Source organism: Triturus cristatus, chromosome 6, assembly GCF_964204655.1.
Source record: "Triturus cristatus chromosome 6, aTriCri1.1, whole genome shotgun sequence".
NCBI lineage: Eukaryota > Metazoa > Chordata > Amphibia > Caudata > Salamandridae > Triturus > Triturus cristatus.
In genome coordinates, this window is record NC_140589.1 from 797,458,693 (window position 1) to 797,530,781 (window position 72,089).

Here is a 72,089-nt window from a genome sequence, read left to right on the forward strand (position 1 = left end):
CTAAGTTTCGCTTCATTTATTTCTCATATATACATCCCTTGGACCTGGCCGGATTTGGCAACGCGACCTTTCTACAAAATATGTAATTATATCGCTTCGCTTTCATTTGTATCCCTGTCCTACACACTCGGTTCTAAAACAAATGTTCCGTTAGCCCCTCTTAAAATTATGCCTCTCAATCCTTTGCTTTCAAATTTCTCTTTCATGGATCTAAAAATCACCTAAAACGATGAATGTCACGTTATTGCTAACTATACTTTACATCTGTTTTCTGTTCTACATACTCGGTTTTACACACGTTTCTTTCGCTCTCCTGTAATTATGCCTTTTAATCCATCGCTTTAAAATATTTCTCTCTCATGCATTCGTAAATCACTTGAAATGATAAATGTCACATTATTGCAATTCGTATCTAAATTTGTTTAGTTTAATTTTTTTTATATATTTTGATCGCGGGATTCTGACACATCAATAACTGCTACTTTTGCCTATAATGTATAACTTACGCCTCGGTCATCTACTAACTTAATCATTGTGCAACCGGGATGCCATTCATGTTTGTCCACATGATAACCCCATAATTCTTAAACATTGTTGCTCCGCCTACCAACCTAAAGTACAATGTATCGATTCATGTTCATGCACTTTATCTCATTATTGTCAAAAATCACTCCCTTTGATGCTATTGCACAATGATATATATTGTCCCACAACCCGCGAATGATATTTGAACCGCTTTGTTTTGTGAAATAATTCGAAATAATTATTTGCCATAATACCCCATATGCTTCTTGCCTCCCATGTGCCTCTTGTCCTCGTCTGTGTCTTCTTTTTCTTTTTTCTTTTTCTTACTCTCCCTTCTCTCTCTCGCTTTGGTCGTCTCATTTAAACTATTGTGTTCCAATGTTTCACACTAATGTTAAAATGACTGCATGATGTCTGTTGTGTTCCCGTCCTTTTTCTCTACAAACTCACCTCCCCATTCCTCTCCCTCTAATGCCCTATCTTTCTTTTTTTCCTCTCCCTTACTTAATATCTCTTTTTCCTCTTTCATTTTTTGTCACAGGGATACACACCACCGCTTTTTGCTAACCATGAATGTATGCACCGCCCTGAGGAAGCCCCAGGCCGGATGGCCATGTAAAGTTTAACACGTGTTTGTTTGTTTCTTACTCTCAAATAAACTTTTGTCTGACTGGAATTTTTTCCTGAAGGAGTACGAAATCAGTCTTGCCCTTACAACCACTTTGAACCATGTAAGCCAAGAGTGCCTTTTATTGGGTGGGGGAAAGGTTCTATAGATTTATCCAGTTTTACTCAGATTCCCCTTTGAGATGATAACCCAGCGGAAGTTTTTAATACTAGCAATTAACCTTACTCTATATTACCAAAAAATTGTACCAAAGTGTTTCAGGATTTTCGCCCTTTGTCAATTCAATGATCTAATTCAAATACTGCAAAGCTGTTGTTCAGAATGATTAAAAAATAACTTTAATGCTGCAAAGGAATAGCTGAAAACTAACAAATTGTGTAACTTCTCCTGGTGGTAGTGATACAACAGTAGAGACGGCAATAAAGTTTTCTGGGATGTCAGCCTATATGGGAGATTCACACACGTGCATTTGATCATATGAATGTCATGGCTTCTATCTAAAAAATACCCTATTTGACACATGTAGCATGTGTACAGTGTTTCTTAGGGACGACTTGAATGGGAGAGTGTAAACATTTTAATTCATGACCCTTTGCTGCTATTTGTCCACCATGTAGACAGCTTTTGATCCCGGAGATTTAGCAAACTTGACTAGTGATTGTTGAAAAGAAAATGTGCCTTTAGCTTTATTTAATTGTAGTAACTGATCATTTGGGTGTGTTAGACATCATACTTTGTTAACATGAAGCATGAGTGAATTTTCAATAATGTAAGTTTATAAATAAGTAAAATTACATTTATACAATTAGCCACCATATGTATCCCAGTGAATAACACACCAAGTTGTAGTCAGGTGTGCAGCATCTAAACTGTTTTGCAACAGTTCTTTAAAGATGGATACCCCTATCAAAGGTCTGTAAGGAAAGTCCAGAGGACTCCATTAGGCACCCAAGGGTGAAGATAAAGAAATGTGGTTCTGATGTGGCATAGGGAAGCCAAATGAGAGACAGGTGTGTTGTTGGGAATTTATGGAGGGGTCATGGGGATACTTTGTGTGCTGTTGGGGAAAATATAGGCGACTGGGGAGACATGCAGACATGGTGGAGACTTGGAAGGCTTATGTACATATATGGGGGCTAATGGGAAAAGATGGTGGCAAAGAGGAAACCTAGAATCCAATGGGGCAACACGAGGGATGATGTTGGGGCTAAATGTGCTTCTTATCAGAGATATAATAGGAGATGAAGAGACATAGACGACAAATGGTGACATAGTTGGCCAAGAGGGTCAAATAAGGAGCAAGTGTGGAGTCATGAGAGTGCACAAGAGTATACATGAGTGGCTAGCGGACACATGATGATGCAAGAGATGAATAGTAAAGAGTGACAGAGGCAAGTTGGCTGATGGGGAAACTTCAAGGATTAAGCTCAAATTGTTGAGGCTGAGAAGAAGGACTTGGGGTATAATCTGGAAACAAACATAACTGATAGAGACACATATGTCAAGTAGGGCACTTGAGAGACTGAGGACAAGACAAGGGATTCTTGAAATAGAAATAGGCACATTGTGAGGTATAATAAAATAAAGAACAATTAAGGGGGAACTGATGGGAAACTTGACAATCATGAGGGAAATAGAGTCTTACTGTGACATCAGCTGTAACAGAGAGCAACGGTGCTTATGGGTAGGTGTATAATGGCATGTGTGAAAATAAATATGTAAATTTGTTTAGCACCATTTGCTAGTGTAAATGACCATAAAAGTCTCTTATGAGGCTGCAGATTAGACATATTGAAAACAATCAGGATCTGTGGTGTTTTCTAGCTGCACATTTTACTCACTACTATGTGTGAAATCTTCCAGTTGGGTGCATTTTCCAGTTTGGCAATGAGAAAATAGCAATGGCTCAGGAGTTAGCAAACTCACTATATGGTAAGTACAGACAAAGACACATATATTTGCCAAGCCTTTTCCTCATATCATTACATTTTGAAGCCACTGATTTTTTAAGTAGACATGAATTCTGGCCGATGGAAACATATTTTCCAAGAGAAGCACAGAAATAAAATGTGCAATTGTACAGTGACTCTAAGGCGATCCTACATCTGCAACTTGCCTGCTTTTTGAGCAGGCCTAAGTCACTCTTCCAAGAAGAAACCCTCTCCAACTGAAATGGGGAGCTATTGTTTGCACAATGCCTTCTCGGGATCTGTAGTTTGTTTTACCATGCTCTTTTCTGAGAAAGCAAATGATGAATTCCAGCATTCGCTGTCAGGTGTTTGCTTCCCCACGTAGTGGTCCAGATATTATAAAGATACAATGCTTATTTACCCTTGCACTATACAACCATGAGTCACTGCATGTGAAGGACACATTTGTTGAGAACTGTTTCGTTTCTCAGCATAGGAAATATTTCCCTTCTAATTTTGACATTCGGGATTTAAAGTGTCAGTCATTTTGGCAGTATGCCACATAATTCTAATGATAGTCTCATGTACTGTTGACTTTCGAGGCCATAGTGTTGATGATTATGCCAAATAGGAGTCACACTGCATCCTTCATTATAACTACAAGGATTTTGATGGACACTTTAGCAATGACCAATTGGCGGTTTCACTGACTGATGCCACTTATAAATCTATGAACTTTGAATATAATAATTGCATGGCAAACCTCAGTCAGTTCAATTGTTCTTAACCTGTATACACATACACCACCAATGTTTCCAATGTAGTATGTACAGAGTATACCTATCTACATTTAAATTTATGTTGCCCTATTTGTGTTAAAAGTTTCTGGGAAAGTAAGCACCCAACAGCAAACATGTGTAAAATGAATGCAAAACTGGTTTGCTCTTATTATTCCCCATTTTGTTGTACTAATAATGACTAAATAGGGTGAAAAACCTCAGAAGATATTAGGCCTAAATGTAACTTGGAACAAGGAGCTTTTGCATCTGATTTTAACAGTGTCCCAAATGAGAATCAGAGAGGCTGATTCTGCTCCCCATCAAAGAAACATTACCCAGTAGAACCTTATCTGCATGAACCAAATCCCATATTTTTAGCATAGATTTGAAAACTCTAGTTATTCAATTTACTCTTTCTGTGGTCTGGCTTTATACAGAAGCTGTCGCCAGCCCATTCAGTGAGAACACCAGGAGAGGGGCTTTGGCTCTGCCCACATGTTGGGAGCCCGTAAGACATGATTTGATTGGGCAGTTCAGTGCTTACACAACAAAAGTGCTTGCTCTCAACACAGCTATGATAATTTTGTTTATTTATCTAGCTGCCTGAGGTTGAACTTTCAAGGAAGAGGCTAGTCATAAACCTACATGGATTTTTAGGTCTGGCTTGACAGTGTAACTGTCACCAGTGTAACATACACCAATATAATTCTACAGTTCTTTGCTTCAACAAAAATATGTATTCATTCCAATGCTATCTACTTGTAATGCTTCAAATTGCCATAAAATATTCTTTTATAGACCGATATATTGGCATTGCCAATGTTTGTTTAACTTCTAAACCTGTCACTTGCACCAGCACAGGTGCAGACGTCTCTCCTGTCTTGTGAGCCAGCATGAAAGGCACCTGTCCAGAACTTCTAATCATTAATGGAAACTATAAATCTTCCTCTCATCTCTCAAAACATCCTATTTACTAGAAGTATTGCATTCTAAATGTTTCTCTTTGTATGAATACACAGTTACGTTGAAAAGGTGTTTAGGAATAGTTTATACTGTTTACCTTTTATTTAAAATTGTCAATGAACTAATGCAACTCCAGATATCAGAATCTGCAATAAATACACCTTGAATGCATGAGACTGCTAGCTCATTGAGAGACATTTTTAATGATATCAATTAATTACTTCTGAATTTAAATTTGTTATGCATTAGTTTCTCCATAACAAAGGCAGGCATCAGTGACCGGCTATAATTAAGTACACTGAAATAATGTCATAGTTTGCATAATTTAGATGTTAAAATGTTCTGTATTTAATATGCACCTATTATCTTAGTTCTTTTAATTATTTAAAAATGTCAATATTTGGAACAAATTAGCAAACATCATTAAATAACCACGTGCATAGCTTCCTGAGAAATTGATGAAGACTTCTGTGGTGTGCTGTTAATTTGCTAATAAGCTTTAACCATTTCCATCCTTATGCTTGTTTTACCTTCTGCAATGTAAACTCTTTATGTTACAGTTTAATGAGCGTCAGGGCTTGATTCATAAAGGTAAACTTACACTTTTGTGTAAACTTACAATTGCTTGCTATTCACAAAGGCATTTTACTAGCAGTATTTTGCGGATTTTCCGCACATACAAAGATGGCACTGTCCACCCACAGTGGTTAGAAACCTGGGAAGCCCTTATTTTCGGTGGTATAGTTATGTACTTTGCCCAAGAATTATGTTGATATCAGGAACTTTGAGTGTGGTGAGAAGGACTACATATCCCTACATCATCAAACTTTACAGCACAAAGTTTAATAGACCTGGCATATCAGCAGTGACCATTTCTTGCTGCACTATCTGTTAGGGTTGGGACACCTCGCATCATGGGACTATAGCTGAGCTGGCAAACCTAATCATGATCACAAATTAAAAAAGATTATGAGACAGAGGCAGAGGCTACCCTTAGAGGGGGGGGGGGGTTGTGCTTTGCTCTGGCTCCATGAAGGACATTGTGCATGGGATGGAGCAGTGCTTTGCAAAGAAAGTTTATTGTTGTGTGCATGGTGACGTCCTTGAAATTTGAACTTTGCACAAATGGAGGTGGGTGCCAACTTTCCTGGGGCTTTTGAAGGTGAGTCTGGTAAAAGGGCAGTGCACATGAGACATCTGTCAAGTACCACAAATTCACATGCTGCACTGAATGGCCCCAAGTGATTTTTTTCTTTCTGGCACACTGCTTACCTGTTCTAGCAAAGCTTGAGAGGGGGGAACAATCTGGATTGTGAGTTCTGCTGTTCAAAATGGAAGTTCATACAATATTAATACATTAGCTGTGTAATAGTAAGCAACACTGCACACAAGAAATACCTCACTGAGAGTTATTATTTACCGGGTACCGTCTTACCTCCCTAGGTATCAGCAACTTGGATTGATGACGAGTAGATCGCTTTTATTAGAGTAGCCAAAAGAATTAAGTAATGCATATCCAATGTGTTGAAAGACTGAAAAAACTTAATTCAGTGTACACAAACTCTGCTGTGAAAGGGGCATCACCCTCCTTTTTTTAATTCTGAAAGGCATATATCAAAGGTTTGTGACCACAATTGTAGTTGCCAATTAATGACTAGTTAGCAACACCAAACTTGGGGTGGTAACTGATTCGCAAAGGGGTAGGACTCCTTGAGGGACGTCTTCCCCTTTGGAATCTTATCAGAGGCTTCAGGGGAGGACCAAAAGTGTGGTCCAAAAGACCACACTGGCTAGTCCTCCTCAATGTCTTCTCAAATGATACGGTTTTCTTTTAAAAGAAGAAGCACCCATGCCTATAATGGGCATAGCTGTTTTTTTAAAAGAATATTTGCAATTTGGAAAACAAAGGTAGGAACGAAGGTCTGAAGTGACTTATAGACCTATGTCTTTGCATTCACCTCCAATCACGGGATCACAAATTGCGACCTGCTTAATTATTATTCATTAGGCAGGATGCTTTGTCACAACCTGCAAGTGTACAATTTGAGACCTAACTTTTAGTGCATATGTCGCATCGCAAATTGCTTTCCATTGCAAATCAGTCGGTGTGATTATTGCTGGTTTGTATCTGAGAATACTTAATCAGTGCAATTCTGTGCAATAGAGAGTAGTTTCTGAGGGAAACAGAATAGTGTTGCCGTCAGCCATATTGGACTAGTTACATACCAGGATCCAAAACTTGTAAAAATGATTGGAAATGCTGAGCAGCTTTTATTTGGAAGTATTATTAATCCTGAGTCATTGGTGATATTGAACCACAAATAAAACTGAGATAGTGACAACATTGAGCAGCTGATAATACTGTGCTTTCCATTGTACTGAGTGACTTATCTGCATTATTATGAAACCTGATAATCAATAAACTGTGTCAATTTAGGGATTTGTTTGTGGTACTAGTAAAAATATTTTCTGCCACAATGTTAAAGTCATTCTCAGAATTTCCTAATTACTGAGGACATTCTGTGCTGACTGCTGAAACAAAGGTTATTGACTGTTTCTGTGAATGCACATGTACTGAGTGTGTGTGTTTACCACTATACTTACCATACAATTCGATCTTAGGATCGAAGCTTAGTAGGACTTCTTTCTTCCTTCAGAGCTAGATACTGTCAGTGCTATGGGGTTGGGCAATTAAAACACATAATAAATAAAAGCAGAATGTGTTTTTAGGAGCACTACATAAATGGATATATTTGGTTGGATTCACTGCACTTTTTAGGTACCCAAGTTGCACTTCTATGTGTGAAATATGCCATCTGGAAGAACAAATGAAAGTTTGCGATTCTGAGAATCAGGATCTGCAGACAATTACATTTACAGATGGAACATACAACTGCTAAAAATCTTCAATTGTGCAATCATGAATCTTGGATTGTTGGTAGGAATGTGCATGTTCCTATGGAAGAATGCCCATTGGAAATGGCACGACAAAGTTGCCTCCATTGCATTTTTTGTATACTTTAGTGTGTCTCCCTATGTAGCATGGGTATGCCCCGACGTGGGTACTGTATTCACTTTATCTCTGGAACCAAGCGGTACCTGGCTGATAAGCTCATAGCTAGAGGGAAATTGGTCAAGGGTGGTTTGTGTTCCAGCTTAGGTAGGACCTGGCTTGGCAGTTCGGGCTGGAGTACTCTGAATGGAGCAGGGTCATGGCTGACGTGACATGGTGTGCACAATAATGATGCAGTGGAATGCGGCCCGAGTAATTACCAGAGATGAATTCAAACAGTCTTCCAAACATCACTTTGCGGTAGACTTTAGTTTTTTTTTGTTTTTCCTTGATTGCAACTTCCATTTTGAGCCTCGGCTTACCCCCATCAACCCACTCAAGGCACCCACCAACAAAATGTATGTCGATTCGCTCATCATCTTGTCATTTTCTCTAAATCTAAATAGCCATCAAATGATAAGTGCAGCATAACACAAGACATATTGTTGCATCTCTATGAGAATCACAAAGAATCTAAAAAAAAAGGCCAGTTTACCCTACTTATTATAGTACCGCCATTGACCCTAAAGATCTAAATAACTTCTACCCCCTCACAGGCCTCTTGCTTATGGCCATGGCAGTCAAAACCTGAGTCTCTGCACAACTACTGAGTATATTACAAAAAGGGCTCCCGGTTTTATGGTATATATTTTTTGGAGATTTCCATCTGTATTTATTTTTTGCTAATTTTATCTGTATTTATCCATATTTATTTTGAGTTTTGTGAAAAAAATTAAGCTTAAACTGGTATATTTCCACATTTATTTAACCGTTAAATAAGCACTCATGCTCGAATGCCTGCCGGGTTTCAGTGATATGAAGACCAGAAGAACATCAATCAATGCCCTTATATGAGACTATGCAAATGTAATTATCAACCACGTGCATATCTCCTGCTGTTTAAGCCTCTTTACTAAACTTCATTTCCTTTTTTAACCCCATTTCCTATGAATACACACAGCAATTGTCCTGGCAGTCATAGTAGAGAGTATTTAGAATCACTCAAAAAGCAACCCAATTTCCATTTTTATCCACATTTAAAAATAAATAGAGACAAGGAAATAAATGGTTTTCTGTCTGTATTTATCTGTAAAAATCAGTAGAAACGGAAAACAGGGAGCCTTAATTACAAACAAAAACCTAATGAGAACCTCTCACTTAGGTTCCAGTAGTGGTTGCACCTCTAAATGCCAGCTCACTATTCTGTTGATAATATCTTACCCATACTGGCTATGTGCAAGATTGGTCTTCTCATCATATGTGAATTTTCCTCCAAGGTGGTTAACAAGATTCTTATCCTAGACAGCCACTAAACCGTATATACATTAATTGGACAGTTCTACAGTCGTTCACCTCCCTGCTTCATAACCAAGCTCAATTTATGAAAATCAAATACTGCGGGTCCCTGCACATGCTTATGCCATATGAAGCACACTAAACCTAATATTGAGACCTGGTTAGATCTAAACAAACATCTGGGTGTCCTAGCTCTTCAGTACATAGGTATCAACCGCTTGTTCCTCATAACACCTGATTATCATGTCATGTGATTCTCTGAGGGCCTGGCCACTGTTCACAAGTTGGTTTCAAATCAATATCAAATCCTAACTCACTAACCCAATGTAATTTTACTAACACCCTCACATGGAAGCCTCCCTAACAACAATTCTATCTAAAGCCTTGTTTCAGAAAGAATGTCCTGCACAACAGGGCTGTGTTCAGAATAGCACTCAGTAGTCATACTGTTGATGAGTGAGTCTGTCTGGAACAGCTCATAAAGGTTATATTAAAGGAGCCCTCTACCAGCTCTGCAAAGACTAGATTCCAGAACACAGCTTGTGCACAGCATGGCAGGTATTGGTGAAGTTGGGTTTTGAAAATGCACTCCATGTCAGAGTTTTCAAATACCTACTAATATCCCTGAAAGCCTTGGAGGACATGATGACCAAACTGATATTGTGAACTTACAGACATAAATACATCACACCTGTCTTAGCCTCATTAAACTGGTTAAGCCCCATGATTCTTTAAAACCAACGGTATAAGATATATAACTCCCCAACTAAGCACTCGGAAGTAACTGGCAGACAAGCTCACCCTCTCGCACGCTATGCAGTACAAAAGATCTACGTCTGGGAATCTCATTCATCAAAAGATGGTAAATGATTATGCGATATTTCCTGAGATATGCCCTGTGTAATCTTCAACATGCTGCTAGCTGAGGAAGGCATGTTTTTGTTACTCATCATCTTCCCCAAAAATATTTCCTTAACAGAGTTGCTGTCCAACAATCCATAAGCAACCAACAGCGTTATTTCATCTGTATTGCCATCTTTTTATTTATCCTTCAGCACCTCCCAGTTTCACCCTATACCTCCTCAGGGCAGCGTACGTACTGATCGTTTTAGCAAAGGAAGAATTTCCCAATGTAGGTACACTCCATGGGGTTCATGGATACCTTGGTGTCTGAAGTTTTTCTGCCAACCCCAAATGAGTCAAAGCTGAGAAAGGTCTAGTTCCACTCAACAGCACCCACTTCCAAGATCAAGTCCTCTTTGATTAAAAAAAAGCAGAGTCACCACAGTACAGATTCTCACTTACCACACCCATATTTTTAATTCCCGTTCATATTTTTTCTAAAGTTCAACATGCAGACAGGCTTTTTTGCCTACTTGCAATCTTGCTCTTGGTGCCTGTTTCCTCAGCAATCAAAAGGTCCCTGTAGAGAATCAAACTCTCATTAGAGTAATGTCATTCAATTTGTTTTCTGAACCCGATGTTTAGAAAACTACGAAATTTCAAATAATATAGTCCCAATTTTTCCTTACTGTCAATTTGCTATTCTGGCGCCGAAATAAAAAAATTTACCCAATTATTCTTCACAGGATTTGGCCCACTGTGGTCACCTTTGCTTCACTCAACCCACTATCATATCAGTTTTTCTTTTGCTGTTCTTAGTTTTAGTTTCTTTGGTCTAGAAAAAGACACATTTGATTCTCTTCCACTTGACTTTAGCCTGGTGCAATCAACAATTGTAAGTTTACACCTACCAGGGCAAATTCTTCCATTCGACTTGTACAGGCATTCTGAGTATATGTTTTGTGAATGGTTTGCGCCGTGCCTACCGTAAAATTTGCAGAAGAACTCACAAAGTCACACATATGCCCTTTACTGAAGAAAACAAACTTGGATCGCCGAACCCTGACAACTACAGACCCATTACAAATGGACCTTTCCTGGGCAAACTGATAGAAAGAGCAGCGTTCGCCCAGATGTCACAATTCACTGAAGAAAATGACATACTTTCAGACTTCCAAACAGGATTCCGTCTGGGAAGAGGCACTGAATCTGCTCTCCTTGCCATTTGGGATGACCTGAAAAATACAGTAGACCACAACGGGGTTGCAGCTCTACTCCTCTTGGACGTCTTGGCTGCCTTTGACACGGTTGACCATGACACCCTGAAACAAAGACTCTATGAAGCAGGCATAGAGGTTACTGCTCTAGACTGGATTGCATCCTACCTTTGAAACAGAACAAATGTCATCCATACCCCACCTTTCTCGTCCAAACCATACTCCACAAAAGCAGGGGTCCCTCAAGGCTCTATCATCTCGCCCATGCTTTTCAACATCTACATGAAGTCATTACCGGAACTGATCAATCAATTTCACCTCATGTGCTGTAACTATGCAGATGACACGCAAATACTCCTTCGCCTGGAATGCCCCAAAGACATTGGAAAATCCTCAATTTTCAGTTGTCTCAGAGCCGTGGATCAGTGGATGACTTGGAGCCATCTCAAATTGAATGCTTCCAAAACGGAAATACTCATGTGTGGTGATTAGAAACATTATGACTCGCTTGCCGCCTGGCCTGATGAACTGGGATCACCGCCTAAAGTATTGAAGGAAGTAAGAAACCTCGGAATGACCATGGACGCCAAGCTGTCGATGAATGCCCAAGTGGACAAACTAGCAAGATCAAGCTTTGTCACTATAGCAACGCTGTGACAAATTTTCCCTCATTCTGGATTTACACACAAAGTCCAAGCTACCATCTCCCTTGGTCTGTCCAAACTCGATTACATCAATAGCCTCTACCACGGATCACCTTTAATGACCATGAAAAGACTTCAACGGATTCAGAACTCAGCTGCCAGACTACTCTTGCATATCACACTACGAGACCACATCTCACTTGCCTTGAAAGCCCTGAATTGGTTACCGGTTGCCAGAAGACCCACGTTCAAGCTACTTTGTATAACCCACAAACCAATACATGGAATGGTACCGTTCTTCATCAGGAATAAAATCACCAAACACATTCAACAAAGGAACCTCAGCTCTAAAGAGGCATCTCACCTCAAAATCCCAAGATACAAGAAAAAAAACATGGGTGGCACATTCTTCTCTGTTCAAGCAGCCAAACTATGGTACTCTTTACCCCCAACATAAGATCAACCGACAACCACCTTATCTTCAGAAAACTACTCAAGTATTGGCTTTTCCGCACATAAGCACCATATGCAAACAGAAATTTAGAGCATATCCCTCTGTATATAAGCATTTATTTTCAATATAGATATGTACCTATCTTTGAGTATTGCTTTGTATAAACATGTAGAATAATTATGTTGTTAATAAAAAATCATCTTTGGTCTACATGTACTTGCTTCCATTGTGCATCTATGTACCTCCATGTACTTGGAACTGTCTGTCTGTCTGTTACTTTTCTCCCTCCTGAAAAAGCATATCCAATGCACTACCCTATTTCTCATCCTGTAACTCTATCAATATCTTTAATCTACATATACTTACCTCCGTTATGCATCTATATACTTTCAATGTACTTAAGGATCTCTATATTTATCACTTTCTTCTAATTTGGCATGTCCAATGCACTACCCTATTTCTCAGCCTATACTTCTCTCAATATATCTTCAAGCCCAAGTTTCTGACTCATCCCCAACTACATTCTACTACTCTTTCCAATGCACTACCCTATATCTCAACCTATACCTCTATCAATATATCCTTTACATCCACTCTCTCATTTATCCCAAACCCCATACCACTATTATGATCCCCAAAATAACCCTTTCTAGACTCTCTCCTACTCTGCCCCTCCTTGCAACACCTGACACTTCTTTTACTATACCAATCCCCCAAAACAAACCTCTCTAAACTCTTCCCTCTGACTCTTTCCCTCCCAAAAAACATTTTTACTCATCCAAAAGCCTCCCCCTACTGCTATGACCTAAAAAAAGAAATTAAAACTTTTCTAAAAAAAACCTTCACTCTTCTATCCCTCCACTATCCTTTTCAATCAAAATAACAGACTAACATGTTCACTTCTCAAATTCCATATTCCACTATACTAACTCGCCACCAATCCTTTATGGGTTCCGGAGTTACGTGCTACTCGCCAATAAAGTGTTTCAACATCCCATCAGGGTTACAAGCGCTATATAAATGCAAACCTTTTTTTCCCATTTCTACCCCTCCCCAACCCTTCTCAATCCAAATAACTGACTAACATATCCATCACTCAAATTAATTTCATGTTTCACCATTCTAATTCAACACTAATCCTTATGGGTTCCAGAGTAGCGCGATACTCGCCAAAAAAGCGCTTCAAAACCCCATCAGGGGTAGCAAGTGCTATATAAATACAAACCTCTTTCACTCTTCTATACCGCAACTACCCTTCTCTATCCAAATAACTGAATAGCATATCCAGCACTCAAATTACTTCATATTTCACTATACCAATTTTCAACACTAATCCTTTATGGGTTCCGGAGTAGCATGCTACTCGCCAGAAAAGCGCTTCAACACCCATCAGGGGTAACAGGTGCTAAATGAATGCAAACCTTTCTTCCCCTTCTACCCCTCTGCTATCCTTCTCACTCCAAATAACTGACTAATATCCACCACTCAAATTATTTTCATATTTCACCAGACTAATTCACCACTAATCCTTTATGGGTTTCCGGGGTAGCGTGCTTCAACACCCCATCAGGGGTAAGAAGCGCTACATAAATACAAAACATTTTTCCTCTTCTATCCTTCTGCTATCCTTTCGAATCCAAATAACTGACTAATCGATCCACCACTTAAAATGTACTTGCATGTTTCACTATACTAATTCAACACTAATCCTCTATGGGTCCCAGAGTAGCGTGCTACTTACCAAAAAAAGCGTTTCGACACCTCGTCAGGGGTAGTAAGTGCTATACAAATGCAATTACAATACAATACAATGTGAAGACTGGAATACAATTAATGTTCAAATATGTAATATAGACCGTACCTGCTGTTTATAAAGATTATGACATAGTATCAGCTCTTTGGGAACCAGTAAAGCAAACATTGTGAGTGGTCGCTCTTCTGTGGCTATATTGTTGCCTAGAAGCTAAAGTAGATTTAGTGCTACATAATAAGAAGTCTTTCTTTTTGATGTAGTATGAATTGCACCGCCCTTGAGGCAAGTATTTCTAAATTATTGTGCTTGGAATGTGCAATTTCATGCACTGACATGTTATTATTACGTTGAAGTGTATGAGGGGAAAATCTGTTCAATGAGAGGGAAGAATGGATATTAAATCTACTCTTGAGAATATCTGTTTCCTTTCAGGATTGCCAACAGATTAATTGCAGTTGAGGGATCAGGCAGGCACAGAGCCATGCATCACAATACCAAAATATTGATATCGGTCTATCAAAATAATGTGACTAAATTATCGATTGCCACAATATTGTGAAAGTAAGTATATGTAAGCAAATATAGATTCAGGGGCAGATTTTCAATTTTTTCATGCAACACAGCAGGGCAATGTGCTGGACTGCACTGCCTGAAAGGAAAAGCACAGAAATGTGCCATATTTACAAAGATATGGAGCGTTTCTCTCCTCTCCTTCTGCTGGCACACTGTTACGGACAGGATTGTTTTTGTGCAGGAAGGGACACCTTCCTGCACAAAAACAATCCTTAGAGGCATATTCCTCTTGCTATGTGCTGCAGAATGCAGCACACGTGGGAAGATGAATTAATGAGGAAAAAGTAAGATATTTCTCCTTGTTACACCTTTGTCGTGTAGGCGCATCATTGTGGTGCAAACCCAGGTTTACAAGACTTTGTAAATCTTGGTTTGCGTCAAACTACATGGATGGATGCATGGGACACACGCTACCCTTGTAATGCGTACTCAACACAAAGTAACGCAAGACAGCACTATGTGCGGCATTACCTTGTATTTACTAAACCGCACACAGCCACAGAAACTGGCCTTGCGTGGCTTAGTAAATCACAGTTAACAACTTGCATTGACTTGTGATGACTTTCATCATGCAAGGACAATGCATGTCCTTAGTAAATCTGCCCCCCTTTGTCCTCAACTCCACAGAAATGTACCTTGACAATAACTAAATATAAGGCACAGAAATCTAGAAATGCTAAATTAGAACATCAATGGCAGTGAAAATTTGCAGTCTAACAGAACATGGACCTTTCACCCCAAATGACCCCTCTATGCATTGATGTATCTTCACCATATGTCTAGGCATTGCAAACGGCTTCTGAATCACTAGATGAAGACAGTAAGAAAGCAAACCCTTCCTAAGGCATTTTGTGGACAACCGCTGTAAAATGGTGCATACTAGAACATGATTTACCAAATTACTAGGTTACAGTTTCAACATTGTCAGAAATAACCCAATCATTCAGTATTTGTCAGACTATCAACTAGCCTTATTGCTATTTGGTCGAAGCCTGTGTGCCATCTCTTTCTCTGGTGATACTCAAAATGTATTACACCGTTTAGCAGAAAGCCATCTTCCTGAATGCCTAACCCTGCCTCAGGATCCAGCAGACCCAGGGAACTTTCACTCTGTTGCTGATACCCCAATTCTTGCAAAAATAGAGGAGTTGTTACTATCCAGCACAGCCAGCATATTCAAGGACATGATAAATAGACTATATGTTTTCATTCCTATAGAATTTATTGTACCTGCATTTCTTAATGATGCTTTGGCAGGTGGGTAGAAGGTATCAGGGCTATTGGTGGCACTCAACTTGTCTGCAGAGTTTGTAAATCATAGTCTTGAAATTCATCTGGATCATAAAGTAATGAAAGCTATGTGTGATACAGTTTTGGACTCTGTTCTCTGAAGACCTGTTCTGGAACGATGACTCCTATCCTAAATTTTGTTTAACATTTGTGCACTGCAATGGCATGACCAACTGGCAGAGTGGGTTTCTGTATTAATAGAGTTAAAACACAGCTTTTCCTCACTATCAATAATGCCTGGGTGAAGCCAACTGATTTTCTATGTATACCACAAAAAATCACACGTTATGTCGCTGGGTTTGTTTAATGCCATGAATAATTTCAGACCAGCCCATATCTATCTAGCCAGTGTGGACATGCTTCTGGTAGTAAAGGTAAAACTAATTGGCCTGTTGTTGCAGAACAAGCTCACCAGTAAATAAAAGAGGATACATTGATTATAGTAGAGCATGTTTAGTGGGGTGGTTTTAGAAAATTGGTGAGCCAGCTGCATTAGATTCAAAATTAGCTGGTTAGAGAAATGATTGTTTTTGCAGAATGTGAACACATTTTGCATGCTTCACAATCTCGTCACTAGCTTACTACTAGATCTAGGGTCATGTTCAAAGTAGTGGTGCAAATACATAACGCTCTTTATTAGGAGAACTTCAACACTGATATAATTACATTTCTTTGTATGTTCCCAACTAGGCGATGAGACCTGCTTATGATAGTTTAGCATGTGCTTTGCCCTATAAAATGTCCTTTTGGTGTGGGGCAAACATTTTTAGGGGAGGAATAATTTCCCCCCTCTGTTAAGGATAACACAGATCTAAAGTGGATGGAAGAGCATGAACATCAATTTGTTTGAAATAATTTCCTTCAAGGTGAATACTTACTCTAATCATTTTAGAAGTAGGTATAAGGTTGGAAAAATAATTGGAATATTTTTCTCTGGGTTTCTGGTTTCAACAGATGCAGGTCCAGTCCTTCTTGCTCTGACAAGAGGGCAGCAAGTCAGCATAGCAAGGCAGTAGTCCAGAAAGGCAGTAGTCCAGCAGGGTAGCAGGGCAGCAGTCCAGCAGAGTGACAGTTCTTTAAGCAGCACAGTGGTCCTCCTTCCTGGCAGAGTATTCACAGATACAGAAGCATATTGAGTTGGTGTATGGGGTTCAATATCTATACCTGGACCTTCCTTTAAAGTGGGAGAAGCTTGTTGACGTTTCCCTTGAAAGTCCACAGGCTTCCTCCCTTCCCTGGCTTCAGACTAACTACAGGGGCTATGCAGCCCTTTGTGTAAAGGCAGGACACAACCTATTGAAGTGTAAGTAAGGCTGTGCCTTGCGCCGCCCTCCCACCCTGCCAGTGATGGCCCGTCCAAGCACAACTAAGCTCTCTATAGTGTGTGGCTGTCTAGGAGGAATACACAAAGCCCAACTGTCAGCTACACCCAGACATGTGACCCAGAGACAGGCTACAGGGACTAATGGCCAAGGAAATAAAATGCCAAATTTCAAAATGAGACACTTTCAAAATTGTAATGTAAAATATGACTGCACCATAAAAGAGGATTTTTAATTACAATTCCAAAGACACCAAACATGAACTGTTTATCTGTTCCCACAATTTTATCCTATGAGAGAGGCAGGCCTTCCAAAACTGGAGAAAAATTAAAGTATTTTTCACTATCAGGACATGTAAAACTTAAAAGTACATGCCTAACCTTTTAAATGCAATGCATTCTGCCCTCTAGGCTGCTCAGGGCCTACCGTAGGGGCGACTTAGAGGTATTAAAAAGGCATCTTTGGGCCAGGCAAACATTTATTAAAAGCTTAAAATGGTGCACACTGGGTGCAGTGGTAGGCCTGAGACATGTTTGAAAGAACTATGTAAGTGGGTGGCACAATACATGCTGCAGGCCAGCTAGTAGCATTTAATTTATAGGCCCTGGGTACATGGAGTGCCACTTTACTAGGGACTATTAAGTAAATTAAATATGCCAATGGGGGATAAGCCAAGATTACCATGTTTTAAAGTGAGAATACATGCACTTTAACATTGGTGAACAATGGTAAAGTGCAGAGAGTCCTAAGGCCAGCAACGTTGAGATCAGAAATAAGAGGAGGAGTGAAGGCAAAAGGTTTGGGGGAAGACCCCCTCAGGCTGGCAGGTCTAACACATTCTGATGACATAACTCGAAAAGTAATTCCACATTAACTTTTTAACCTAGCTTTGTTACTTTACCTGAGTTAGCTGTTTGTGTCAATTTTGAAATTAATCGATTTTTTTTTTGGTTTACACAAGTTTCGGAGAGAGTGAAGCAACTGTACATACAGTAGAAAATCCATCTACTGTCTTGAAGACTCCTTCTTGTGCTTTCTATAAGCCTTGGTCATTTTGGATTTGAATTTTGGAGGGAAAGCCTCACTCTTCCTTCGACTGTAATTTCTGCTGCATCTTCCACCCTTGGAAGTTGGAATCTGCACATTTTGGGGAAAATCAAGCTAATTGAGTGCATTTCTTTGCAAAGGTTTTGTGTTAGCTGGAACCATGTGTTTTTTTTTTACTTGTTTTCCTTTTTGTGTGTTTTTTATTGACGGCCTGGAGTTTAAATTAGGGAGGCTGCAGGCAGGTCCAGGTGAGATTGAGAGATAATGGACATTTTGAGTGGTGGAGGTTTGGGGTTAATAAAAAGACTTCATTTTTCTTGTGTCTTAGTAAATTTTGTCCAGATTTGTCTTCATACTGCGGTGTGTTTTACTTTTTAGCCTCAAATTAATTTGATAATGCATTTTTCACATTTCCACTGCTTGGATGCTAGAGATTTTTAAAAGTTATTTCTGGGGCTTGGCGATGGTCTTGTATTCATATCTAATGTAGTTTTTTTTTGTGTGAATGTACCTGTTGGTAGCTAGGGTCAGGGTGGCTCCAGGCATCCAGGCCCATATAGGGATACATTTTCCTTTGTTTTCCCAATGTCCTATAACACCTTTTTTGCTTGTAGGTATTTGTGTGAGATGGTTGATTAATTGTTTTTCTTTTACTTTTAAAGGCATGTTGCAAGGGTAGTTGATGTCTTCTTCTGTTTGGGGCATCTTCAAAGTTTATTTGAATCATTTCTCACTGTTTCCTTTTGCTGTGCAGTTGAAAGTATTGTTGCCCTATCAGTGGGGGTATATTAGGCCCACAAATAGGCACTGTCAAATTTTGAGAGTACATTTGTACAATCTTTTTTCTGCCAAATTTTGCCGGAGGAAGGGGGAGAGTCTCCAGCTCAGGGCAGGACAGACATATGTGTGTGTGTGCGTGTGTGTGTGTGTGTGTTAGGCAACATATTGTTTTTGTTCTTCAGCGCTTCTTCCTTAGCAGCCATGTGGTTTCTGCAATCTTGTGGACCTAGTGCGGATATATGTGTCATAGACGGCTATTTGTCTTTGTTCTTCATGCCATCTTCCTTGATGGCCAACACCATGTGGTGAGTGGCCATCATTTTGTGGAACCGGTTGATGTTTCTGATAATTAATCTTTTTATTCCACTTTTGAAAGCCATTTTCTAGGACCATTTTTGTTCATTATTTGAGTTTTCCTAATATGTTTCCTGATATATGTATATGTGCTTGTGGCCAATTGTAGCAGTTCTTAGGACACAGTTGTTGTTTGTAATTAATATATAAAATGTTTGCCTACCTCCCCCTGCCTCATATAGGTGCCCAATGGGCCCTAGAGGGACACCAGATATTTTTATATTAATGTAATCAATGTTATAATATTGCTATGATGATGTTGGTAATTACATGAATTGCATTGACAAGACTCAGTCTTCCCTTCCTTTATTATCTGCAGGTGCACAAGAGGATATTGCTGACTAAGTCGAGACTGATACAGAAGAAGTGCAGGTCAACACTATTTACCCTGCTCATGCAGTCATGCAGTACCACCTGATCATCTGCTTTCATCTATTCAAAAAGCCATAAACCACCACCACTCCTACAGTAGTCACAGCCCATCCTAGAAAAAGGCAAAAAGAACTGCCTAGCTCCACTGCAGCAAGTTCTTTAGACATCAGGTGCATAAGAAAGCTCTCCTCCACAGGTTGGGAATTCTTTACACTTGAGGAGCAAATATCAGAATGTTCACTTTGCTACAAACCAGTGCTTTGTGGTAAGCCATCGGAACATTATGGTACTAGGGGCAAGAAAGTGGCCAGTGAGGAGAAGAGAGAAGAGGACTGTTGCCAGTGCCACCACTATTATCAAGCCCTCATAGGTTGTCAGGCAATGTGGGGTATCCGCTACAACCTCCAAAGGCAGGAAGAAACTAGGAGAAGATTCAGATCAACAAAGGCACCACCACCCAAACAATTGAAGCACATGTCTCTTGGTGCTATAATGACTGCAACCATGGTTGAGAACAGGGAATTGGAAATCAAATTGATCCAGCATCACACTGAATCTTCACAGGCAACTCAAAAGCAACCAGTCTACTACACATGGTCTTCCAGAGAAAGGAACAAAGAAGGAAGTTGTGCTTGCTGCTGAGTAAGATTTTGTAACTGCTTTCCATTGGACACATCAGCTTCACAATCTCCTGCATGGAAAAAAGAAATACCACTCCCTCATCTTCTTTAAGCTACCGATCTGATCAACTCTATTCGACCTGCTCATGCAGTACAACCAGCACCACCTGCTTTCAAGAAGCCAACAACCTGCCACAATAACCACCTCTCCTACAGCAGTCACAACCCAACCTAGAAAAAGGCAAACATAACTGCATAGCTCCAACACAGCTAGTTCTTCAGACATTGGCTGAATAAGAACGTTCTCCTCCCCAGTTTGGGACTTCTCTACACTTAAGCTGCATAAGGAGCTAATTTCAAAATGTTCACTTTGCCACAAACCAGTGCTTTGTGGTAAGCTGGTGCCACATTACAGCACCGGGAGGCCAAATGACCCATCTGAAAATTAGACACACAACTGTGTGGTAAGAGCACCTCAATAAGATAGCTGCTGGTGAGAGAGGAGAAGAGGCTGAACTGATAGTGGTAAAGAGGAAAATGTCATGCGAAAATTATAACTTACCATCATCACTCGCAACAACCTCAGTATGGCACAAGGAAAAGAGGGATACAGTCACCCAAAGTGTCCAAGAAGCTTCACTGCTCCATTTATGGCACTTGTAGTGGTATCCCCACTAAGAAACTGCTTCAACAATCCATTATAAAGTTTATGTTCCACTCACCTAATGAATGTGTCCATTTATAAAATAGGACGATGGCCAACATTTTAGAAATTGACTTCCTGGCTTTTTTTCTAGAGGAAGGAGGGGGGTTTGTGGAGTTGGTGGAGACTCTCTGTCCACAATGGAAGGTTTTAATTTAGATATTCTTCCACTATTGCTGTGCCAGTGCTGCATTATCACGTGCTGCTATTGGTTGGTAGAGCAATGAAGGAAACCATGTTGAGAACATCCATCTCACAACAGACATGTGGAATAGATCGCAAGTAAAACCTTGCAGTTAGGAACAGTAAAAACATTGTAATGCTCCCCTTGACATGGAAGAAAACTCACATGGTGATGGCATTATTACTTTTTTCTTCATATAAAATGAAATCCAATTTCAAGATTGTTTTTTAAAGAAACTGTTTGTTAGAGGGCTGCATCCTTCTAACGCAGCCCTCTAACAAACAGTAAACTGCATTGACAGGAACTGCTGAGAAAGCAGGTCGTATTTGACTGGCAGAGTAGTCTCGGCCTGGCAGATGTGAAGTCCTCCGTCAGGCCAATGATGGCCACTCAGTCCACCATAAATTGGGCCCCAAGTTTTTCTCGTAGTAGGACCATCACTATAACAAGGTAATGTACATAGGGCTTTTATTTGCTTCTTTGGTCATTGATTTGTAAAGTACTGTTATTGTTTTGTTAAGTACACCTTGCATGCAACAGATGCAGAACATACAAAACATTATTGGCAATGTGCTTCTGTTATCTTTCTCCTGCAACAGAAGATCATTTACTCAGACTTATGTGCATGGGTGCTATTGTAAAACAGAGAGTAGGCCTACTCTATGCCTATCAACCTGGCATGCAATCTCATCAATAAAGCACAGAAGCTAAATTTAATTTTGTGTATTTTATCTTCATATGGGCTTGGCTGTTTAGGACGTTTTTTTATTTTGCTAAATGTAGATACTTTACTAATGATTATTTTTAAAGTGACGTGAGCACAGTCAATGCGCTCTTAACATTTCTGACACAAATTTTAACTTGTGACATTGATCGTTCTCTCATTGTGCTCTGACTATTTCCTTCTCAAACTTACTGTGGGCACTGTGCTTCCATTGAGAAAACCCAATTGCAAGAAATGTAGAGTTGCTGGGAGCTACTGAGAACTACTTTTATTCACAGGGGCTCAGTCTAATGCACCCTGCTGGTGTATAACTGCTATCCTGCACGGGTGCACATTTCTGTTTTTTAATATGTCTTTAGACAACATATTTGTAGAGCTGTGTTTAGTGGAACACCATCTGTTTGGCAGTCAGGGAAAAGGCAGATATTAGTCCAGGTTTTTTTTTCAGCTGAATTCGGTTGAAACTGAAAACTGGAGAGCTTAACCATAGTAGGAAAAAATAAAATATTTATTTTAACAAATGATACACGCATATTCAACTTCTATGCCAGACCTATCCCCTCTCTAAACCCTCAAAAAACTATCCTACCAAAACTAACTACCCCTTCCCCAAATGTTACACTCTCACAGTCAACAACATGCACCCTGAATTTTCTTCCATTGAGGATCCAAGGTCTTATCTTGAGAGGACTTCAGGGCTTGGCCTCCGGCTGGGGAAGCTGGATAGTCTGAGGAAGAAAGAGAAGAACATGAATTTTAGTACCCACTGTAAGCATATGTTTGTATAGTCATCAGCCACATGGTGCTAGTGCTTCTCTAGGGCCACTGGAATATTTTATATGATTCTATGTCCCTGTTTTCTTTTTTTTAACATAATTTGCATGCTACTATTGCCTGTTCTCTAGGGCCACTGCATATTTTGCATGTGATTCTGTGTCCCTATTTTTTTTACATAATTCACACACTACTATGTGGATTACATTACATTAATTCATCCACATGCATAATTTAAAAAATGTTTTTGTTTTTACTAAAATCAGACTCGTAACATGTTTAAAAAGAATAACAAAAATGCAATTATATTGCCATTGAAAAACTGGTAAATTGCATTTTTTTCTGCACAATATGTTTGACTCCATATATGATGCAACTTTAACTGAGCTAACCTGGTGAGACAGCATGACGTGTCTTTCCCCGAGTCGTACCCCAAAACCAAAGCACACCCTCCTCCAGTCTAAATTATCACAGTACAACAAACATATTATTCCTAGGTTAGCAAGCGAGTGTTAGGTAAGGTAAAACAAGTCATGCCATGGACTATGTTTAAGTTTGCTATGGACAGGTTAGGTCACGTGACTCACACATCATGTGGTTAATGAAAGGTATAAGATGGACCAGTAAAGCAGATCGCATAAGAGAAAAAGAATCTTAGGAAAAAGCTTTGGGAGAAATGTGGCACGTGCAGGATGGAAATGGAATGGGACCCAATGGGAGATGGTATTAGTTATAGCTGGACAGTGGGCACTGACTACACGCTTTTTTTCTTCTACCCAGTAATTTCAGTGGCAGAGAGTCAGTGACAGATGTATAGGAAGCAAGGTGGACAATTTAAAATGGATTGGGGTCTGGGCTCAGAAGCAAGGAAGGAAGGATTACCTTAACAAAACTGCAGAAGCTATATTGTCTACAATGCTGAGCTTTAAATATAGGTATATGAGTTTGTATATATATCTTGTCATGTGATCATGGTCCTCCGGGGCTGAAACGCGTTATGGCTGTTATGGCTGTTACATGTTGAAGGAATAAAGAAAATTTACCTACACCTATTCTGTGGTCCGTGCTCCATCATGTTTGAAGAGGTCGCAGAGTGGCGGATGAAGTGTTCCTAATATATATATGGGCGTGATTGGGGGACCCGTCTCACTTTGTGGACTGAGCTCAAGGGTATCTGCTCTGCAGTTTCTGTTGTGTCCAAGGTATTGGAATCAGCTCAGACCCCTGCAACCAAAGAACAATGAAGGCTACTGCGAATGCAGTCCGTGACTGCACGGAGGGACAAGCGTCACTGTAGCTGAGTCTCCGACTTCTATGGACTTTGAATCTTGCGGTGAGACGTCAAGGGGGCCAGGGGAAGACTTTGGTGCAGCAAGGACACTGTGTTATTAAGTCACTGCACCTATGCAAGCTTAGTCACGATCGCCAGCACTCTATTACGAGTTTTTTAAGAGCCGTTAATGAAACGCTTACCTGGTAGCAAAGATGATGCATGCTGGGAAACGAAGTCTCTGATGAGGCAGCGTGTAGGCATTCAGTCAACTAAACGACTCAGCTGGGCTTCCACCAATGGCAGCGAGATGGATCACTGATAAGCTACAGGTGGCAAGAGTTGGTGTTTGGCATTTGATAAAGGGACTCAACCCGAAACGCGTCATGCCTCCTACGCTGCAATAAAGGTTTTCCTCTTGGCTCCCCGTCTGTGTCCCTCCGGTTCTTTCCCTGGTGGAGTGAATCTTCTCTGGATATTTTTCGCGCCATACCCTGGGCGTGATTGGGGGACCCGTCTCACTTTGTGGACTGAGCTCAAGGGTATCTGCTCTGCAGTTTCTGTTGTGTCCAAGGTATTGGAATCAGCTCAGACCCCTGCAACCAAAGAACAATGAAGGCTACTGCGAATGCAGTCCGTGACTGCACGGAGGGACAAGCGTCACTGTAGCTGAGTCTCCGACTTCTATGGACTTTGAATCTTGCGGTGAGATGTCAAGGGGGCCAGGGGAAGACTTTGGTGCAGCAAGGACACTGTGTTATTAAGTCACTGCACCTATGCAAGCTTAGTCACGATCGCCAGCACTCTATTACGAGTTTTTTAAGAGCCGTTAATGAAACGCTTACCTGGTAGCAAAGATGATGCATGCTGGGAAACGAAGTCTCTGATGAGGCAGCGTGTAGGCATTCAGTCAACTAAACGACTCAGCTGGGCTTCCACCAATGGCAGCGAGATGGATCACTGATAAGCTACAGGTGGCAAGAGTTGGTGTTTGGCATTTGATAAAGGGACTCAACCCGAAACGCGTCATGCCTCCTACGCTGCAATAAAGGTTTTCCTCTTGGCTCCCCGTCTGTGTCCCTCCGGTTCTTTCCCTGGTGGAGTGAATCTTCTCTGGATATTTTTCGCGCCATACCCTGGGCGTGATTGGGGGACCCGTCTCACTTTGTGGACTGAGCTCAAGGGTATCTGCTCTGCAGTTTCTGTTGTGTCCAAGGTATTGGAATCAGCTCAGACCCCTGCAACCAAAGAACAATGAAGGCTACTGCGAATGCAGTCCGTGACTGCACGGAGGGACAAGCGTCACTGTAGCTGAGTCTCCGACTTCTATGGACTTTGAATCTTGCGGTGAGACGTCAAGGGGGCCAGGGGAAGACTTTGGTGCAGCAAGGACACTGTGTTATTAAGTCACTGCACCTATGCAAGCTTAGTCACGATCGCCAGCACTCTATTACGAGTTTTTTAAGAGCCGTTAATGAAACGCTTACCTGGTAGCAAAGATGATGCATGCTGGGAAACGAAGTCTCTGATGAGGCAGCGTGTAGGCATTCAGTCAACTAAACGACTCAGCTGGGCTTCCACCAATGGCAGCGAGATGGATCACTGATAAGCTACAGGTGGCAAGAGTTGGTGTTTGGCATTTGATAAAGGGACTCAACCCGAAACGCGTCATGCCTCCTACGCTGCAATAAAGGTTTTCCTCTTGGCTCCCCGTCTGTGTCCCTCCGGTTCTTTCCCTGGTGGAGTGAATCTTCTCTGGATATTTTTCGCGCCATACCCTGGGCGTGATTGGGGGACCCGTCTCACTTTGTGGACTGAGCTCAAGGGTATCTGCTCTGCAGTTTCTGTTGTGTCCAAGGTATTGGAATCAGCTCAGACCCCTGCAACCAAAGAACAATGAAGGCTACTGCGAATGCAGTCCGTGACTGCACGGAGGGACAAGCGTCACTGTAGCTGAGTCTCCGACTTCTATGGACTTTGAATCTTGCGGTGAGACGTCAAGGGGGCCAGGGGAAGACTTTGGTGCAGCAAGGACACTGTGTTATTAAGTCACTGCACCTATGCAAGCTTAGTCACGATCGCCAGCACTCTATTACGAGTTTTTTAAGAGCCGTTAATGAAACGCTTACCTGGTAGCAAAGATGATGCATGCTGGGAAACGAAGTCTCTGATGAGGCAGCGTGTAGGCATTCAGTCAACTAAACGACTCAGCTGGGCTTCCACCAATGGCAGCGAGATGGATCACTGATAAGCTACAGGTGGCAAGAGTTGGTGTTTGGCATTTGATAAAGGGACTCAACCCGAAACGCGTCATGCCTCCTACGCTGCAATAAAGGTTTTCCTCTTGGCTCCCCGTCTGTGTCCCTCCGGTTCTTTCCCTGGTGGAGTGAATCTTCTCTGGATATATATATATATATATATATAAATTCACTTAAAAAACCATAGGTTTCACACATGTTATTGTTAGCTGGGCATTTCACTCGTGAAAAACCAATGAAATTTCCCCGTTATAGTTAGTTCAGATAACTATAACTCGCGCGCCCGCAATCCACTGCACATGACGTCACATATTACATCACTCATGACATGGTCAGTGGCATCACTCATGACATCACTGATGACATCATCCTTGTGATAGAGTGGCGGTCGCGCGAGTTATAGTTATCTGAACTAACTATAACGGGGGAATTTCATTGGTTTTTCACGAGTGAAATGCCCAGCTAACTATAACATGTGTGAAACCTATGGTTTTTTAAGTGAATTTGCAAGGTTTTTTAAATGCTAATTCCTAACTATAACGTGTGTGAAACCTATGGTTTTTTCAGTGAATTTGTACGGTTTTTTAAATGCTAATTTATTTATGTATTATTATTTTTTTATATATTTGTTTTACAATAAACTACGTATTAAAAATTATTATTATTATTATTTTGGTTTTCACCCTGCGATTTAAAAAAAAAAAAAAATTTTTTTTTGGGGGGGTTTTTCAGGGTGCGCGCACTGTGCGCGCACCCCCGCAATTTAAAAAAAAAAAAAAAATGTTTGCCTTCGGGGTCTTTCAGGGACCCCCTGACAAAGGCTAGGGGGTCAGGAACTCTCTACCCTGCCCCCTTTTCACGTTCGCCACCTTCCTTTTTCACTCTCGCACTGAAAACAAACAAAATGGCGGCCGACACTTCCTGATTTCGACCGATTCAAACGATGACTAACATGTAACCACCAATCAGAATTACGCTCGCGCACGTTAGGGTGCTCGCACGGTGCTCGCACGGTGCGCGCACCCTGCGCGTGTATATATATATATATGCTTTTAAATGCTATTTTCTCCGGAAATACTGAACAGATTTACACCAGACCTGCAAAAGGCACTTCCTTGACCTTATGGCTACCTCTCTGCCAAATTTCAAGTAATTCTGTTCAGCCGTTCGGGCTGTAGCTGCGACTAAAGGTCCTATGGAAAAATGCATGGGGAAAACGCGTTTTGGGACCCCCCTTTTTTCTCGGCCCCCGCTTGACGAATCACCCTGAGACTTTCAGGGTAGGAGCTGAACGGAGCGCCCCATTAGTTTTGAAAATTTCGCGAGGATTCGTCAACCGGCGCCAAAGTTATTCAAAATAGAATTTTGAGATTTCCTATGGAAACACGGTCCTAACTATAACTATCTACTGGCGACCGCCAGTAGATAATATATATATATATATATATATATATATATATATATATATATATATATATATATATATATATATATATATATATATATATATCAAGGCTCGTAGGGGTGACCAAAGGGCAAGCAGCACTCGAACACGACACTCTTTTCCCCTGTAAAAGCATTTATTTGGTATGCTCAGCTTCGCTTCTCAGTCTATTAGCATACGACTGCCACCTGACGCGTTTCGTAGTTCACTTCCTCAGAGGCACCGCAGTCGAAGGAAGAAAGCCGGGCCACATCCTCCTTTTTAATCCAATCGTCCGCTGATATGCAGCTGCTCTGAATGAGACAAAACGCAATGATTAACGGGAGATGTAGTCCGTAATTACTTATCCATAGATGGTTGCTTCCTTAATAATTGCCAAGTTCATAGCTCTACATTGAGCCCCAAGGAGTGAAGCCGCGCTCAATCCATGCGCCGTGCCCCACAGTTCAAAAACGCTGCGCACTCCGGCCATTATTCTGATTGATTTATTTTAATTCTTTGCAAAACACTATCAACTGACAAACGCGTTTCAGCCTCCTGGCCTTCGTCAATGTCGAACACTTACTCAACTACCAAGGAATAACGACGCCATGTTTTGACAAATTCAGGGTTTATTTGTCAGCTGATTTGGACGCATTTCGCCTGACCCACAGGCTTGCTCACCAACAAAGTTTTTGTCAAATAACCGCTATTTTAAATTAATCGTGTATGTGACATGACCAAGTGTTAGACTACACACATAATACAATGAGAGACAGACTTGTAGTTTTTGGTCCGTTTCTTACAAAGTACTGCAAACATACTGTTTCGTACCCCGTTAAAACACAATGAAGATTATTTAACATTCATAACTGATTTTTGATCAATTATCAAATAATAAAATCATCAAAAATATAACCATTCCGATGGCAAATTTTGCCCATTCCGATGGCAAATTTTGCCCTGCAATCTCCTGAGGCGGAAGCCGGGAGACGACGGACTTTTTTTAAAAAAATTTGCATTTTTCTTGTGTCACTTACTGAAATATATCTGTTCTTTTAAAATGCGCACTCACCCGTCTGCCACCTCCATAACGGGCTAGAGATACGCTTAAACAGCGACTCCTTCGCTGCAACGATCCACAATAAAACAAATGGTTTGCCGCCATTGACGGCGAGGAGTAGAGGCCACGCCTACCTCTAGGCCACGCCCACCCGCCACAATATAAAACGCTGCCACTAGCGCTACCTTGCCAGAACCCTGCAATCTCCTGAGGCGGAAGCCGGGAGACGACGGACTTTTTTAAAAAAAATTTGCATTTTTCTTGTGTCACTTACTGAAATATATCTGTTCTTTTAAAACGCGCACTCACCCGTCTGCCACCTCCATAACGGGCTAGAGATACGCTTAAACAGCGACTCCTTCGCTGCAACGATCCACAATAAAACTAATGGTTTGCCGCCATTGATGGCGAGGAGTAGAGGCCACGCCTACCTCTAGGCCACGCCCACCCGCCACAATATAAAACGCTGCCACTAGCGCTACCTTGCCAGAACCCTGCAATCTCCTGAGGTGGAAGCCGGGAGACGGCGGACTTTTTTTTAAAAAATTTGCATTTTTCTTGTGTCACTTACTGAAATATATCTGTTCTTTTAAAACGCGCACTCACCCGTCTGCCACCTCCATAACGGGCTAGAGATACGCCTAAACAGCGACTCCTTCGCTGCAACGATCCACAATAAAACAAATGGTTTGCCGCCATTGACGGCGAGGAGTAGAGGCCACGCCTACCTCTAGGCCACGCCCACCCGCCACAATATAAAACGCTGCCACTAGCGCTACCTTGCCAGAACCCTGCAATCTCCTGAGGCGGAAGCCGGGAGACGACGGACTTTTTTTTAAAAAATTTGCATTTTTCTTGTGTCACTTACTGAAATATATCTGTTCTTTTAAAACGCGCACTCACCAGTCTGCCACCTCCATAACGGGCTAGAGATACGCTTAAACAGTGACTCCTTCGCTGCAACGATCCACAATAAAACTAATGGTTTGCCGCCATTGACGGCGAGGAGTAGAGGCCACGCCTACCTCTAGGCCACGCCCACTCGCCCCCTCTCCCTCTTTTAAGTATGTGCAATCACCGGACGCGCAGCGGACGGGCGCAGCGGGCGCGCCGTCAGCGCGCCGAAGGCGCGCCCAAGGCAAGCCCGTCTTCGCCCGTCCTCGCCAAGTCCTCGCCTCTCGCCAGACCCCCTGCCCAAAAATTCGTTTATGACAGTAACATACTGTGGTCGCTCAACACCGGCCCTAGATGCAACAATACAGAAGGTTGCATTGGTCGAACCGCCCTTCACTGCAAGCACTGTAATCTGGCCATACCGGAACCACGCCTTATAGGCCATAAAGAGATTAAAAGGAACGAAACATCACTTACCATCATGCAGTTGAACGTCAGATCTCTGGTTAAACACCAGGCAGAGGTAAGAACGCTCCTAATGGACGAGAACCCAGATATAATGTTTCTAAGTGAAACATGGCTTAAAGACGACCTCACTAGCATCCCCAATCTAGCAATACCGGACGGGTTCTCTATGACGTGCATCAATAGAGACTCAAGAGGAGGTGGCATTGCAGCCATCTATAGATCCCCCTTTACCTGCTCCTTTCAAAATGAAAGTATTGCGGACTGCGAATGCGCCCGCTTCAAAATTTCCACGAGCCCCCATTGCACTTTCTCGGGCCTTTTTATCTATAGACCTCCGGGGCCCTCTACTAACTTCACGGAAGAGCTTATTGAAGTAACGCATGCCTTGATCACTGGCTCGGCTAACTTCACGATTCTAGGAGATCTCAATCTCCACTTAGACATTGTGTCTGATGCTAAAATTAGCAACTTTGTAGCGGACCTAGCTGCCTTGCAACTAACCCAGCTCGTCAAATCCCCCACACAGGTAGCGGGACACTTGCTTGATCCGGTATTCACTAACATTCCCGAGGCCAGAGCTGACGATCCTAAACCCATGGCCTGGACTGATCACTCGCTAGTAACCCTCTCCATTCCGAATAACTCCCCTCCTGTAAAAAAATCACCCACCTCCTGTCTAAAGCGACCTTGGCACAAACTCCAACAATGTGACCTTGCGGCCAGCCTAGGGCGACCTACCCTGGAGAACATAAACGACATAGAAAAATCGTATGCGTCTTTCCAGGACTGGATCACCAAGGGACTGGACGCTATCATACCAGCCAAGTGGACTAAAAGGCGAAATACTCCTTCCAACCCCTGGTATGACGAGAACCTCAAAATAATGAGGAAAGCCTGCAAAAAAACGGAACGGCAATGGAGGAAGGAATATAAGCAGGAGGACAAAATCGCATATTTGGCTACTCTGAAATCATACCACAAGGCAATTCGGACAGCCCGTGCTGCCTTCTACGCTTCTGAAATAAAAGCCAGCTCAAACCCCACGAAAACTATTTTCCAAATCGTGCAAAAATTACAAAACGGGGGCAAGCCGGCTGCTCACATCACCTCCACGCAACAATGTGAAGACCTAGCTACCTTCTTCACGGATAAAGTGAAGAAAATATACAACACCTTCACCCAGGACAGTCCAGAGGACATCAGCCCCCCCAACGCCACCTTCGGAGACGTCAGGCTCACATGCCTACCCGCTATCTCCGGTGAAGAACTCACCAAACTCTGTAGGAAGGTGAAATCGGGTGCACCCACAGACCCGATGAGACCAATTCACTTTCTAGGAGCCTTGGAATTCTTCCTCCCATCCTTAACCGTAATCCTTAATCTCTCATTTGCTACGGCCACGGTACCCACCTGCTGGAAACAGGCCTGGGTAACTCCGATTATAAAAAAAACCCTCCCTAGACCCCTCTAAACCAGAGAATTACCGGCCGGTCTCACTGTTACCATGGGTCGCTAAACTAGCGGAAGCGCACGCGAATAAAATACTCAGTGAGTATATGGCGAAAAATAACATCCTGGACCCCTCTCAGCACGGGTTCAGGCCGGGCCATAGTACGGAATCCGCGCTCCTCACCTCCACGGAAAGCTTACGGGAAATTATGGACACCGGCAAAAGTGCCGCGCTGATACTGCTCGATCTCAGCGCGGCCTTTGATACGGTCTCCCATGCCATTCTACTAAAACGCTTGGAAAATATAGGAATTGTAGACTCGGCGCTTCAATGGTTTCGTTCATTTTTAACCAACAGATCATTCAGGGTATCTGCCCCTCCGTTTATCTCTCAACCCCAAGATATAGGACAAGGAGTCCCACAGGGCTCTGCTCTCAGTCCCTCCCTGTTTAACCTATATATGCAACCCTTGGCAGAGGTTGCTAAGACATGGGGCCTCACAATGGTGTCGTACGCTGACGACACTCAGTTGGTCATCAGCCTTAGTGAGGCCCCCTCTCCTGATGCCACCAACTTCAGGGATGGACTGACTGCTGTCGCCAAATGGATGACAGCAAACTGCCTCCAACTTAACGGTGGCAAAACCGAGGTGCTGATAATGGGGAAAAACAGCAACAACTGGAACGATCTCTGGTGGCCCCAATCGCTGGGCCCAGCACCCCCTCCAAAAAATTTAGTAAAAAATCTAGGAGTATGGCTGGACTCGACCCTTAGCTTCCAGTCGCACACCAAAAAAGTTGCCGCAACTTGCATTGGCCTACTGAGAAGTCTCTACCCCATCTTAGGCTACTTCGACTCCAAGACACGACAACTCATCGTACAGTCTACCATCTTGTCCAGACTGGACTACGCGAGTGTCCTGCTGCTAGGAGCAAACAAAGCTGAGATAAAAAGATTCCAACGAATCCAGAATTCGGCGGCAAGAGCTATAGTAGGTCTTCCAAGAAGGTGCTCAGTGAGAGCGACCATTTACAGATTACATTGGCTGCCCATGGAAGCCCGCATCCAGTTCAAGGCCCTCATATTTGCCTTTAAAATCTTGAAGAACGAAGGTCCAGAGCTCCTCCGTTCATTGCTGACCCCCTATAATCCCAAACGGAATCTCCGGTCGATGGGGCAACATCTAGCCTTGATACCCCATACGAAGTTCTGTCGCATCGGAGGGCGCTCTTTCAAACTACTGGGGGCCAAGTTGTGGAACTCCCTCCCTCTCCACATCCGTTGCATGGATAATCTGCTAGCTTTCCGCAGATCGATCAAAACCCATCTCTTTCCCTCCCCGTAGGTCCCTCTTTCGTTGCCAGCTGATTGTGTTACGGTTCTAGCGCCGGGACGCCCCGTCGCTGGGGCAGCTGTTTGCGCTCTACAAAACAGGTAACATAACACATAACATAACATGTTAATAACCGGCTAAGACGCCTAGAGAAATTAAAACGTGGTGAACTTTCAAAGTGGTGGGAGTCCAAACGCTGCAGCGGTATTTGGAAGGAAAAAGAATTCCCAGAGGCCTCAGGATACTAGTGGCACCTAAGTATGAAGATCCAAATCCAAATATGCTCCACGAGTGGGCGGAGAATAATCAGGAATCATCGCGTAGAATGCTTGCCATATTGATCAAATATGCGGACATTGACTGCTTGAAAATAATGGAAGAAATTATGCAAATCACTGAAATGCTAGATAAAGAAGCAGACCAAGGGCCGATAGAAAAGTTCAAAAAGGATATGATGGAACGTTTACGGAAATTGGAAACTTCAATTAAAGAACGCAAAGCACAAAAATGTCTCCGTGACAAAGGAGATTATGAGCATGGACAAATTTACACGTTTGCGAAAAAATTAGAAAATCTAAGAAGACAAAAAATATATACCACTGAGAGACAAACCATTGAGGCACAATCGGGCCTAAGTAGTATGCAAAGTTTGGAAATTGAAACATCTGCAGACGAAGGTCCAAGTGGAGTACCAAAGGTCAAAGTTCCTTCAGTGATTGACAAATTAGTTTTTTTACAAGAGGAACGGAGATTCAATCTCCGCCCCAGAGCGCCAGCAAACTATTCCAAACCACCAAGAGGAAGAGGCAAAGGCAGCAGAGGCGCAAAGCAACGAGAATTTAGAAGGAAAAACCAATAAAAATAATTGAAGAACTAAAAGAAAAGAAAAAAACATCAATCATTAATTTAACTAAAATACCTCTATCTGAAATAGAAAAAAACATTCTAAGTCTAGGTCTGTCAGATTGTCCTAAAGCCGAGTTTAACTATGTGCAGACAAGGGTAGATATCTACAAGTATATAAGAATGCTGAAGTTGATGAAACATTCTGCGACAAATCATGGACAATCAAGAAGGGCAGTAACAAGTAATCCGATGATAGAGGAAAGAGATTCCAACAGTTTACAAGTTAATGACATGGAGCTTCTAGTAGAAATGAGACAAATGGAAAATGCAACCAACGTGGCAGAAGAAATGAGTACAGAGCAAACAACCATTCAAGTAACTGAATTAGCTGCAGAAGAAGGAATTGAAAAATTGGAAGAAGTGAATCAACAAATTTCAGACCTAATTCAAGATTTGTCCCCAACCCATGTCTAAGAGAGACTCCATTGATGTATTTAATGAACTGGTGATTAATGATTTAAAGAATCTAGAAAAATGCACAAGTGTAAAGCATAAAACCTTGTCTATACAATAAAGAGAACATGTGGCTCTCAATACGAAGTTAGATTCAAACAGGGACTGTATAGTCCGTAATGCCGATAAAGGCAGAAACATAGTCCTATGGGACATGCAAGGTTATTTAAATGAAGCCTATAAACAATTGAATAATAAAGGAAGACATGTCAGAGTATCTAGGGACATTATGATTGCAAGCAAACACCTTTATAATGACCAATGCAAGACTGGTACAGTCAATGTTTGATTACAAGTGATGAGTTAACATTTTTAAAGCTCAATAATCCTATAGTGCCAGTGTTCTATCTGATACCCAAGGTGCATCAAGATCTTTTCAACCCACCAGGCCGTCCAATCATATCGGCAATTGGCAGTGGGCTAGAAAACACGTCCAAATTCATTGATTCATTTTTGTGTCCCCTAGTAAAAATGCTTCCACCCTTCATTCAAGATATGGGGGATTTCCTGAAAACAATCTATGACTTACCTTGGGAGCAAGACATGTTACTGGTTACTATTGATGTCACTACACTCTATACAAGCATAAGATGGCCTAAATGCAGTAAAATATTTTTGGGGAAGTAGACCTATTAAAATGTGGACACATACACAAATGTTAATATCAATGGTCTCAACATGCTTAAAAAACAACTATTTTCTCTTCAATTATGAATTATTTCATCAGACCTGTGGTACTGCGATGGGCACCTGCTTCGCCCCCTGCTATGCGAATTTGCATTTGGGCTTGTGGGAGGAGCAGGTGATCAGAAAGCAGTACCAAGAAGAATGGCATGATAACATCTTACACTGGAGTCGATTCATAGACGACTTGTTCGTCGTGTGGAAAGGCTCAGTGGCCTCTGTGAATGAATTCATTAGTAAGCTTCAGGTTAATAATTTGAATTTAAAATTCACAAGTACAATCAGTGACACATCGGTTAACTTTCTTGATTTGACTATGTATGTAAAAGAAGCAAAATTACATACAAAGCTGTTTAGAAAACCTACAGCAGGTAATATGTTACTTCACACAGAAAGCTTCCATTCCGATAACCTCATCATAAGTATCCCCTATGGGGAATGCCTTAGGACCCTTCGTAACTGTAGTGAACTAGAGGTCCTAGCTAAAGAGTTAGAAACTCTAAGAACACGTTGTAGGAAGGTGGATATCTGACTATGGTTACCCCCAACTTTTTGCCTAGTGTCTAGCTGGTTTTTCGAATTAGTTGGCCTGAGATCCTGCCATTCAGGGTCTCAGGCTGTCTGCTCTCTCTTTAAAATGGACTCCATGTACCCTAGGTACATTTCCAATTGGTAAGGATCACCTTATTGGACCCTGTACAGTGTACCCTAGGTACCCAGGGCATAGGTGTCCCTAGGCCTCCCAGGGGCTGCAGCATGTATTATGCCACCCCTGGTCTGGCCTTCCAATCAGACACAACTGGCTGATCACTCAGCTGGGGCAAGGTCGTGTAATCACCCCTTGCTTAGATATAGTATGCCTATATCTACCCTTATATATAGACACATGTGTACCTATCAGTCACTCCTATGGCAGGCCTTAACAATCCTGGAGGCAGAGTGCTTGGTAACATGTGAGATGGTGCTCTAGCATGAGCTGAGCCTGTCTGCAGCTTTCGGAACCATGTCCTTATAGCTGTTCTATGATATAGCCTACCATATACTCTTAAAGTGCCTTATAATCTTAGACGGTTATGGTAACTATGGCTTGGCTTTAACGAAACATGTCGTGTAAGGTGTCTAACACTGTGGAATAATACCCCCATGCCATTTCTGGACATGAGGATATTATTCCCCCCTTCTAGAGGGAAAGACATGTTAAAATCATACTTCACTGTTAGCCTCTGACCAAAGCCTCAGCATCACAAAATGGATGCTGCTGCCACGACACAAGTCTGACCTCCTGCAGCTGGGAGTGATCCCAGCCAGGGAGGCATGGACAATAGGTTTCCTGCTTGGGGAGGTGCTAGCACCTCCCCAGACAGCCTTTAGTGTATTGGGGCAGGGTGGGCTGAAAGGAATGAGACATGCCTGGGGCACACAAGGTGTTCCTTGCATAGTCCAGTTCAAACCGGCGCTGGGGCACTCCAGCCCCAGCTCTGGCGCGAAACTGGACAAAGGGAAGTGGGTGTAACCACCCCCTCCCAGGTCCCACCCATAAGGCGTGACCTAGCAGGTATCCCAGCCCCCCAGATTAGTATAAGAGTGGGAGTTGGGCCTCAAGACTTTAGATTATCCTGAACCTGCAAACTTGAACAGAAACTCTGGACCTTCGACATTCGACGAAAGAAGAAGACTGAAGAATATCCCTTGTGGCCAAGGAGTGGCTACCCTGTGCAAACAGGCACCATCAAGAGACTACCCTTTGCTTTGCCCACGTTCTACGAGGAACCGACTGCAGAGCCCGACCAGAGCCTTGACTTCCAGACTTCTCCGACCCTGATCCACATCCACAGCAGAGCTGAGATCCGTGGAGGCGACGAGCAACGTGGGACCGGCTACCTGGGAAAAGTGGCTAGTAACTTCAAGCGCAGCTTCTGAGGCACCCTCGAAGTTGTGCACCGGGGATTGAGAAGCCCCAACCCCAAGCATCATCTGCACCGAAGATCAGCCCCCCACACTCCACGAGTCCTGCGTGGGGCCCTTCTGCATTTTCCTGCTTGCCGCGTCTGTCCGGTTGCTTGCCCGCTGGCTAGTGGCCTTTGTGACGACGCACCCTGAAATCTTCTGCGCTGGTTTGGCTCCTCCAGACTGGCTCCCGCTTCTCTGCAAAGAAGAAGCACCCCAGACCTTCCTGGTCTGCACCAGAAGCAAGTGCTCCGTTCTTCGTGGGTTCCGCTTGCCAAGGCTTGGTGAGTCCTAGTCCAACTTCGACGCCGCCGACAGCAAGAGCCTTCGTGGGACAGCTCGCCTCCTGGTCCTGGTCGTCCTCGACGCTTCCTGGTCCTCCTGGCTGCAGCGACAAGCTTCACCTTCACCTGCAATCTTCACGACATCGCCTGGTTCCTTCCTGGTTCCACGTGGTCACTGGCTAGTGACCTTGACTCTGTCCCTTCTGCTTGCAGGTCTCCTCTCTTCTTGATCCCAGCCTTGGGATCCACCGGACACTCTTCACTGACTGCCTGTCAGCATCTTTCTTCAGGCATCCATAGGAGTCGACGACGAAAACCGACGCAACTTCACCCCTATGCACCCGCAGCCTGTGGGCTAGGTAACTTGGGTACTCCGGTGCTCATCAGGATAGTGACTATCCTAGTGTCTAGTTTTCCAGTCTCCACTTCCTAGCTACTCCGGAAGTGTCCTAAATCTATCGTTTTCTAAACTGTACTATTGCTAGTGACTTTTACGCATTACGCGTGAGTGTTTCCACTCTGCACACGAATCCCGTGGGCCTCCCACTTCCTAACTAACGCTAGTGTAGTGTAGCCCCAGCGATTCCCTAGGCCTAGGCCTATTCTATTTCCGTGACAGTGGTCCTTATACCACTTACTTAGTATATGGTTTGCGTGGCCCCTAGGGCCTAACTGTATTACTTACCTGTGTGACTTAATGTATGCTTAAATAAGACTGTGTTGTACTTACCTCTAATCTCATAAAGAGTGCTGAGGGTTTGACTAGAATAAATACACTTTATTTTATATATATATCTGTTGTGGTGTCCTTTCATTTGGTGTTCAAGGGATTATATATGGTATCACAGCTGGCTTCACATGCCATTCAGAGTTTAGCCTAAGACTGCTCTTGTCCATGCTACCACTAGGATAGCTGGTCTATAAGGTTGACTTTACAACCAATCACCATAAGGGTATTTGGACTGATATAAGGTGTACACTAGAACTAGTGACATCATACATCAGGCCAACTTCTCACATTGGTGAGCAGCGGTTGGGATCTGAGCTTGCTGTTGTAATACCATTGTAATCTTGAGATACTAAATTGAAAGATCACACAGATATTGCTTAGGTACATATAACATAGATTATAATACTTAAGTCCTACTGGACTTAGTGGTTGTAGGTTGAAGGGAGTAACACACCCTGACTACAACTACTAGAGAGGTTTAGTAGAAACAACTAGTGTAGGTAGGTGCACACACCACACCCTCACTAGATCATGTCTCTGAGAGGAGATCAAGTAGATGCTCTCTCAGGAGGGTCAGGTCTGCAGAAGACCCCCTCTAGATATGATACCTTAACATTCCAGGAGATGAGACAATTGTGTACCTCCGGAGGAATAAAACAGGGTGCAAACCCTACCCTCCTTCAGTTAAAACAACTCCTAGAGGAGTATGATGCTCTTAGGGCCTCTCAGGCAGGTACCCTAGGTACAGAGGAGGGTCTACCCACCACAGATGAGTCAGATGGGACTTCAGATGGAGAGGTAGACAGCCAGGGCCAAGTAGGAAGACTTAGCCAGGCTAACCTAAGTTTACATGGGAGTTTGCATGGGGTCCCCCCATATAGACCCCCAAGTAGGCTTACACAGAGAAGCAGGAGGGACAGATCCCCTTCAAGGGAATCCATCCACTCCCATGCCTCTAGCATCTCTAATGCTTCCTCTCACAGGGGAATGACTTCCCCTGAGAGAAAGGAGCATGAAGCCAGAATGAGGGAAACTAATCTGAGGATTCAGAGGGAAGAACTTGCCCTTGCCAAAGAGAAGCTTGCTCTGGCTAGAGAGCAAAAATTGTTTGGGTCAGAACCCACTGGTGGCAGCAACATTCCTAAAGATAGGGATAGGTCTTATGACCATAGAAACCTAAGCAAGATAGTCCCCCCATATCAGAATGGGGATGACATCCACAAGTGGATGACTGCTTTGGAGAGGGCCTGCAAAGTACAGCAGGTACCCCAGAGTCAGTGGGCAGCTATCTTGTGGCTCTCCTTTTCTGACAAAGGTAGAGACAAGCTCCTCACAGTCAGTGATGAGGATGCTAACAATTACAAAGTCCTGAAGAGTGCTCTGATAGATGGGTTTGGCTTAACCACTGAGCAATATAGGTTGTTGTTCAGAGACACCCAGAAGACACAGACACAGGACTGGTCTGATTTTGTGGATTGTGCCACTAAGGCTTTAGAAGGTTGGTTAACTGGCAGCAAGGTGCAGGACTATACAGGATTGTACAACTTGATTATGAGGGAGCAGATCCTTAGTAATTGTCAGAACCAGCTTCTCCATCAGCACCTGGTAGACTCAGATTTAACCTCTCCCCAAGAACTGGGAAAGAGGGCAGATAAATGGGTCAGGACCAGGATTAGGCCTAAAAATCAGGGTGGTGACCAAAAGAAAGATACCACCAAGCCTCAAGAGAAGGGTGGGGATAAAACAAAAGAGAAATCTTCCTCAGGGCCCCAAAACTCCACACAGGGTGGTGGGTCCCAAGCTCCCTCCTCTACCACAGTTAAAACGCCTTACTGCCATGAGTGTAAAACTCCTGGGCATTGGAAAACTGACAGCGGTTGCCCAAAGGCTAACAACAAAACTGTTCCTCCAACTACTCCTGTCACACCACCTATTACTGTCAGCAGTAATCCCCCAGGTGGTGGGAGTGCCCCCAAAAATTTGGTTGGGTTTTCTTGGGGAACACAGGGGGATCCTGGCTTAGCCAATTCCCCTACAGCAGCTACTCTTGTCTGTGATGGTGGCATGGGGTTTGCCAACTTCACTGCCTGTCCCAACACTTTGGGTAGGTACAGACAGGAGCCCTACATCAATGGTAGAAAAGCTGAGGCCTACATAGACACTGGAGCTAGCATCACTATGGTGGCCCATAGGCTAGTTCCCTCTGAGCAGCTTTTGCCTGGTTTCTCATACCAGGTAACTAACATTGATGGCAAACAGAACAGTCATCCCATGGCAGAGGTATGTCTCAGCTGGGGAGGTGTCACTGGCCCTAAAAGGGTGGCAGTGTCTCCAACCTTGCCTGTGGACTGCTTACTGGGGAATGACTTAGAACTCTCAGCTTGGGCTGGAGTTGAACAAGACACCCATTCTAAAATGGTAGGCCTTTCAAAAAAGGGTAGTGGGGTTGTGCCAGCCACAACCCCTGTCCAAGTATATTTCCTCCCTGAAAAGGTTGGAAGGGCAGTGGTAGCCACAGCCCAGGCAAAGACAGACTCCCCTGTAGAGATTGGCAGAGCTGTGACAGTCACAGCTCAAACCCAAACTGAGTGCCTCCCTGAAAAGGTTGGCAAGGCTGAAATGGTCTCAGCCCATACTCAGACTGACATAGGTGTAGTGAAGCCTGAAACTATGGATCACTCCACACAAACAGAGAGTAGTGGGGAGGAAGAAAAGTCTCCCCCTCCCCAGACATTAGGAAAAGGTCAGCCTCCTCAGGGATCTGACCTCACCCCTTGTGAAGGAACTGCCCCAGAGGTAGCCAGGCCTGGCCTGGCAGAGCCTCTGATGTCAGTGGCCCCTTCCAAGGTGGGACCCAGTCTGGTGCAGGTAGCCTGCCTCTCTCTACCCTGCCTCAGTCAGCCCAGGGCTGCAGAGGTCAGGGAGGCCAGTGGACCCCAAGAGGGCCCCTGTCCACAAGAACCCCCCCATCAAAAGAATGAGGATTGCCTGGCTAGTAGCCCTAGCCAGGTGATGGTTGAAAACATTCCTGAGGGATCCCCTTTACAGGTAGTTAGGGACCTCCCCCAGAGGGATTCTGTTGGGCACAGGCAAACATGGGACCTTAGGGCCCCAAACCTGACCAGTCCCTCCAGTAAGCCCACAAAAGGGACCCAGCCTCCAGCTTTAGGTAGCCAGAGGCTGACCCTGAGAGCACAGTGCAACTCAGTGAAAGAAAGAAAGGCATCCATGGTGGAGGATGATTGGAGGAAGCTGAGGCCTCACTTTGAGGACACTCACTTCAGTACTCCATCTCAACACCAGCCTTTTACTTTGCAAAGACACACCAAAGGTAGTGATTCCCTATGGTGGAGACCCTATGATACCTTTAGGGTGAGGGATTGCTTAGTGGACCATGAGACAGGGGGTAACCATGCCAGTGCTGGTTCTTCCTTATATGGCCACTTAGGCAATAGAGGCTTACCTTGTCAAGGCCAGCCTTATCTCCTTTCGTTTGGGGGGGGGTTGTGTAGGAAGGTGGATATCTGACTAAGGTTACCCCCAACTTTTTGCCTAGTGTCTAGCTGGTTTTTCGACTTAGTTTGCCTGAGATCCTGCCATTCAGGGTCTCAGGCTGTCTGCTCTCTCTTTAAAATGGACTCCATGTACCCTAGGTACATTTCCAATTGGTAAGGATCACCTTATTGGACCCTGTACAGTGTACCCTAGGTACCCAGGGCATAGGTGTACCCTAGGCCTCCCAGGGGCTGCAGCATGTATTATACCACCCCTGGTCTGGCCTTCCAATCAGACACAACTGGCTGATCACTTAGCTGGGGCAAGGTCGTGTAATCACTCCTTGCTTAGATATAGTATGCCTATATCTACCCTTATATATAGACACATGTGTACCTATCAGTCACTCCTATGGCAGGCCTTAACAATCCTGGAGGCAGAGTGCTTGGTAACATGTGAGATGGTGCTCTAGCATGAGCTGAGCCTGTCTGCAGCTTTCGGAACCATGTCCTTATAGCTGTTCTATGATATAGCCTACCATATACTCTTAAAGTGCCTTATAATCTTAGACGGTTATGGTAACTATGGCTTGGCTTTATCGAAACATGTCGTGTAAGGTGTCTAACACTGTGGAATAATACCCCCATGCCATTTCTGGACATGAGGATATTATTCCCCCCTTCTAGAGGGAAAGACATGTTAAAATCATACTTCACTGTTAGCCTCTGACCAAAGCCTCAGCATCACAAAATGGATGCTGCTGCCACGACACAAGTCTGACCTCCTGCAGCTGGGAGTGATCCCAGCCAGGGAGGCCTGGACAATAGGTTTCCTGCTTGGGGAGGTGCTAGCACCTCCCCAGACAGCCTTTAGTGTATTGGGGCAGGGTGGGCTGAAAGGAATGAGACATGCCTGGGGCACACAAGGTGTTCCTTGCATAGTCCAGTTCAAACCGGCGCTGGGGCACTCCAGCCCCAGCTCTGGCGCAAAACTGGACAAAGGGAAGTGGGTGTAACCACCCCCTCCCAGGTCCCACCCATAAGGCGTGACCTAGCAGGTATCCCAGCCCCCCAGATTAGTATAAGAGTGGGAGTTGGGCCTCAAGACGTTAGATTATCCTGAACCTGCAAACTTGAACAGAAACTCTGGACCTTCGACATTCGACGAAAGAAGAAGACTGAAGAATCTCCCTTGTGGCCAAGGAGTGGCTACCCTGTGCAAACAGGCACCATCAAGAGACTACCCTTTGCTTTGCCCACGTTCTACGAGGAACCGACTGCAGAGCCCGACCAGAGCCTTGACTTCCAGACTTCTCCGACCCTGATCCACATCCACAGCAGAGCTGAGATCCGTGGAGGCGACGAGCAACGTGGGACCGGCTACCTGGGAAAAGTGGCTAGTAACTTCAAGCGCAGCTTCTGAGGCACCCTCGAAGTTGTGCACCGGGGATTGAGAAGCCCCAACCCCAAGCATCATCTGCACCGAAGATCAGCCCCCCACACTCCACGAGTCCTGCGTGGGGCCCTTCTGCATTTTCCTGCTTGCCGCGTCTGTCCGGTTGCTTGCCCGCTGGCTAGTGGCCTTTGTGACGACGCACCCTGAAATCTTCTGCGCTGGTTTGGCTCCTCCAGACTGGCTCCCGCTTCTCTGCAAAGAAGAAGCACCCCAGACCTTCCTGGTCTGCACCAGAAGCAAGTCCTCCGTTCTTCGTGGGTTCCGCTTGCCAAGGCTTGGTGAGTCCTAGTCCAACTTCGACGCCGCCGACAGCAAGAGCCTTCGTGGGACAGCTCGCCTCCTGGTCCTGGTTGTCCTCGACGCTTCCTGGTCCTCCTGGCTGCAGCGACAAGCTTCACCTTCACCTGCAATCTTCACGACATCGCCTGGTTCCTTCCTGGTTCCACGTGGTCACTGGCTAGTGACCTTGACTCTGTCCCTTCTGCTTGCAGGTCTCCTCTCTTCTTGATCCCAGCCTTGGGATCCACCGGACACTCTTCACTGACTGCCTGTCAGCATCTTTCTTCAGGCATCCATAGGAGTCGACGACGAAAACCGACGCAACTTCACCCCTATGCACCCGCAGCCTGTGGGCTAGGTAACTTGGGTACTCCGGTGCTCATCAGGATAGTGACTATCCTAGTGTCTAGTTTTCCAGTCTCCACTTCCTAGCTACTCCGGAAGTGTCCTAAATCTATCGTTTTCTAAACTGTACTATTGCTAGTGACTTTTACGCATCACGCGTGAGTGTTTCCACTCTGCACACGAATCCCGTGGGCCTCCCACTTCCTAACTAACGCTAGTGTAGTGTAGCCCCAGCGATTCCCTAGGCCTAGGCCTATTCTATTTCCGTGACAGTGGTCCTTATACCACTTACTTAGTATATGGTTTGCGTGGCCCCTAGGGCCTAACTGTATTACTTACCTGTGTGACTTAATGTATGCTTAAATAAGACTGTGTTGTACTTACCTCTAATCTCATAAAGAGTGCTGAGGGTTTGACTAGAATAAATACACTTTATTTTATATATATATCTGTTGTGGTGTCCTTTCATTTGGTGTTCAAGGGATTATATATGGTATCACAGCTGGCTTCACATGCCATTCAGAGTTTAGCCTAAGACTGCTCTTGTCCATGCTACCACTAGGATAGCTGGTCTATAAGGTTGACTTTACAACCAATCACCATAAGGGTATTTGGACTGATACAAGGTGTACACTAGAACTAGTGACATCATACATCAGGCCAACTTCTCACATTGGTGAGCAGCGGTTGGGATCTGAGCTTGCTGTTGTAATACCATTGTAATCTTGAGATACTAAATTGAAAGATCACACAGATATTGCTTAGGTACATATAACATAGATTATAATACTTAAGTCCTACTGGACTTAGTGGTTGTAGGTTGAAGGGAGTAACACACCCTGACTACAACTACTAGAGAGGTTTAGTAGAAACAACTAGTGTAGGTAGGTGCACACACCACACCCTCACTAGATCATGTCTCTGAGAGGAGATCAAGTAGATGCTCTCTCAGGAGGGTCAGGTCTGCAGAAGACCCCCTCTAGATATGATACCTTAACATTCCAGGAGATGAGACAATTGTGTACCTCCAGAGGAATAAAACAGGGTGCAAACCCTACCCTCCTTCAGTTAAGACAACTCCTAGAGGAGTATGATGCTCTTAGGGCCTCTCAGGCAGGTACCCTAGGTACAGAGGAGGGTCTACCCACCACAGATGAGTCAGATGGGACTTCAGATGGAGAGGTAGACAGCCAGGGCCAAGTAGGAAGACTTAGCCAGGCTAACCTAAGTTTACATGGGAGTTTGCATGGGGTCCCCCCATATAGACCCCCAAGTAGGCTTACACAGAGAAGCAGGAGGGACAGATCCCCTTCAAGGGAATCCATCCACTCCCATGCCTCTAGCATCTCTAATGCTTCCTCTCACAGGGGAATGACTTCCCCTGAGAGAAAGGAGCATGAAGCCAGAATGAGGGAAGCTAATCTGAGGATTCAGAGGGAAGAACTTGCCCTTGCCAAAGAGAAGCTTGCTCTGGCTAGAGAGCAAAAATTGTGTGGGTCAGAACCCACTGGTGGCAGCAACATTCCTAGAGATAGGGATAGGTCTTATGACCATAGAAACCTAAGCAAGATAGTCCCCCCATATCAGAATGGGGATGACATCCACAAGTGGATGACTGCTTTGGAGAGGGCCTGCAAAGTACAGCAGGTACCCCAGAGTCAGTGGGCAGCTATCTTGTGGCTCTCCTTTTCTGACAAAGGTAGAGACAAGCTCCTCACAGTCAGTGATGAGGATGCTAACAATTACAAAGTCCTGAAGAGTGCTCTGATAGATGGGTTTGGCTTAACCACTGAGCAATATAGGTTGTTGTTCAGAGACACCCAGAAGACACAGACACAGGACTGGTCTGATTTTGTGGATTGTGCCACTAAGGCTTTAGGTTGGTTAACTGGCAGCAAGGTGCAAGACTATACAGGATTGTACAACTTGATTATGAGGGAGCAGATCCTTAGTAATTGTCAGAACCAGCTTCTCCATCAGCACCTGGTAGACTCAGATTTGACCTCTCCCCAAGAATTGGGAAAGAGGGCAGATAAATGGGTCAGGACCAGGATTAGGCCTAAAAATCAGGGTGGTGACCAAAAGAAAGATACCACCAAGCCTCAAGAGAAGGGTGGGGATAAAACAAAAGAGAAATCTTCCTCAGGGCCCCAAAACTCCACACAGGGTGGTGGGTCCCAAGCTCCCTCCTCTACCACAGTTAAAAAGCCTTACTGCCATGAGTGTAAAACTCCTGGGCATTGGAAAACTGACAGCGGTTTCCCAAAGGCTAAAAACAAAACTGTTCCTCCAACTACTCCTGTCACACCACCTATTACTGTCAGCGGTAATCCCCCAGGTGGTGGGAGTGCCCCCAAAAATTTGGTTGGGTTTTCTTGGGGAACACAGGGGGATCCTGGCTTAGCCAATTCCCCTACAGCAGCTACTCTTGTCTGTGATGGTGGCATGGGGTTTGCCAACTTCACTGCCTGTCCCAACACTTTGGGTAGGTACAGACAGGAGCCCTACATCAATGGTAGAAAAGCTGAGGCCTACAGAGACACTGGAGCTAGCATCACTATGGTGGCCCATAGGCTAGTTCCCTCTGAGCAGCTTTTGCCTGGTTTCTCATACCAGGTAACTAACATTGATGGCAAACAGAACAGTCATCCCATGGCAGAGGTATGTCTCAGCTGGGGAGGTGTCACTGGCACTAAAAGGGTGGCAGTGTCTCCAACCTTGCCTGTGGACTGCTTACTGGGGAATGACTTAGAACTCTCAGCTTAGGCTGGAGTTGAACAAGACACCCATTCTAAAATGGTAGGCCTTTCAAAAAAGGGTAGTGGGGTTGTGCCAGCCACAACCCCTGTCCAAGTAGATTTCCTCCCTGAAAAGGTTGGAAGGGCAGTGGTAGCCACAGCCCAGGCAAAGACAGACTCCCCTGTAGAGATTGGCAGAGCTGTGACAGTCACAGCTCAAACCCAAACTGAGTGCCTCCCTGAAAAGGTTGGCAAGGCTGTAATGGTCTCAGCCCATACTCAGACTGACATAGGTGTAGTGAAGCCTGAAACTATGGATCACTCCACACAAACAGAGAGTAGTGGGGAGGAAGAAAAGTCTCCCCCTCCCCAGACATTAGGAAAAGGTCAGCCTCCTCAGGGATCTGACCTCACCCCTTGTGAAGGAACTGCCCCAGAGGTAGCCAGGCCTGGCCTGGCAGAGCCTCTGATGTCAGTGGCCCCTTCCAAGGTGGGACCCAGTCTGGTGCAGGTAGCCTGCCGCTCTCTACCCTGCCTCAGTCAGCCCAGGGCTGCAGAGGTCAGGGAGGCCAGTGGACCCCAAGAGGGCCCCTGTCCACAAGAACCCCCCCATCAAAAGAATGAGGATTGCCTGGCTAGTAGCCCTAGCCAGGTGATGGTTGAAAACATTCCTGAGGGATCCCCTTTACAGGTAGTTATGGACCTCCCCCAGAGGGATTCTGTTGGGCACAGGCAAACATGGGACCTTAGGGCCCCAAACCTGACCTGTCCCTCCAGTAAGCCCACAAAAGGGACCCAGCCTCCAGCTTTAGGTAGCCAGAGGCTGACCCTGAGAGCACAGTGCAACTCAGTGAAAGAAAGAAAGGCATCCATGGTGGAGGATGATTGGAGGAAGCTGAGGCCTCACTTTGAGGACACTCACTTCAGTACTCCATCTCAACACCAGCCTTTTACTTTGCAAAGACACACCAAAGGTAGTGATTCCCTATGGTGGAGACCCTATGATACCTTTAGGGTGAGGGATTGCTTAGTGGACCATGAGACAGGGGGTAACCATGCCAGTGCTGGTTCTTCCTTATATGGCCACTTAGGCAATAGAGGCTTACCTTGTCAAGGCCAGCCTTATCTCCTTTCGTTTGGGGGGGGGGGGTTGTGTAGGAAGGTGGATATCTGACTAAGGTTACCCCCAACTTTTTGCCTAGTGTCTAGCTGGTTTTTCGACTTAGTTGGCCTGAGATCCTGCCATTCATGGTCTCAGGCTGTCTGCTCTCTCTTTAAAATGGACTCCATGTACCCTAGGTACATTTCCAATTGGTAAGGATCACCTTATTGGACCCTGTACAGTGTACCCTAGGTACCCAGGGCATAGGTGTACCCTAGGCCTCCCAGGGGCTGCAGCATGTATTATGCCACCCCTGGTCTGGCCTTCCAATCAGACACAACTGGCTGATCACTCAGCTGGGGCAAGGTCATGTAATCACCCCTTGCTTAGATATAGTATGCCTATATCTACCCTTATATATAGACACATGTGTACCTATCAGTCACTCCTATGGCAGGCCTTAACAATCCTGGAGGCAGAGTGCTTGGTAACATGTGAGATGGTGCTCTAGCATGAGCTGAGCCTGTCTGCAGCTTTCGGAACCATGTCCTTATATCTGTTCTATGATATAGCCTACCATATACTCTTAAAGTGCCTTATAATCTTAGACGGTTATGGTAACTATGGCTTGGCTTTATCGAAACATGTCGTGTAAGGTGTCTAACACTGTGGAATAATACCCCCATGCCATTTCTGGACATGAGGATATTATTCCCCCCTTCTAGAGGGAAAGACATGTTAAAATCATACTTCACTGTTAGCCTCTGACCAAAGCCTCAGCATCACAAAATGGATGCTGCTGCCACGACACAAGTCTGACCTCCTGCAGCTGGGAGTGATCCCAGCCAGGGAGGCCTGGACAATAGGTTTCCTGCTTGGGGAGGTGCTAGCACCTCCCCAGACAGCCTTTAGTGTATTGGGGCAGGGTGGGCTGAAAGGAATGAGACATGCCTGGGGCACACAAGGTGTTCCTTGCATAGTCCAGTTCAAACCGGCGCTGGGGCACTCCAGCCCCAGCTCTGGCGCAAAACTGGACAAAGGGAAGTGGGTGTAACCACCCCCTCCCAGGTCCCACCCATAAGGCGTGACCTAGCAGGTATCCCAGCCCCCCAGATTAGTATAAGAGTGGGAGTTGGGCCTCAAGACTTTAGATTATCCTGAACCTGCAAACTTGAACAGAAACTCTGGACCTTCGACATTCGACGAAAGAAGAAGACTGAAGAATCTCCCTTGTGGCCAAGGAGTGGCTACCCTGTGCAAACAGGCACCATCAAGAGACTACCCTTTGCTTTGCCCACGTTCTACGAGGAACCGACTGCAGAGCCCGACCAGAGCCTTGACTTCCAGACTTCTCCGACCCTGATCCACATCCACAGCAGAGCTGAGATCCGTGGAGGCGACGAGCAACGTGGGACCGGCTACCTGGGAAAAGTGGCTAGTAACTTCAAGCGCAGCTTCTGAGGCACCCTCGAAGTTGTGCACCGGGGATTGAGAAGCCCCAACCCCAAGCATCATCTGCACCGAAGATCAGCCCCCCACACTCCACGAGTCCTGCGTGGGGCCCTTCTGCATTTTCCTGCTTGCCGCGTCTGTCCGGTTGCTTGCCCGCTGGCTAGTGGCCTTTGTGACGACGCACCCTGAAATCTTCTGCGCTGGTTTGGCTCCTCCAGACTGGCTCCCGCTTCTCTGCAAAGAAGAAGCACCCCAGACCTTCCTGGTCTGCACCAGAAGCAAGTCCTCCGTTCTTCGTGGGTTCCGCTTGCCAAGGCTTGGTGAGTCCTAGTCCAACTTCGACGCCGCCGACAGCAAGAGCCTTCGTGGGACAGCTCGCCTCCTGGTCGTCCTCGACGCTTCCTGGTCCTCCTGGCTGCAGCGACAAGCTTCACCTTCACCTGCAATCTTCACGACATCGCCTGGTTCCTTCCTGGTTCCACGTGGTCACTGGCTAGTGACCTTGACTCTGTCCCTTCTGCTTGCAGGTCTCCTCTCTTCTTGATCCCAGCCTTGGGATCCACCGGACACTCTTCACTGACTGCCTGTCAGCATCTTTCTTCAGGCATCCATAAGAGTCGACGACGAAAACCGACGCAACTTCACCCCTATGCACCCGCAGCCTGTGGGCTAGGTAACTTGGGTACTCCGGTGCTCATCAGGATAGTGACTATCCTAGTGTCTAGTTTTCCAGTCTCCACTTCCTAGCTACTCCGGAAGTGTCCTAAATCTATCGTTTTCTAAACTGTACTATTGCTAGTGACTTTTACGCATTACGCGTGAGTGTTTCCACTCTGCACACGAATCCCGTGGGCCTCCCACTTCCTAACTAACGCTAGTGTAGTGTAGCCCCAGCGATTCCCTAGGCCTAGGCCTATTCTATTTCCGTGACAGTGGTCCTTATACCACTTACTTAGTATATGGTTTGCGTGGCCCCTAGGGCCTAACTGTATTACTTACCTGTGTGACTTAATGTATGCTTAAATAAGACTGTGTTGTACTTACCTCTAATCTCATAAAGAGTGCTGAGGGTTTGACTAGAATAAATACACTTTATTTTATATATATATCTGTTGTGGTGTCCTTTCATTTGGTGTTCAAGGGATTATATATGGTATCACAGCTGGCTTCACATGCCATTCAGAGTTTAGCCTAAGACTGCTCTTGTCCATGCTACCACTAGGATAGCTGGTCTATAAGGTTGACTTTACAACCAATCACCATAAGGGTATTTGGACTGATATAAGGTGTACACTAGAACTAGTGACATCATACATCAGGCCAACTTCTCACACACGTTTCCAAGCTAGAGGTTATAGTGAAAATTGTGTACACACATCTATTCACAAGGTAAAACAAAAAACAAGGGTAGAAGTGTTGTTTAAGACGAAGAACGTAAAACAGAAAAACGGAGAAAGTAATCCTTGTAGATTGATCACTAGTTATAACATACAATATGGCACAGTGAGGAACATACTTTCTAAACTTTGGCATTTGATTCGCAATGATCTCATACTAGGCAAATTAATGCCGAAAAGACCTCTAATAACATTCCGTAGAGCAAGGTCTTTTAAACAAATGTTGGTAAGCAACATGGCCCCAAAATCAGATCCACCAGTAGCCAAAACATGGTCAAAACGTAAAGATGGCTTCATCAAGTGTACGAAATGTAAGGCCTGCTTACACGGGAAGAATACATCGACATACACACTGCGGTTGTGCAAAAGAGAAAAAAAGATCAAAGACAATTTTCATCTAAAACTGAATGTGCTACTTACGTGTTGAGATGCCCTTGTAATCTTCAATACGTGGGTAGCACTATTCTACCAGTACATAAACGAATACTGCAGCATTTAAGAGCTATAAAACATGGCAACAAGACATATCCAGTGGCTCGCCACTTTGAAATATTTCACAACAAAAATGTGCAGGGCTTGTCATATTTTGTTATAAATGATATTGCACCCAATACCAGAGGGGCCGATAGAGAAAAAAAGTTAAGAAGAATGGAATCTTGTTACATATTGGAGCTCGATACAAGAATCCCGTTCGGGCTCAATATGGAAAAAGAGATGTATACACATTTGTAACAAGACTGTGAGATCAGTTAAGAGAAAAAGTATCAAAGTCAAAAAATCTGATGAATTGTAATAGTATTATGTAATATATCCCTTTCGAACTCTCTGTTTTAACATTAGTTTTTCTTTTATAGCACAATTTTTTTGGAGCACTTTTTACCGCATAACATAAGATAACAATGAGACCTTAAATTTGTATGGGCCCACTTGGGCATAATTGGAGATTGGCATAACTGACGGTAACATTCAGCTTTATCTAGGCCCACTGGGGCACAATTTGAAGGAAATAGGGAAGAGGTCTAATAAATATTATGAGGTGAGACATCCTGAGGGGTTATTCTTACTTTGATGTATTATGTATGAGATGAGATTAACTAATTTTCTGATTTCATAAATACATCCGAAATATTATGTTGACCGAAAAATTTGCCATCGGAATGGTTATATTTTTGATCATTATATTATTTGATAATTGATCAAAAATCAGTTATGAATGTTAAATAATCTTCATTGTGTTTTAACGGGGTGCGAAACAATATGTTTGCAGTACTTTGTAAGGAACGGACCAAAAACTACAAGTAAGTCTTTCATTGTATTATGTGTGTAGTCTAACACGTGATCATGCCACATGCACGATTAATTTAAAATGGAGGTTATTTGACAAAAATTTTGTTGGTGAGCAAGCCTGCGGGTCAGGCGAAACGCGTCCAAATCAGCTGACATATAAACCCTGAATTTGTCAAAACACGGCGTCGTTATTCCTTGGTAGTCGAGGAAGTGTTTGCAATTGTTCGGACCGTGCTTGGGTGGTCCGTTAGAACGACGCACCCGCTGTTCTTGAGTGCGGCGGCTGCTACACAAGCAAAGAGGGAGTAATATATATATAAATATATATCTATATCTATATCTATTTCCTACTGGCGGTCGCCAGTAGGTAGTTATAGTTAGGACCAAGTTTCCATAGGAAGAGCATTTTTTGTTTTGCTTATAACTTTGGCGTCGTTTGATGAATCTTCATGAACTTTTCCAAACTAATTCTTTGTTCATATCAGCTCCTATGTGGGGACTTTGGGGGTGATTCGCCATGGGGGCCGAGTGTTTTCTCCATGTTAATTTCCATAGGAAACTTTAGACAAGGCTATAGGTCGAACGGGTGAACGGAATTACCCTAAATTTGGCAGGGAGAAGGGTCTTGGTCTAGAAAGCACGCTTTTGTTTATTTGTTGTAAATCTGTTCAGTAGTATTTGAGAAATATTGAAATTTACAGATATCGATATTTGGGAATTCTGCCATCTGATTGGCTGAGGTGTTACAAACGCGAGCTTGCTGCCTATTGGTTGTGAGCGCTGTAGGAGAGTAGGATCTGCTTCACATGGGTACCCCCACTTTTTGCTGGTGTTTCACTGTTTTTCGACCTTAGTCTGGCTGTGGCCCTGCTAATCAGGGCCACAGCCCAGCTGCTTCCTCTCTAAAATGGTTTCCATGTATATTAGGTACATATCTTATTGGATTCTGGAGTGCCTTATAAGCCCCTAGTATATGGTATACTATGTACCTAGGGCATAGGTACCTCAGAGGCCTACCAGGGGCTGCAGCATATATTATGCCACCCCTGGGAAGCATTCCAAAATGTCACCACAGGTCTGCTACTGCAGCCTGGGTGAGGATGTGCTTGCATCCCTTACTGTGGTATAGGCTACCTACATCACTACCCTATACAGACACATATAAGCCTATAAGCCACTCCTATGGCAGGCCTTGACAATCCTGAAGGCAGAGTGCTTGGTTTTATGTGAGAAGGTGCCCAAACATGAGCTGAGCCCCTCTGCAGCTTTCGCAAATACTTCCTTATGGCTGTTCTGTGATACAGCCATACCATATACTCTTAAGTGCATTATAACCTCGCGGTAAATGCTGACTTTGGGATGGCTGCATCAAAACATGTCATGCTTGGTGTCAAACACTTTGGAATACTACCCCCCATGCCAATTCTGGAAGCGGGGTAGCATTCCACCCTTCTAGAGGAGAGACATGTTCACACTGCCTAAACCCGGTAGAACTTTCTTGAGCCCTGGCATCACAAAATGGATGCCTCTGCCACAGACACGGGTCTGGCCTCCTGCTGCTGACCAAAACTCCGGCAGGGGAGGCCTGGACAATAGGTTTCCTGTCGAAGGGAGGTGTGCCACCTCCCCAGACAGGCTGATGTGTATTGGGGTTGGGCGGGAGCACTCTCTGATGCTTTGAAGTCCTGCACTAGGGGCACGTTTGCTGTCCCTGTGCATAGCCCAGTTCAAACCGGTTGCAGGGGCTACCTGCCCCTGCTCTGGCACAAAACTTGACAAAGGAAATGGGTGTAACCACCCCTCTTTCCAAGCTCACCCATAGGTGGGGCCTTAGAGTTAGTCCAACCCCTAAACTTACTATAAGTATAGGAATCCAGTCCCTAGGACTTTAAATTACCCTGGACAAAACTCTGCAACATATATCCTGGACCTTCGACTTTCTATCACGACGAGAAGATGGAAGAAATATCCCTTGGGGTCAAGGAGTGACTCCCCTGCTTGGCAGGCACCAAAGAAGCAACTGACCAGTCTGCATCGCTGAAGCTCCTGCCGGACGCCGAAGTCTTTGCATCACCAGAGGTGGATTTCCAGACTTCCCCGAGGCTACCCTGATTCCACAGCAAAGCTGAGACCCGTGGCTATCGTGGGTGACGTGGAACCGTGACCCTTGGACACCGTGAACTTTTGCAGCAACATTATCTTCTTGGTCCTCCTCGAAGTTGTGCTTTGGGCTCCGAGTATCCCCAGCCTTGAGCACCTCCTGCACCGAAGATAGTTGGCCTCCACTCTACAAGTGACCCATGGGCCAGCTTCAAGTGCAACCACTCAAGGCTCCTTTGCGATCACTAGCCCATTGGCTAGCAGGTCCCCACGGAGGCAACTCCTTTTCTGCTTGGGCTTTCCTGGTTGTTCCAGATGTTCCCTTACTTACCCTTGCTGGGTGAGTCCATCAGACCTTGCTGGTCTGCACCGCAGTCCTTTCTCTGATTTCCAGTGACTTGCTGTTGCCAAGGCTTGTTGGATCCAATCTGGTCGCCGACACCGCAGCACTCAACAGACTTTGTGGGACAGCTTGAATACGGCTTGTGGACTTCATCGACACCTCCTGGACCTCGTGGCTGAAGAGTCAAGATACCCATCAACTCACCTGAAGCACCTGACATCTGTGGGCATTGGTCCATCCTGCCCTAGGTCACTGGCAAGTGACCCAGACTCTGTCCCCTCTGCTTTCAGGTTCCTCGCATCCTAGATCCAGGCTTGGATCTCTTCGGACACTTCTCCTCTTCACAGCAGCAGCAGTTCTTTGCAGGCTCCCTATGAAATCGACGACGCGACCCGACACCAAAAGACACCTATGCACCCGGTTTCCCTGGGTGAGGTAACTCGAGTACTCCGGTGCTCTCGTAGGTGCTAGCCCTAGATCTACCTAAGTCCAGAAGGGTTTGGTCCTGACTCGATTAGAAGTGTCCCTAATCTTTAAATTTCCAACTGTGACATTGCCCATAGAAGATAACGTGAACCCGCGGTTGTGTTTACACACTGCATACAGTCCCCGTGGGTCCCCTGTGTCACTACCTTGGGTGGTTCCTTGGGGTCCCAGCGATTCTAGAGCCTATAGGCCTAGTATCTATCCCAGTCGTGGTTCTTATACCACTTTTTTGGTATATGGTTTGGTACGCCCCTAGGGCCCAAGCGTGTATTTGTGCTATTACTGATGATTGCTATCTTGTAACTTAAGTACTTTGAACTCCAGTCTCATAAAAGAGACTAGAGGTGTGTGTTTTATCTTAAATAAATATAATTTAAATATATACCTGGTGTGGTTGCCTTTTCATTTGATCATTCAAGAGATTATAGACTGGTAAAACAAGCTGCTTTACATTCCTTCAAGACTTAGCCTGAAGGCTGCTCTCCATAGCTACCACTAGGATAGCTTTCAATAAAGGTTGTCTTTAACCTATCACCATAAGGGGTTGTTTGGACTGATACAAGGTGCCCACTAGAAATAGCGGACAGCATATATCAGGCCACCTTCTCACATTGGTGTGCAGCGTGTGGGATTCCAGCTTGCTATTGTTTTACCAGATAATCTCAATTGAATTGATCAACTGAAAACCACTAACGGTACCTGAGGTACATATAATATCAAGTTTAGCTACAGTAAGTTCTACTGAACTTAGAGTTGTGTTTTAAGGGATAGCGCACCCTTTCTACAACTCAAGAGAGTTTAGTAGGCCACACTAGTGTAGGTAGTGCAATACACCACACCACATAAGTAATGTCTAACCAGCCAGGAACCAGTGGGTCCCTACCAGGAACCAGTGAGCTCCTTCCCTATAAATATGAGGATCTCTCCTTTGCTCAGCTTAGGGCCTTATGTTCCATTAGGAAGCTGAAGACAGGCAAAAGTCCATCCACCCAGCATCTCATAAAGATACTGAAACTGGATGATATCACAGGGCCTAGTGGGCCTGATGATTTAGATAGTATGGGTGGGTCTAGGGGTGGAAACTCCCCTGACCCTAACTCTAATGCTGACCAGACTGGTGACAATGACCAGACTCTGGTGAACACAGACCACCAGGATGAGGATGAGGAAGATGACAATAATGCCACTTCCTTTATTCCTCCAGGTAGGCCTGACAACAGGGCTAGAAGGGATAGATCTCTGTCAAAGGGATCTATCCAGTCTAACTCCTCTATAGGAACCTCGGTTTCTTCTCACAGAGGGAGGGAAACCTCCCTGGAGAGGAGAGAGAGACTGCTGAAGTATGAGCAAGACAAGTTCAACCTCAGAAAGCAGCAGATGGCCTTAGATAGGGAAGCCCTGGAGCTCTACAGAGCTAGTAAAAAGGAGGGACTAGAGTCCCTTGGTGGCAGCAATTTCCCTAGAGATAGGGAGAGGTCTTATGACCATAGAAACCTAAGTAAGATTGTCCCTCCCTACCAGAGTGGGGATGACATCTACAAATGGATACCTGCCTTGGAGAAGGCCTGTAAAGTACAGAAGGTCCCTAAAGGTCAGTGGGCAGCAAACTTATGACTCTCCTTTGTAGACAAAGGTAGAGATAAGCTCCTCACTGTAAGGGAAGAGGATGCTGATGATTACAAAGTCTTGAAAAGTGCTCTAATAGATGGGTTTGGCCTAACCACCGAACAATACAGGTTAAAGTTCAGAGACACCCAAAAAGCACAAAATCAGGACTCGGTTGACTTTGTTGACTCTGCTGCTAAGGCTCTGGAAGGTTGGTTATTGGGCAGTAAGGTGTGTGACTTCATAGGATTGTACAATCTGATAATGAGGGAGCAGATTCTTAATAACTGTCAAAATCAGCTGTTGCACCTGTACCTGGTAGACTCTGGTCTGACCTCTCCCCAAGAATTGGGAAAGAAGGCAGACAAATGGGTCAGAACCAGGGTGAGGCAGAAGGTACAGAACCAAGGTGGTGACCCAAAGAAGCAAGATTCCAAAAACTCTGATAAGGGTGGGGACAAGGGTAAAGACCAGAAGCCTTCTCAAGGGTCCCAAAAAACTTCTTCAGGTGGGGATTCACAGTCAGGAAAGGGTAAAGGCCAAAAAAAACATTGGTGCAAAATCTGTAAACAGAAAACTCGCTGGACTAGTGACTGCACCAAGGCAAAAGAAAATACTCCAGCCCCCACCAATGCCCCTAAGGCACCTGCTCCCCCTAGTGCAGCTACAATTGGTGGTGGGAATACACAAAATAAGGGTGTAGTAGGGTTGACCCTGGGTTCTGAGATGGACTCTGGCCTAGTCAGAGTACCAACTCAGGCTGTGTTTGTCAGTGATGGAGGCATTGATGTGTCCCCCTTTGTGAGTCCAAGTAACTTGGGCAAATACAGACAGCAGCCTTTAATTAATGGAGTAGAAGCTTGGGTATTCAGGGACACAGGAGCAAGTGTCACAATGGTGACAAAAGATCTTGTGAATAATGGGCAGATTATACTTGGTGAAATATACCAAGTGACCAATGCTAGCAATGTCAGAACAGACCATTCTCTGGCAGTTGTTAACTTCTCCTGGGGAGGGGTAACTGGCCTTAAGAAGGTTGTGGTAAGTGCGGACCTACCAGTACAGTGCTTGCTTGGCAATGATCTGGAAACTTCAGCTTGGGCTGAAGTGGAGCTCAGGACACATGCAGAAATGTTAGGGATCCCAGCACATGTCTTTGCTGTGACCAGGTCACAGGCAAAAATGTCAAAAGCTGGACAGGCCCTGGATTCTGGAATAATGGACCAGGTGCCTCACAAGAGGAGAAGTAGTAGGGTTAAGGCAGAGCCTTCCTACCTGTCTCAGGATACTGATCAGTCTCCTCAGGGAGATGATCTTGAGCCTGCAAAAGGAACTGTCCCAGAGGAGCTTGAACCTGACCAGGTTGAGTTCTTGGGGAAAGGGGGCCCTTCCAGGTCTGATCTGAGCCAAGAGCAGAAAACCTGCCCCTCTCTTGAAACCCTCAGACAGCAAGCTGCTGATGAGGCTGCTGGGAATGCTAGTGGCACCCATAAAGTTTATTGGGATGATGGACTCCTATACTCAGAGAGTAGAAACCCCAAGCCTGGTGCATCCAGGAGGTTGGTTATGCATCTGAAGTTTAGGGGTTTCCTATTGACACTAGCCCATGATATTCCCCTAGCAGGACACTTAGGCCAGAACAAGACTTGGGACAGAATTGTTCCTCACTTTCACTGGCCACACATGTCTGAAGACACAAAGGAGTTGTGTTGCTCCTCTGTAACCTGCCAAGCCAGTGGCAAAGTAGGTGGCACTACAAAGGCCCCCCTGATACCACTATCTGTGGTGGGGGTGCCCTTTGAAAGGGTAGGGATTGACATTGTTGGTCCCATGGATCCCCAAACAGCATCTGGGCACAGATTTATACTGGTGGTAGTGGATCATGCCACCAGGTATCCAGAAGCAATTCCCCCAAGGACCACAACAGTACTTGTAGTGGCAAGAGCTCTCTTGAGTGTGTTCTCAAGAGTAGGTTTTCCAAAGAAGGTAGTATCTGACAGGGGTGCAAACTTCATGTCAAGTAACTTGACTGCAATGTGGAAGGAGTGTGGAGTGAGCTACAAGTTCACCACACCCTATCACCCACAATGCAATGGTTTAGTTGAGAGATTCAACAAAACCTTAAAGGGCATGATTAAAGGACTCCCAGAGAAGCTTAGGCGAAAATGGGACCTTTTCTTGCCCTGCCTTTTATTTGCATACAGGGAGGTGCCTCAGAAGGGGGTTGGCTACAGCCCATTTGAACTTCTGTTTGGTCTTGCAAGAAATGCGCGGGCGTCCGCGCATGTGCATTTGTCACAAGAAGTTGGAAACGAGGAAGAGGGAGCCCCGGAGACGCCGCGCTGCAGGTAAGTCTTTACTTCTAAATATTTTATCATGTATTATATTATTTTAAAAGGAGGGTGGGCGGGAAGCGGGTGGCAGGTGGCAGGCAGCTACGCTTCGCCCTGACGTGTGCGTAGCGCTGCCTGCTTCGCCTACTTCGAAAACTGCGAAGCAGGCAGCGCTACTTACACTACGTGGGCGAAGCGTAGTGTAACGCCCAGGGTTAATGTTCACACTGGCTAAACCCGGTAGGACTTTCTTGAGCCCTGGCATCTCAAAATGTATTAATATCACAAAAAGGACACTGTTCCTGAAAAGTAGGGTGCAAAAAGTCACCCATACAATAAGGTGCAAACAGTCACCATATGTTGAGAAGAGGAATCAGAAAAAAGAGAAAAGAGGAAGGAAAAAGAAAAAGAAAGAGAGAAATACCTAGGTGAAGGGACCCTCAGATGAAAGGGAAAACCATAATGTGTCCTCTGTTGCCCTCACACACCCCAAAGGGTGTCATGCTTCATCATCGGGCAGTTGCTCCTCGTAGGGCCGGCGCTGCAATTCCCTACGGGTCCCCCGAAGGGTCTCTTTGTCGGAGATCTTTTATAGGACTGCCGGATGGTGCATGTGGGTGTGTGGGGTGGGGGGTCCACTGAGGGTGAAAACAAAAGTGCGTGCAAGTGAGAAGAGAAAATTCGTGAAGGGTAAACCTGCAGCGATTGTCTGAATTGTGTACCCTAAGCAGACTCAACTGCTAAATAAAATCTAGCCCCAAAGGCGTACTATGCCCGGGTGTAGAAAGACATAGGTCAACATGTTTCGCGCCTGCGTCGCCATAAGGGTCGTTGGCGCTTCGTCAGGACCAGAACTTTAAAATGTAATGTGCACGTGAAAACCAATTAAAATACCCTCAAAATAGATCAGGGCGGGCAGTAACCTGTATCACCCGAAATCTGGCTACAGCTGCATGATGTAACCGCTCCTGATCAGTACCTAGGACAGAAAAAACAAAACGAAGTAAGACACAAATATAAGCATCAGGAACACCTTGATGCCACATGATGTGCCACCGTTGTGTGCACATCCAGTACATGAAAAACAAGAAATAGATCGGCGTATGAGATAATAACCCACATCGAATAGTGCTTATGGACACTGTGTCCAGAGGAATCAACCGCTCTAAGATTTATACACATACCACCCCATCAAAATTAAAACAGGGGTTTTTTAGTGAGTGCTTACCTCGCACTGCTGAAGAAAAAAAACGCTGGCACAAGCAATGAAACGCCCCTAATTTAACGTGCTGTGGAAAACGGGAGATCAAAAGGAGTTTACAAAAACAAACATGGGACCAAATATATATTAAGCCCCCACTAATAGTGGTGCCTGTATCCCTTTTAAACAAGGCTACTCACATTTTTCCTCGGATACTGCCGCCAGTGCACCTACCCCATCGTTGCATATGCCAGAAAGCAACGAAGCTTTACGCGGTTCAATTATAACAAATCACCGGGGTCAGGTACAGGGCGTTAACTCCATCCGGTAAATCCTGATAGTCGAAAAGTTTAGTGCGCATGCTCGAGTTTATGAGCTTAACGCGCAAGTGCATAGGTAGGGCAAACTAATCCCCAACACATGCGCAAATCATGCGCTCAATACAAACGATAATGCCTATTAATGAGTGTAGACTCAACTCGTGCTCACAATCAATTATCATTGCTGCAATATGTAAGATCTCCTAGAGTGAGAAAAGTTCCCACATTACTGTTAACAGACCCAGTGAATACACAAGGGGTCCATAATTGCTGGTGCCTGTATAACGGGGGGAACCACTTTCAAAAGGGTATTATCTCATGCGCCTATGATAAAAAAGGAAAAAAAAGGTAAAATAGTAAGGTCCCACGGCTGAGCCGCCGTACATGACTTGCTATACAAAAGAGGGGGGGACCAGGAGCTTATAAAAGGTCCAGTGTCCACGCTCCTAATATCTGCATTAATATCACAAAAAGGACACTGTTCCTGAAAAGTAGGGTGCAAAAAGTCACCCATACAATAAGGTGCAAACAGTCACCATATGTTGAGAAGAGGAATCAGAAAAAAGAGAAAAGAGGAAGGAAAAAGAAAAAGAAAGAGAGAAATACCTAGGTGAAGGGACCCTCAGATGAAAGGGAAAACCATAATGTGTCCTCTGTTGCCCTCACACACCCCAAAGGGTGTCATGCTTCATCATCGGGCAGTTGCTCCTCGTAGGGCCGGCGCTGCAATTCCCTACGGGTCCCCCGAAGGGTCTCTTTGTCGGAGATCTTTTATAGGACTGCCGGATGGTGCATGTGGGTGTGTGGGGTGGGGGGTCCACTGAGGGTGAAAACAAAAGTGCGTGCAAGTGAGAAGAGAAAATTCGTGAAGGGTAAACCTGCAGCGATTGTCTGAATTGTGTACCCTAAGCAGACTCAACTGCTAAATAAAATCTAGCCCCAAAGGCGTACTATGCCCGGGTGTAGAAAGACATAGGTCAACATGTTTCGCGCCTGCGTCGCCATAAGGGTCGTTGGCGCTTCGTCAGGACCAGAACTTTAAAATGTAATGTGCACGTGAAAACCAATTAAAATACCCTCAAAATAGATCAGGGCGGGCAGTAACCTGTATCACCCGAAATCTGGCTACAGCTGCATGATGTAACCGCTCCTGATCAGTACCTAGGACAGAAAAAACAAAACGAAGTAAGACACAAATATAAGCATCAGGAACACCTTGATGCCACATGATGTGCCACCGTTGTGTGCACATCCAGTACATGAAAAACAAGAAATAGATCGGCGTATGAGATAATAACCCACATCGAATAGTGCTTATGGACACTGTGTCCAGAGGAATCAACCGCTCTAAGATTTATACACATACCACCCCATCAAAATTAAAACAGGGGTTTTTTAGTGAGTGCTTACCTCGCACTGCTGAAGAAAAAAAACGCTGGCACAAGCAATGAAACGCCCCTAATTTAACGTGCTGTGGAAAACGGGAGATCAAAAGGAGTTTACAAAAACAAACATGGGACCAAATATATATTAAGCCCCCACTAATAGTGGTGCCTGTATCCCTTTTAAACAAGGCTACTCACATTTTTCCTCGGATACTGCCGCGAGTGCACCTACCCCATCGTTGCATATGCCAGAAAGCAACGAAGCTTTACGCGGTTCAATTATAACAAATCACCGGGGTCAGGTACAGGGCGTTAACTCCATCCGGTAAATCCTGATAGTCGAAAAGTTTAGTGCGCATGCTCGAGTTTATGAGCTTAACGCGCAAGTGCATAGGTAGGGCAAACTAATCCCCAACACATGCGCAAATCATGCGCTCAATACAAACGATAATGCCTATTAATGAGTGTAGACTCAACTCGTGCTCACAATCAATTATCATTGCTGCAATATGTAAGATCTCCTAGAGTGAGAAAAGTTCCCACATTACTGTTAACAGACCCAGTGAATACACAAGGGGTCCATAATTGCTGGTGCCTGTATAACGGGGGGAACCACTTTCAAAAGGGTATTATCTCATGCGCCTATGATAAAAAAGGAAAAAAAAGGTAAAATAGTAAGGTCCCACGGCTGAGCCGCCGTACATGACTTGCTATACAAAAGAGGGGGGGACCAGGAGCTTATAAAAGGTCCAGTGTCCACGCTCCCAATATCTGCATTAATATCACAAAAAGGACACTGTTCCTGAAAAGTAGGGTGCAAAAAGTCACCCATACAATAAGGTGCAAACAGTCACCATATGTTGAGAAGAGGAATCAGAAAAAAGAGAAAAGAGGAAGGAAAAAGAAAAAGAAAGAGAGAAATACCTAGGTGAAGGGACCCTCAGATGAAAGGGAAAACCATAATGTGTCCTCTGTTGCCCTCACACACCCCAAAGGGTGTCATGCTTCATCATCGGGCAGTTGCTCCTCGTAGGGCCGGCGCTGCAATTCCCTACGGGTCCCCCGAAGGGTCTCTTTGTCGGAGATCTTTTATAGGACTGCCGGATGGTGCATGTGGGTGTGTGGGGTGGGGGGTCCACTGAGGGTGAAAACAAAAGTGCGTGCAAGTGAGAAGAGAAAATTCGTGAAGGGTAAACCTGCAGCGATTGTCTGAATTGTGTACCCTAAGCAGACTCAACTGCTAAATAAAATCTAGCCCCAAAGGCGTACTATGCCCAGGTGTAGAAAGACATAGGTCAACATGTTTCGCGCCTGCGTCGCCATAAGGGTCGTTGGCGCTTCGTCAGGACCAGAACTTTAAAATGTAATGTGCACGTGAAAACCAATTAAAATACCCTCAAAATAGATCAGGGCGGGCAGTAACCTGTATCACCCGAAATCTGGCTACAGCTGCATGATGTAACCGCTCCTGATCAGTACCTAGGACAGAAAAAACAAAACGAAGTAAGACACAAATATAAGCATCAGGAACACCTTGATGCCACATGATGTGCCACCGTTGTGTGCACATCCAGTACATGAAAAACAAGAAATAGATCGGCGTATGAGATAATAACCCACATCGAATAGTGCTTATGGACACTGTGTCCAGAGGAATCAACCGCTCTAAGATTTATACACATACCACCCCATCAAAATTAAAACAGGGGTTTTTTAGTGAGTGCTTACCTCGCACTGCTGAAGAAAAAAAACGCTGGCACAAGCAATGAAACGCCCCTAATTTAACGTGCTGTGGAAAACGGGAGATCAAAAGGAGTTTACAAAAACAAACATGGGACCAAATATATATTAAGCCCCCACTAATAGTGGTGCCTGTATCCCTTTTAAACAAGGCTACTCACATTTTTCCTCGGATACTGCCGCCAGTGCACCTACCCCATCGTTGCATATGCCAGAAAGCAACGAAGCTTTACGCGGTTCAATTATAACAAATCACCGGGGTCAGGTACAGGGCGTTAACTCCATCCGGTAAATCCTGATAGTCGAAAAGTTTAGTGCGCATGCTCGAGTTTATGAGCTTAACGCGCAAGTGCATAGGTAGGGCAAACTAATCCCCAACACATGCGCAAATCATGCGCTCAATACAAACGATAATGCCTATTAATGAGTGTAGACTCAACTCGTGCTCACAATCAATTATCATTGCTGCAATATGTAAGATCTCCTAGAGTGAGAAAAGTTCCCACATTACTGTTAACAGACCCAGTGAATACACAAGGGGTCCATAATTGCTGGTGCCTGTATAACGGGGGGAACCACTTTCAAAAGGGTATTATCTCATGCGCCTATGATAAAAAAGAAAAAAAAAGGTAAAATAGTAAGGTCCCACGGCTGAGCCGCCGTACATGACTTGCTATACAAAAGAGGGGGGGACCAGGAGCTTATAAAAGGTCCAGTGTCCACGCTCCTAATATCTGCATTAATATCACAAAAAGGACACTGTTCCTGAAAAGTAGGGTGCAAAAAGTCACCCATACAATAAGGTGCAAACAGTCACCATATGTTGAGAAGAGGAATCAGAAAAAAGAGAAAAGAGGAAGGAAAAAGAAAAAGAAAGAGAGAAATACCTAGGTGAAGGGACCCTCAGATGAAAGGGAAAACCATAATGTGTCCTCTGTTGCCCTCACACACCCCAAAGGGTGTCATGCTTCATCATCGGGCAGTTGCTCCTCGTAGGGCCGGCGCTGCAATTCCCTACGGGTCCCCCGAAGGGTCTCTTTGTCGGAGATATTTTATAGGACTGCCGGATGGTGCATGTGGGTGTGTGGGGTGGGGGGTCCACTGAGGGTGAAAACAAAAGTGCGTGCAAGTGAGAAGAGAAAATTCGTGAAGGGTAAACCTGCAGCGATTGTCTGAATTGTGTACCCTAAGCAGACTCAACTGCTAAATAAAATCTAGCCCCAAAGGCGTACTATGCCCGGGTGTAGAAAGACATAGGTCAACATGTTTCGCGCCTGCGTCGCCATAAGGGTCGTTGGCGCTTCGTCAGGACCAGAACTTTAAAATGTAATGTGCACGTGAAAACCAATTAAAATACCCTCAAAATAGATCAGGGCGGGCAGTAACCTGTATCACCCGAAATCTGGCTACAGCTGCATGATGTAACCGCTCCTGATCAGTACCTAGGACAGAAAAAACAAAACGAAGTAAGACACAAATATAAGCATCAGGAACACCTTGATGCCACATGATGTGCCACCGTTGTGTGCACATCCAGTACATGAAAAACAAGAAATAGATCGGCGTATGAGATAATAACCCACATCGAATAGTGCTTATGGACACTGTGTCCAGAGGAATCAACCGCTCTAAGATTTATACACATACCACCCCATCAAAATTAAAACAGGGGTTTTTTAGTGAGTGCTTACCTCGCACTGCTGAAGAAAAAAAACGCTGGCACAAGCAATGAAACGCCCCTAATTTAACGTGCTGTGGAAAACGGGAGATCAAAAGGAGTTTACAAAAACAAACATGGGACCAAATATATATTAAGCCCCCACTAATAGTGGTGCCTGTATCCCTTTTAAACAAGGCTACTCACATTTTTCCTCGGATACTGCCGCCAGTGCACCTACCCCATCGTTGCATATGCCAGAAAGCAACGAAGCTTTACGCGGTTCAATTATAACAAATCACCGGGGTCAGGTACAGGGCGTTAACTCCATCCGGTAAATCCTGATAGTCGAAAAGTTTAGTGCGCATGCTCGAGTTTATGAGCTTAACGCGCAAGTGCATAGGTAGGGCAAACTAATCCCCAACACATGCGCAAATCATGCGCTCAATACAAACGATAATGCCTATTAATGAGTGTAGACTCAACTCGTGCTCACAATCAATTATCATTGCTGCAATATGTAAGATCTCCTAGAGTGAGAAAAGTTCCCACATTACTGTTAACAGACCCAGTGAATACACAAGGGGTCCATAATTGCTGGTGCCTGTATAACGGGGGGAACCACTTTCAAAAGGGTATTATCTCATGCGCCTATGATAAAAAAGGAAAAAAAAGGTAAAATAGTAAGGTCCCACGGCTGAGCCGCCGTACATGACTTGCTATACAAAAGAGGGGGGGGACCAGGAGCTTATAAAAGGTCCAGTGTCCACGCTCCTAATATCTGCATTAATATCACAAAAAGGACACTGTTCCTGAAAAGTAGGGTGCAAAAAGTCACCCATACAATAAGGTGCAAACAGTCACCATATGTTGAGAAGAGGAATCAGAAAAAAGAGAAAAGAGGAAGGAAAAAGAAAAAGAAAGAGAGAAATACCTAGGTGAAGGGACCCTCAGATGAAAGGGAAAACCTGAAAAGCTGAGAAGCTTAGGCGAAAATGGGACCTTTTCTTGCCCTGCCTTTTATTTGCATACAGGGAGGTGCCTCAGAAGGGGGTTGGCTACAGCCCATTTGAACTTCTGTTTGGTCTTGCAAGAAATGCGCGGGCGTCCGCGCATGTGCATTTGTCACAAGAAGTTGGAAACGAGGAAGAGGGAGCCCCGGAGACGCCGCGCTGCAGGTAAGTCTTTACTTCTAAATATTTTATCATGTATTATATTATTTTAAAAGGAGGGTGGGCGGGAAGCGGGTGGCAGGTGGCAGGCAGCTACGCTTCGCCCTGACGTGTGCGTAGCGCTGCCTGCTTCGCCTACTTCGAAAACTGCGAAGCAGGCAGCGCTACTTACACTACGTGGGCGAAGCGTAGTGTAACGCCCAGGGTTAATGTTCACACTGGCTAAACCCGGTAGGACTTTCTTGAGCCCTGGCATCTCAAAATGTATGCCTCTGCCACAGTCACGGGTCTGGCCTCCTGCTGCTGACCGAAACTCCAGCAGGGGAGGCCTGGACACTAGGTTTTCTGTCGAAGGGAGGTGTGACCACCTCCCCAGACAGGCTGATGTGTATTGGAGCTGGGTGGGAGCACTCTCTGGTGCTTTGAAGTCCTGCACTGGGGGCACGTTTGCTGTCGCTGTGCATAGCCCAGTTCAAACCGGTTGCAGGGGCTACCTGCGCGGGGACACACCGCTGTGGTGTAACCAAGCGCTCTATAAATGTATAAACTAAACTAAACTAAACCTGAAGCACCTGACATCTGTGGGCATTGGTACATCCTGCCCTAGGTCACTGGCAAGAGACCCAGACTCTGTCCCCTCTGCTTTCAGGTTCCTCACATCCTAGATCCAGGCTTGGATCTCTTCGGACACTTCTCCTCTTCAAGGCAGCAGCAATTCTTTGCAGGCTCCCATTGAAATCGACGACACGACCCGACACCAAAAGGCACCTATGCACCCGGCTTCCCTGGGTGAGGTAACTCGAGTACTCCGGTGCTCTCGTGGGTGCTAGCCCTAGAACTACCTAAGTCCAACAGGGTTTGGTCCTGACTCGATTAGAAGTGTCCCTAATCTTTAAATTTCCAAATGCGACATTGCCCATAGAAGATAACGGGAACCCGCGGTTGTGTTTAAACACTGCATACAGTCCCCATGGGTCCCCTGTGTCACTACCTTGGGTGGTTTCTTGGGGTCCCAGCGATTTTAGAGGCTATAGGCCTAGTGTCTATCTCAGTCGTGGTTCTTATACCACTTTTTTGGTATATGGTTTGGTACTCCCCTAGGGCCCCAATGTGTATTTGTGCTATTACTCATGATTGCTATCTTGTAACTTAAGTACTTTGAACTCCAGTCTCATAAAAGAGACTAGAGGGGTGTGTTTTATCTTAAATACATACATTTTAAATATATACCTGGTGTGGTTGTCTTTTCATTTGATCATTCAAGAGATTATAGACTGGTAAAACAAGCTGCTTTACATTCCTTCAAGACTTAGCCTCAAGGCTGCTCTCCATAGCTACCAATAGGATAGCTTTCAATAAAGGTTGTCTTTAACCTATCACCATAAGGGGTTGTTTGGACTGATACAAGGTGCCCACTAGAACTAGTGGACAGCATATATCAGGCCACCTTCTCACAAGCGCTGCGAGCGGTTGCAACTAGGAAGTATTGGCCACCATTTTGTGATTCAGTCGAAGCGAGTAAGGGGAAAAAAGGGCGAAAAAAGTGGGAAACAAGAGGGTAGGAGCTCTGTAACCTCTGTGGGGTGTTTAGGGTGTGCTATAGACGGGGTTTGAAGCGAAGTATTCACCCCTAGCGGTGTGAAAGTGCTGGTCTATGGAAATTAAGTGAGGTATTGCCTGGAGTCTGATGCTGCTAAGGTGAGCTGGTGCGGGAGTTGGGGATTAAAGCAGGAGCCCAAATTGTGTGTCTTATGCTGTGAAGTCATGTGCAGTGGCCGCTGCACTACACCTGTGGAAGTAGTGTCAGCATGTGTTTATACCTACTAGGATGAATTACTGACCCGTACTGGTCTGAAAGTCCTGGGGTACGGAAAATATGTGAGGTATTGTGTAGTCTCATGGTGCTAGGCTGAGCTGCTGCCGGACTCGGGGATGAAGCGGTACAAAAGGGGGTGGTGATGGACGGAGCATCAGAACCAATCAAACACTCACACCCAGTCAACAGATCTGGGTTTGATCCATCACGGCCATATGCAAATCAGTCTGGCCCTGTGCCTCATGGGAACAGTCCAGCCCGAACTGCCAAGCCATACCTTCCCTGGACCGGAAACAAGCTTCCTAGGACCGGTTTCTGGCATTTCAGCCGTCTTCATCCAGGCTTGCTTGAATCCAGTGGCAAAGTGAGCAAGGGACTGACGTCTGAGCATACCCTGCCAACTTATGGCGAACAAAGCGGTACAAAAGGGGTGGTGATGGACGGAGCATCAGAACCAATCAAACACTCACACCCAGTCAACAGATCTGGGTTTGATCCATCACCGTTCTTTAGCCCACTATGCCACCCCAGTTCAGACATGGCCATATGAAAATCAGTCTGACCCTGTGCCTCATGGGAACAGTCCAGCCCGAACTGCCAAGCCATGCCTTCCCTGGACTGGAAACAAGATTCCTAGGACCGGTTTCTGGCATTTCATCCGTCTTCAGCCAGGCTTGCTGTCCCTGTGCATAGCCCAGTTCAAACCGGTTGCAGGGGCTACCTGCCCCTACTCTGGCGCAAAACTTGACAAAGGAAATGGGTGTAACCACCCCTCTTTCCAAGCCCACCCATAGGTGGGGCCTTAGAGTTAGTCCAACCCCTAAACTTACTATAAGTATAGGAATCCAGTCCCTTGGACTTTAGATTACCCTGGACGAAACTCTGCAACATATATCCTGGACCTGCGACTTTCTATCACGACTAGAAGATGGAAGAAATCTCCGTTGGGGTCAAGGAGTGAGTCCCCTGCTTGGCAGGCACCAAAGAAGCAACTGACCGGTCTGCATCGCTGAAGCTCCCGCCGGACGCCAAAGTCTTTGCATCTCCAGAGGTGGATTTCCAGACTTCCCCGAGGCTACCCCGAGTCCACAGCAAAGCTGAGGCCCGTGGCTATCGTGGGTGACGTGGAACCATGACCCCTGGACACCGTGAACTTTTGCAGCAACACTATCTTCCTGGTCCTCCCTGAAGTTGTGCTTTGGGCTCAGAGTAGCCCCAGCCTTGAGCACCTTCTGCATCGAAGATAGTTGGCCTCCACTCCACTAGTGACCCGTGGGCCAGCTTCAAGTGCAACCGCTCGAGGCACCTTTGCGATCACTAGCCCGTTGGCTAGCAGGTCCCCACGAAGGCAACTCCTTTTCTGCTTGGGCTGTCCTCATTTCTCCAGACGTGCCCTTACCTACCCTTGCTGGGTGAGTCCATCAGACCTTGCTGGTCTGCACCACAGTCCTATCTCTGATTTCCAGTGACTTGCCGTTGCCAAGGCTTGTTGGGTCCAATCTGGTCGCCGACACCGCAGCACTCGACACACTTTGTGCGACAGCTCAAATCCGGCTTGTGGACTTCGTTGACGCCTCCTGGACCTCGTGGCTGAAGAGTCAAGACACCCATCAACTCACCTACTGCTCCTACAAAGACTGGAAGCATGTGGCATCAGGAATAAGGCTTTGAACTGGTTGGTGTCCTTCCTCTCTGGCCGAAGTTTTAGAGTGGCTCAGAAACCTTACCTATCTAAGAGTATGCCTCTTACTCAGGGAGTTCCTCAGGGCTCTATACTGAGTCCTACTCTTTTTAATCTATATGTAAGTCCATTAGCTGAGCAGGTGGAACAACATAACGTATCGATTGTTTCTTATGCTGACGATACGCAGCTAATTGTTCTACTATCACAAAATGAAGAGCAAGCAGCCATCCGCTTCTCTAAATGCCTATCAGAAGGCGCTAACTGGATGTCCAACACCTGCCTCAAACTAAATGGGAACAAAACAGAGGTAATGGTTGTGGGTAGATCACCAACCATTTGGTCGTCTGCATGGTGGCCAGAATCTTTAGGACAACTGCCCAACCCTAAAACTGAAGTTAAAAATTTAGGAATCTACTTTGACTCCGAGCTGAACTTCATCAACCAGATTCATAGGGTTGTGGGCAAATGCTATGGAGCTATTAAAGTCTTGCGAAAGATCCTCGATCTTCTGCCTTCTAGTGCCAGGAAAACCATTGTCCATGCAACAATAACCTCACAACTGGACTACAGCAATGTTCTATATCTCGGAGCCACGAAAGTGGAACTAGCCAAACTACAGAGGGTACAAAATGCCGCTGCCTGACTGGTACTCGGCCTACCTAGAAGAGCTAACTCGGAGAATGCCCTGAAAGAACTGCACTGGCTGCCAGTGGAAAAGAGGGTAGTTTTTAAGGAATTGTGCTACGGCCATCGCATCCTCATGAAGTCTGGCCCCAAATACCTGCATTCTCTCCTAACTGAATATACTCCTGGTCGGAATCTGCATTCCTTAGGTAAGTCCTTGGTTAAAGTACCAAGGATATACAAGGCCAGACTAGGAGCCCGCTCCTTCAGGTATCGGGCGGCTAAAACCTGGAACTCTATGCCGATAGCCCTAAGAACAGAGACTTCCGAAAAAAAATTCCGTAAACAACTAAAACCTTGGCTGTACAGCAGGACCAAAGCCTTATAGATATATAGCTAGCGCCTCTCTTTCTCTTGTAACAGCTCTCTCTCTTGTGTCTTAGCGCGGGAACACACCGTTGTGGTGTAACCAAGCGCTCTATAAATGTATAAACTAAACTAAACTAAACCTGAAGCACCCGACATCTGTGGGCATTGGTACATCCTGCCCTAGGTCACTGGCAAGAGACCCAGACTCTGTCCCCTCTGCTTTCCGGTTCCTCACATCCTAGATCCAGGCTTGGATCTCTTCGGACACTTCTCCTCTTCAAGGCAGCAGCAATTCTTTGCAGGCTCCCATTGAAATTGACGACGCGACCCGACACCAAAAGGCACCTATGCACCCGGCTTCCCTGGGTGAGGTAACTCGAGTACTCCGGTGCTCTCGTGGGTGCTAGCCCTAGAACTACCTAAGTCCAAAAGGGTTTGGTCCTGACTCGATTAGAAGTGTCCCTAATCTTTAAATTTCCAAATGCGACATTGCCCATAGAAGATAACGGGAACCCGCGGTTGTGTTTAAACACTGTTTAAACACTGCATACACAAGCAGTTGGTGACCACCCCCACCCACTACGCCGGACACACACTCGACCCCGTCTTCTCATCCAGCAAGGACATCACCTTCAGCCACGCCACCGGACTCCACTGGACGGACCACAGCTGCCTCCACTTCAGCTTCAGAAGGACCACGATCCACCACCACCAGCAACAGGTTGCACGCAGAAGCTGGAACAAGATCACAGCCGACCAGCTCGCGACTTCCCTGAGCATGAACCCACCCACCAGCGCAACGAACCCCAGTGAAGCGGCCACCAACCTCACGAAGTGGATCAGCGACTGCGCAGACGACCTCGCCCCTCTGAGGACCCCGCCTAGCAGACCCGGCAGCAAGAAAGCCCCTTGCTTCACCGACGAACTCAAGAGCTCCAAGAAGAACTGCAGAGCCCTCGAGAAAGCCTGGCGCAAAGACCCAACACCGGACAACATGACTGCCCTCAAGCTCGCCACCCGAAAACACCACCAACTGATCCACGCCACCAAGAAAACTGCATTCAAGGAACGCTTGGACAACAACGCACACAACAGCAAGGAACTTTTCAACATCGTTAAAGAGCTCTCCAACCCCAACGCCGGAAACAACGACATCACCCCTTCGCAAGACCTCTGCAACTCCCTCGCCTCCTACTTCCACAACAAGATCGCGAACATACACAACAGCTTCAGCACTCAACCGACGCACGCCACGACCGAACCAGCGGCCCCCACCTCCAACCTCCGCGCCTGGACCCCGATCAGCACCGAAGACACCGTCCGCACGATGAACTCCATCCACTCCGGATCTCCGTCCGACCCCTGCCCTCACCACGTCTTCAACAAGGCCGACACTGTCATCGCACCCTACCTGCGGGACATCATCAACACCTCCTTCAACACCGCTACCTTCCCGGAGAGCTGGAAGCACGCCGAACTCAGCACTCTATTTAAGAGACCATCAGCCGACCCCACCGACCTCAAGAACTACCGCCCCATCTCGCTGCTCCCGTTTCCTGCAAAAGTCACCGAGAAGACCGTCAACAAGCAACTGGCCGCCTTCCTCGAGACGAACGGATCCCTCGACCTCTCGCAGTCTGGCTTCCGGGCCAACCACAGCACCGAGACCGCCCTGATCGCAGCCACCGATGACATCCGATCCCTGCTCGACAACGGAGAAACAGCGGCCCTCAT